General features: G+C 42.0%; 1 protein-coding gene and 2 long non-coding RNA genes across 4 annotated transcripts; 1 reads left to right on the top strand and 2 right to left on the bottom strand.

Annotated features, from left to right (window-relative positions):
• The first annotated feature begins 2,819 nt into the window (after positions 1-2,819).
• Positions 2,820-32,047, top strand: si:dkey-117m1.4 (serine/arginine repetitive matrix protein 1). 2 transcript variants are annotated; one of them, XM_049571605.1, is made up of 9 exons: positions 2,820-3,094; positions 14,868-14,962; positions 15,347-15,428; positions 19,156-19,525; positions 20,806-20,880; positions 23,674-24,845; positions 26,956-27,785; positions 28,015-28,263; positions 30,144-32,047. In XM_049571605.1, the coding sequence occupies exons 1-9, from the start codon at positions 3,000-3,002 to the stop codon at positions 30,395-30,397; spliced, it is 3,222 nt and encodes a 1,073-aa protein (XP_049427562.1). In that variant the 5' UTR covers positions 2,820-2,999; the 3' UTR covers positions 30,398-32,047. The 2 variants fall into 2 exon arrangements, with proteins under 2 accessions (XP_049427562.1, XP_049427563.1); XM_049571606.1 differs by having other exon boundaries at positions 28,015-28,248.
• A 16,727-nt stretch (positions 32,048-48,774) lies between these two features.
• Positions 48,775-54,037, bottom strand: LOC125885860 (uncharacterized). Its single transcript, XR_007448947.1, has 6 exons — positions 53,543-54,037; positions 53,332-53,442; positions 52,923-53,082; positions 52,466-52,596; positions 52,144-52,270; positions 48,775-48,829 (listed from the first exon to the last, which is right to left on the bottom strand). It is a non-coding gene; the product is annotated as an uncharacterized LOC125885860 (long non-coding RNA).
• A 1,605-nt stretch (positions 54,038-55,642) lies between these two features.
• LOC125885894 (uncharacterized) lies at positions 55,643-57,034 on the bottom strand. The gene is made up of 3 exons (XR_007448952.1): positions 56,842-57,034; positions 55,870-56,040; positions 55,643-55,780 (listed from the first exon to the last, which is right to left on the bottom strand). It is a non-coding gene; the product is annotated as an uncharacterized LOC125885894 (long non-coding RNA).
• Positions 57,035-72,089: the final 15,055 nt, after the last annotated feature.

Below are 72,089 nucleotides of genomic sequence, written 5' to 3' on the forward strand. Positions count from 1 at the left end.
GTCATTTGAAATGTATGTACTACACAAACGGGGGTGCCTAATCTCTATGCACTATAGAGATTCACATTTCTTTTTCTAATCAACACTTAAATAGCAAAGTTCACTTGCAAATGGAAAGGCAGAATGAAATGCAAACTATACTTTGATGTTTAACTTTACCTTTTCACTTAAGATTTCATCAAAGCACAGGTAAAGTAACAATAAATATGTGTAGCTTATGAGTTTGTCACACCACAGAAAAATGTCTTATCAATTACCCAGCCAAATTTGAATGATTAAAAAAAAAAATCACAAAGTATATAATATGACGTTTCAAAATGGTGAAAAAATCAGCAGTATTCTCTGTTCTGAGATACAGGGCATGTCTGCTGGAGGAGCTAAAACAAAGAATGAGTTGCTGCGAAGCCACAAACTCTCGTTAGCAATAAGTAGCACAGTTAAGTGCTGTTTCCACCAAGCAGTCCGGTATGGTTCAGTTCAATTCAGTATACATTTCCATTTTTTTCACTGTACCAAGTTGTGGAGTGTACCAATGGAACTGTTCATTGCCATTCTCATTTTGGGTCACCCTTCTGTTGGGGTACCTAGCACACTGATTCAGTACTAAAAGGTGGAGCTGTGAACATTGCAGTCCACTGATTGGTCATTAGCGGATGGTCATTCTTGCTCAGGACTGAGTTGTGGCTGGTTTTGGGGCTCCACTGTTCATACTAAGGCAAGAATACATATATTAGTTAACTATAACTATATAATCAAAGGATATTTTGCTGCCGACTTTTAAGGTGGAATGTTAACTTGTAATGTTACGCAATGCATGAGTTGATGACATGAATCCATCAAGCCACCTTCCCTAACATCTGGCGTTTTAATGCAGTGATGATGTTCTTAATCAGCATTCACACGTGGGTCAAATGGCAGTAGTCACGAATATTTATCCTCCGGCTCTTTGGCATTGATGGAAACAGAACACACGGTTGAACGCACTAATTTAAGCCCCTCAGCGGGCAAGATGCAATGACATACCATCACAAAACACCATCCATCTTTGCCCAAGCAGAGCTAAAACATCGATCCAAATTAGTCTGCGCCTAGTTTGAAAGAGAGCCTGAGTAAGTAAGGGATAAAAAGAAGTGATGCCCATAAAGAATTCTTTCCGCTGTGCTGCTGTCTCATAGCGCTGTCTATTGTTTACCTGTTCTCCGGCCTGTCCGTGACTTTGATGTAACACATCAAAAAAAACAAAAAAATTAAACACACAGAGAAAGGCATACTTGTCTGCTGCAGAGCTCTACTGACAATGGAAATGGGTCTATAGCCTACTTTTAGCTGGTTTACCCATGTTTTAAAAACCTGCGTACACACGCTAATTTGGGTGGAAACGGTGTATAGGTCTTCCGTGCGATGGTGAGATGGCGCCTGGATGTGGGTAACAGGTTTGTTTATAAAAATGCAGCAGTGCTGTGATGATACATTTTATACACCAGACGTGTAACTTGTAGGAGGCCTTGAATTTGAATAGTCTCAAACTACAATAGACTTACTTGATACTTTTGTACTTGTGCTCTAATTTTGTGGTTTTTGCTACAAAACTTTCAACCTCTGAAGCACCAGTGCAAAAAAGTAAACATACAGGCCTGTCTGAGTCAAAGAATGAGAGCTTTGTTACACAGTGACAGTCTCGTTCAGCATCTAACATCAGCAAACGTTAGTGCAAATCATGCACCCACAGCACTGGGCATTAGTGATAGCAACTTTGCTTGTGTTTCTATTAATGTGGCATTAAACAAAGATGTTGATTCATGTATTTATTAGACTGCTTTTAGGCATGCCCAAAAACGTTGTGGACACAGAACTTGTAAAAAACTGTTTAACTCCACAATGCAGTGGTAGACACTTCTCAGTCTTTTCACGTTTTCAACAAGTATTTTCTATGTATAACATGTATTGAAAGAAATCACTGATTTTGCCTTACTTGAGATTTTAACTTATTTTTGTCTTAAAAAGAAAGAAAGAACCAAAACACTGACAATAGGAAGCTCCTTGATAGGTAATAATGAAAATAAATAAGAAACATAGGCTATTTAAGTCATCCTCTCTAAACTTCAAAGAAAGCAAGTTATTTAATATAAAATAAAACTTGAGGCGTTTTGAAGTATATTACGAGGTATAGCACAGGTTACAGTTTGCTATTGTCACAAATGCATAATTGTTTTAAGCTCAAGCTATTTCAGGTCATATTGACCACAAAACTGATTCTGGCAAAAAAAAAAAAAATGTATTTTAATGTATCCTATTATTAATTGGCAGGTGCGAAATCAGTTTATAGGCTTTTCTTGCTGATACCGACGACTTTGAAAATCTTAATAGCTCACTTGCATGATTCTGTTTTCTCACTCAATTAGGGACTTAATTAAGTATAATGTATATGTATTTAGTATAATATACTGTGCCTCTTCCTGTATTTATACAGGAATTACCTGTTGATAAAATGAGGTGTGCATCCAGCAGAAAGTGTTCCGAATGTTTTTTGAAAGCAGTAAATTCAAAAGACAGACTTGATTTGAATGTGTCCCTTCGCCACCTCTTTATTATTATTATTATTTTTTATAGAATTTCTTCTCTCAGAGAGCGAATCACTCTTCTTTGAAACGGTCTACTTTTTTCATCTGCTTGGTGGGCTCGTCGATTCCTCTGTAGGGGAGGGGCAATATCAAAGTATTTATTAAAACTGGCCCGCCACTTGATATTTACACTACACAGTGCGGCCATGTAAACCTATGGTTTGAAAATTACATCGTCGCACGGTTTCGGCAAACTGTAAATACACGATAGCCTACATTAAAGGACTATTTTGATGCTGCCGCGCGCGGCGTACCCCTCCTTTCCTCCGCGGTGGAAGCGGCTGGAATAACCTTGGTGTGAGCCAGTTGAGCGACTGGAGAGAGGAGCGAGAGGCTGAACGGTGCGGCGGCGGAAGAGCAACGATCGGTAGCGTGAACATGGCGGAGACCGTACGCTCGCTCTTCGACTACCGGGAAACACACAGCCTGGACAGCGACGGGGAAGGCGTCAAACCGGCACCGCCACTGCGGGGGTGAGGGACTCAGTTCACCATGACATAAACAATAGTGAAAAACTGTTTCATGACAGTGTTTTCCTCCCCAGTGACAGCGAGACTCGGGTGGGTGTGTGCGCGCATGTATGTGTGAGGGTGTTTTTGATGGAGCTAAAGTTGTAAACATACGTTATTCGTTAAGTTTGTCACTGAGTAAAAGTCCAGTTTAAAGAAATGATGTGATAAAGTATCTTGTTAGTCTCAGGCTAGCTTGTTTTTTGAACGTTAATTCCACCTTACAAAGCAGCTCCAAAGAGGTGTGTGCGCGCGTGTACGACTTTGTGTGCGTGTGTGAGTGTGTGTGTGTGTGTACATGTACATGTGCGCGGGCATGTGTGTGTCTGACACTGAATTCACCTATTGAATGTGTTTTTTGGGTGACAGGATCAAACTGATATAGCAATCACACTCTCTTAACAACAGAAACATGTCCTGTAACATTATCTTGGATTTGTTACTTTTTTTCAGGTAAAGCGGGAAAACTGAGAGTTTAATAACAATGTGCTGTGTACTCAATTATAATAACAAAAGTTTTCAGGAACCCAATGCAACTGTTCAATTTCTCAAAGTTATAAAAATGTTGGAATTAACGTACTGTTAGAGCTTCCGTGTGTGTGTGTGTGTCTGTGTCTGTGTCTGTGTGTGAGCTCTCTCTCTCTCTCTCTCTCTCTCTCTCTCTCTGTTAGTGCGCGCTCGCGCCTGTGTGTAGTGTGCACGCGCATATGTGTGTGGTTGTGTGAGAGTGGGAGAGAAAGGCACACACACAGGGAGGGGGAGAGAGCGTGAGAGAGAGAAAGGAGCAGCTCTGTGTGTGTGTGTGTGTGTGTGTGTGAGTGAGTGTGTGTTTGTATATGTGTGTGAGAGAGGGAGGGGGAGTAGTGTGTGTGTGTGGTGTGTGTGTGTGTGTGTGTGTGTCAGAGAGAGGGAGGGGGAGTGGTGTGTGTGCGTCTGCATGTGTGTGTGTGCTAGAGCAGAGGAAGGAGGAGGGAGTGTGTGTGTGTGTGTGAGGGATGGGAGGGGGAGAGAGTGTGTGCGTGACAGAGACAGACACTGAATGTGTGTGTGTGTGTGAGTGAGAGATGGGGAGAGGGAGGGGGAGCACAGTGTGTAAGGAGTGTGTGACAAAGAGAACAAGAGTGTGTATGTGTGTGTGTAGTATTGAGTGAGTGAGTGAGTGAGTGAGTGAGTGTGTGTGTGGCTCTGTGAGTTTGTGTGTGGTTGAGAGAATGAGTAAGTGTGTGTGTGTGTTGGGAAGCCAGGGTGTGTTTGAGAGAAGGGAAAATGTGTTTTTAAATGTGTTTTTAAGTGTGCGTGCGCACGCGCGTGTGTGTTTGCATGCATGTATGCCTGTTATTGTGTTTGTGAGTGTGTGAACGAAAGAGAGAGAGAGAGCGAAAGAGAAAAAGAGAAACTAATAGTGTGTTCGTGTGTGTGTGTGTATGTGGAAAAAGAGTGGGGAATAAAGGTGTGTTTACTGTCAGAAGAGAGAGACACAGAGAGAGGGACTGTGAAGGACGTGAGTGTGTGTGTGTGTGTGTGTGTGTGTACGTGAGAAGGAGCATATAAGTGTATGTGAGCGTGTGTTGTGTGTTTTGTGTGTATGTGTGTGTGTGTGTGTGTGTGTGTGTAAGTGAGGGAGACAGAGATAGAGGGGAAGTGTGTTAGAGGCACAGGGAAGGGGAGGGGAGAGTGTGTTTGCGCATGTGTGTGTGTGTGTGTGTGTTAGGAAAGTGGGGGAGGGAATGTGAGTGTTTGTTTGTGTGTGTGTTTGTGTGTGTGTGTGTGTGTGTGTGACAGAGAGAGGGAGAGAGAGAGTGATGGTGAGGGATGGGAGGTGTGTGTCTGTGTGAGCATGAAGTACTGTTTATGTGAAACCAAGTGGTGTGTGTGGGTCTTGTGTTTTTTTTAAAGGGAATCATAATCAAATGTATGATTGGTTAAGAGGGTGAGAGAGAGATGTTTTGGACTGTTGTGTGTGTGTGTGTGTGTGTGTGTTGTTTTGTCTAAAAAGTCAAGAAATGTTTTTGGGGATGCAAGGAACAAGGGCAAAAAGTGGTAAAGAAAAGGGTGCGTGTCTGTCTTTAAGAAACTTAAAGATGTATATGTTTATGTGTGTATGATGACCAGAGAAGGAGAGGTTGTGTGTGTGTGTGTGTAACAGTGTAAGTGTGTCTCAAAGAGAAGAGAGAAGATGGAGGGTGTGTGTTGCATAGAGGGGGAGAGAGCACAGAGTGAGTGTGTGTATGTGTTTAAGAGAGAGAGGAAAAGAGAAGGGAGTGTGTGACAGAGGACGAGGATGAGTGTGTGTGTGTGTGTGTGTGTGTGTGTGTGTGCGTGCAGTCAATTGTATGTGCAAGCTTTTGAAACTGAAGGGGAGGGTGAGTGTGTGTGTGTCTTAGAAACTGAAAAAAGGCTTGGTAGCTAGTGCATATGCTGTGTGTGTGTGTGTGTGTGTGTGTGTGGTTTTTTGTGTTTGTGTATTTGTTCTGGAAGGAGAGGTGTGTATGTCTGTGTGTGTGTGTGTGTGTGTGTGTGTTTGTTCTGCAGTCAGTAAGAGAGGGAGGGAGGGTTTGTGTGTCAAGGGGGAGAGACAGACACAAGGTTCGTGTGTGTGTGTGTGTGTGTGTGTGTGTGGCTCCAAGACAAGGGCAGTGTGTTTGTGTGTGTCATACAGAGGGAAGGAGAGAGTGTTTATGCATCTACTTTGTTTATGAAAGAGGAAAGGACAGTGTATGTGTGTGTGTCTGTGTATCTGTGTGTGTGTGTGTGTGTGTGTGTGTGTGTGTGTGTACGCATGCTCAAAGGAAAAGTATGTTTGTGCGTATGTGCACACTGTGTGTGGGTGGTATGGTATATGTGAGAAGGTGGGGGGGTGGTGGTGTGTGTGTTTGTATCTGTTTTATTATTGAGGATTCTGTGTGTGTGTTGGAGAGAGAGAACGTTCTGCATGAAGGACGGAGTGTACGTGAGGCTTATTGAGTGAGTTTGTGCATGTGTGCTGTGTGTGTGTGTGTGTGTGTGTGTCATTGTGTTTGTGTGTAATCCATGTAGTAGAAACAGTTGCGTGACAAGTGGTTGTGTGTGTGTTTGTATCTGCAAGCACACGTAATATTTGTTTGTCTGTGGCTGAGAAAGAATAATGCGTTTGATGGAACATGTGTGTGCATGTGTGTGTGTGTGTGTGTGTGTGAGTGTGAGGAGAGCATATATTGTAGCAGACATGCATGAGTCTGAGAATCTGTAATGTGCAGATTGTATGTGTGCATGCTTGCCTTTGTGTGTGTAAGAGAGGGAAAAGTGTGTGTATGTGTGTGTCAGAGATGGAACATGAGACTGTGGGTTTGGTTATGTGAGAGAGAGAGAGAGAGAGAGAGAGAGAGAGAGAGAGGCTGAGCACTAGAGAGAGAGAGAAAGAGAGTGTGTGTGCACTTGAGTGAGCTTTCCTAATGTGTGTGTGCGCATGTGAGCTTTACAGAGAGGGGGAGGGTTGTGTGTGTGTGTGTGTATGTGTGTGTGTATGTGTGTTTGCGTGCATCTGAGCTTGGCTAGAGAGAGGATATTTGTGTGTACTCTGTGTGTGTGTGTGTGTTTGCGTGCCTGTAAGCCTGAGAGGGAGGGGTGTGTGTGTGTGTGTGTGTGTGTGTGTGTGTGTGAGTGAGCGCCTGTTTGCGTGCCTGTGTGTGTGTATTTGTGTGTGTTTGTACATGCATGTGGGCCAGATAGGGGGAGGGGTGTGTGTGTGTGTGTGTGTGTGTGTGTGTGTGTGTGTGTGTCTGTCTGAGTGTGTCTGTGTGTGTTTGTGTGTGCACATGTGGACTGTACAAGCTGCGTGTCTGTATGTGTGCTCACGCATATGTGGGTCTTGAGTATGGACTTGTTTGTGTATTTGTGCATGCATGTGGGTTGGTGGGAGGGGGCTGTGTGTGAGCGTGTGTGTCTGTGTGTGTTTTAGTTGGAGTGAAGAAGGGAGAGAAATGTGCAGGGAGAGAAGAATGAGAGAATCGATCGAGAGGGTGAGACAGACTGAGACAGGAACGGAGGGAAAGACTGAGGGGTCAGCTCACTGAAGAAGTGGAGGTGAGACAGATTCGGTTGGCAAGAAAATTCCCAGAAACTCATTGAACCAGGACTGAATACACAGACACACACTCTGAAGACCCAAAATAATCCAGCAAAATATAAACTCTGAGGAAAACAGTGTTTTTTCTGGGAAAAGCTGACGACGTGTTGGGATCAAGCGTAGCTCAGGACTGTTAGCTAAGTCTGTCTGTGTGAGCATGAATGTCAGCGTGGACTACTGGCTACTGACCCTTATGTTGTCTGTCTGCTGGCTTTTTGAGTAGGTGTGGACAATAATGGAATATCATCGCTCATTGCTTTTGACTGGAATTGCATCATGATTGTGTGAAAGGGATGCGTTGATTGTGAATGTTTGGAATAATAATTTGGCTGATAGCAGATACCAGTGTTTTTGTTGTTTATTTTGTTTTTTGTAGTTATTAATTCCCCATTTTGTGCCAAGCAAACAAAATAATCTTAATTAAAAAAAAAATAACATAACTGCTTAAAGTTGTTCAGCTCTTTATTACACTATCTTTGAATGAACACAAATTCAGCCATACAGATTCACGGAAAAACCTTAATTGTAATTTTCTGTCACATGGAAAAAAAACAATGAAAGAATAGCTTCAAAAGCCTCATTACTGTATATAATCCCCTCTTTAATATTAATTTTATATTGCTGTGAAAACATCACAAACAGCTGTATTTATTACAGTTCCCTGTCACTAACTAAATTCCACAAGATCACATTTGAAGACATTATAATGACTTTATAATTAATCTTCAACTTTCGACTTTTTGATATTCTTTTTTACTGAACAGAGCTCGAAGGCATCATTATAACTCAGTGCAACCTCTGTTGGCTGTTAGTTCCAATTGCTTGTTGCTACCAACGAACGCTAAATAACTCCCCTCCCGTCCAGTTTCAACATGAAATTGTTGTTCAGAATGTAGCATTATCAGTGAAACATTACAGAGAATCCCCTGGTGCGTTGATAGTAAGTTTACTGTGTTCATCCCGAAGGAGTCCTTCGGAGGATCTCTGTTTGCCCTAAACATGTTTCCTATTTGCGCAGCGCAATGCATAAAAAAAACAAAAAAACCCCAAACATATTATGATTGCTTTGACAGATATTGGGAATGGGATGAGCCGGGGAATTGTAACTACTAAAATGATGATGATATATTTGCTGGAGTCTGTCCCAAACAAGCATGTTCCCTTACATCTGGAATATAATTTGTTGGCTGGGGCATCTCTGTAGCACCACAATGCTTCATTTATAATGGCTCGTAACACATTTTACCTTCTCAATAAAAACTGCAGCTCCTGTGATTCCAGTATTGCACCTGGCCACATTCCGATCTCTGGGAAGGCGGGATGCTATGGTTTCAAGCCTTGCTTTTTAGCAAGCACGAAGTTGATTAGATAAAACAGAAAAACTGCGTCCATTGCTGTAGGTGAATGTCATTTTATTTGCCGATGGCTGATGCCAGTGTTCAGCCAATAAATTGAAGCATCCCTACATGCAGCCAAATTATCATGTTGTAATTTTTGCACATTTCTTTTATCCAAAGGAATTATTCCAAGCAAACGGTTATGGTTCTACACGTGTGACAAGTTAAGTTTGAAATAATGCGCAAAGGTGATAGAATGTGTTGCCTTGGACACCAGCCTGATTTACTAAGAAAATCGTAATCCAAGCTGTTCAGCTGCATCCTATGGTCTAAATCATGGATCATGGAGTTTGCTCAGCTCTCATCGTGTTAAATATGTAAGTGAGTCGTGGTTGAAAGCTCTGGTAGAAAAAGCTAGTAAGTTTATTTTGACAAGCTACTGTTTCCAAGGTTAAAATTAATGCACATATTTTCACACTCAACCAATAACATTTTAATATAGGTGAAGTATTCTCAGCATTATCATTACAAGCCCTGCCTCAGTGTACAGATGTAAAACTAAGCTCATTCTGCCTCATAATAAAGACAGCAGGGTGTTGTGACATAGTGAGTGTGAGTTCTTGAGGGATGTTGGTTGCTACGGTCATGTTGGTTGGACCATTGTGCAGTAATATTATGTTTACTGTGTTGTTATATGTAAAATACCACAATTTAGTGCAGTAGTATGGAGGGAAACTTGCGGTTGTTTGAGGAAACTGTTGTAACACCCTTTGGAGCAAATATATGTAACAGTAACTAATGTTATACAGCACTGATTCTAAAGTGAAGTGAACAAGTTTTCCTGATTTATAAGCAAATTTTGTGGTCTGCATGTTAGTTGTGTTGTTAGCAACAGCACAGCGATGTGTTTCAAAGCAGATCTTTTCTTATGCTCAAGCTTTCTCATGACTTTTTGACAATGATCATGTTTGATTTTCGATTTATAAATTTGAAGCCAAGATTTGTGTGGTTGGTGCAAGGGAAAAATGTCTTTACGTATGTGAGCACAATTGCAGCCGCACACTCTAGTTGCGCACTCCAACACACACAGAGACATGTGCGCAAAGTATCACGAGCCCAGATGAGAGTGGAGTAGATCAATACAGAGACAGTGGGTCTGGTTGATATCTCTGCTGAATGAGTATCTCTCCCTCTCTCTGTTTTCTCTCTCTCTCTCTGTCTTTTTTCTCTTTTGCTCCCTTTTCCTATTTTTCTCCCTCTCTCTGTTTTCTGCTGCTTCACTTTTTTCTTTCCTATCCCGTTTTTCTTCTTGCCTTTCTTCCTCTCCTCTGTTTTCTCTTTCTCTTTCTTGTCTGCACACACACACACACACACACACACACACACACACACACACACGCACAGTAATGAACACCTCAAAATCCAAAGCACGATCTTCCTATGGCCTAGTTTTAAGAGCCTCCAATGTCATGCGAGTAAAAAATAGACTGACGGAAAACAATATTGTGATCTGTGGTAACAGAACAAGCCCAGAATCGGCAGAGGCGGGATCAGTTTGGCTCTTCTGAGCGTGGCGGTTTTGGCATGGATTTAGTCTGAAGAAGATAATCTTGCCTGGCCATTCTGGGCTCACACAGGTGGCTGCGTTTGAGCTCTCTGGGGTAATGGCACACTCCTTAGTGGTGATCCAGGGGTCAGAGCACTCAACTATGAACACTTACTAGTTCGCTGAATCTTACTGTGGTCGTTGTGGTCATTATTCAGAGGTTACTGTTTACATAATGATCATCAAGCTGGAGTCAGTTTGTTGATATGCCTCAGAAATGAAACTTGCTGAAACTGTTTGTGAAACAGTGATAGTGAGTGGCAGGGTGTTTTTTTTTTATTTTTTAACTTTTTAGTCTTTTTCATTGGATGTTATTTTCAACTCTGAAGCATCACAAATTGGCAAATTAGAAGGCAATTTGATCTCTGGGATTTGTTTTATTCTAAGTGATAGAATAACGCACATCCCACACATAATTAAAGAAATGTTTTAATTTAAAGAGACAGGCAGACCAGATCATATTGCCATTTCTGGGTTGTTGAGATTTATCAAAAGTTGGAATTGAATTTCTTGTTGTACTCTGAACTCTTCCCTACTTATTATTTGATCAGAGGATTTCTGATTTAAATCACAAATCTACCAATTTTAGACTACAATTTATTTAAGCAAAGTTCTTGAATGGCTGATAAATATCATTTGAGAAATATAGTTTCTCAAATATATAAAAAAAAGTGTTTTGTAGGAAGACATAGAGTTTATTCCTCAACGTAAAGTATTGTTTTGGTATTAACACTGAAACTCAGTTATTTTATAAACACTAGTTTTAAAAAATAAAATCATATTCAGCCTGTTTATATGCTAGTGATTGTTTTATTTTTTTCTTTTGGGCTCTGTTGTGACTTAAGACTGTTAATAAATAATGTATGTAGTCACTGAAACTTCATCCATTGGTTTGTGGACTCCAGTTTTGAAGCCTTGAGTCTGGCATTTTGGCTGTAGCCATCCTGGGTTTTTGAAGCCAGGAGTGACCATATTTGGATGAGATGTTGGATCAGACCCATTGACTGAAGTGACATCTCACAAACAACCTATCACTCAAATCGGCTATACATACATAATAACATAAAAGGGGCAAGTTATATAAATGTGCCCCGGTAACTCACCTGGTAGAGCGTGTGCCCTTTGTAGGCTGACAGCCAAAGTGCCGTGTAGGCAAGGTAGAGTGGGATTTTTACTCGCTACACAGACTCTATCTGGGGTCCGTTTCACAAAGCAGGTTTAGTGAAAACTCAGAGTCTGTTAACCCTGAAATGAGGGAAACTCTGAGTTTTCCGTTTCAAAAAGGGAGATAACTCAAACCAGAGAAAGAGGGGTAACTCTAGCCTGTTTCAGAGAGAGAGGTAACTTAAGCTCTCGGTCAGTTACCGTAGTAACAGACTCTATGAACCTAACCTGGTCGGGACCAGGTTTTTGTCAATGAACCTCGAGTTTCTCTCTGTCTCCGCCCTCTTTCAGAGCCACACACTCCATTTGATTTCCTCATTCATTCAGTCAGCAGGCGAGTTTTGCCGTAGCGTAGTTCTGCCGTCTGTCATTTAAAAAATCATGAAGAAAATCAGAGTCAGTAGGCTATATTAGAAGTCCATTAGGCACAGTAGGTGGCGACTTTTTTGACTAACATGGCATGTCCTTCTGATAACGATCCCGTGGATGAAGGAGCAGCATTACTGCGCAGAGAATTAAATATTCGTTGAGAGATGGTTATCAGACCGCGCATAGATGTTTTAGCATTTCCAGACAATTATATTTTTGAGCTGTACCGTTTCACGTCACAGTCCATCATCTACATACACAACCTAATCCGTCCTTACATTTGCAACATTACCAATCGTAGTCATGCTCTCACATCCCAGCAGATATTGTGTGTTGCGCTGCGTTTCTTTGCAAATGGAAGTTTTTTGTACAATGTCGGAGATGCTGAGCACTTGAGTAAGACAACTGTATGCAGGGTGGTCAGAAAAGTGTGCTCGTTTTACGGGCATCTGCCTTCTTTCTGCTGGCTGAGTAGAAGTCTGTGTTAGTTTAAATAGGCTTAATTATTTAACAGAACATGATATAGATGAGAACACATTTATGTGTGTGAAAACAGTATTATGTTGGGGATAAAACAACTGCACAGTCAAACAGCCACTTAATATTTACTTTACAATGTAAAACATGATCAAAATGAGGTACCCCCATGAGATTATGCCGAGGTCTTACCTGTTTGAACAATGTTTTTATATTTCATCCTGAACTGCTGCCAAATCGCTTCTCCCCGCGGGATTGCATCTAAATGAAATAAATTAATAGGCTACCATTCAAGCAGTTTTCCCCTGTAATATTAGTGTGGTTGCAAAGGACTACATGTAAACTTACGCATTGACCCGAGCAGCAATGTTCTCCCACGCCGTCTCCCTCTCTTTTGCAGCTGCAGCGGTGTTGCACTTCTTTTTGAAAACGTGTGCAAACTCGCTGTATGAGCGCATTAAGATTTTTAATTCTAGTGGGGTGAAAAACGCAGCGCTCCTCTTCCCCGTTGCCATGGTGACTCGTCGAATCGGGGCTCCATTGATGCTGGCTTTTTATAGTTGTGGTGCACGCGCTTAACTCCAGGTGAAACTACTCCGAGTTGATTAAACTGATTCACATCAGCTGTTATGGAACCGGAAACTCAGAGTTTCCTATCTCAGAGTAGATCAACTCAGAGTTCAGGATTAGACTCAGAGTTTGTTGAACCTGCTTTGTGAAACGGACCCCTGGTTGCTGCCAGCTTCACTGTGGGTGTGTTTTGCCATGTGATAATGCAGTTGGTTATGCAGGGTTTGGAAGTGTAAGCCATTGGTTTTCTAACTGTATGGGCCCAAGGTATGCCAAAGGGCAAGCCAAAATCTCAAAGCACACCTGTATTTATATCTGTGTACAGTAGCATCTGTAACATGTGTTATCACTCTTACCAAGCCACAAGACAAATAAATAAGAAAAAAAAGGCAGGTAACTTTCACATTACTTCCTGTAGACGGATTTCTTTTCCTTTTTTTTCAGTGGCAGGTCACTTTCACTGGTGCTTTATTGTAGTTTGCTCCATACAAGCGATCAGTTGTCCTACTCACAGCTTCCTCTTTTTAATTGTTATCATCCCTCACACTGGCTGCCAATCAGGGCTTTTGATGTGCCACACACTTAAAATTCCCATTAGCAAACAGCAACCAATTGGTTAAATTAAATTACATTTTCTTAGCTGGAGTTTGCCTCTTGGAAATGGGTGCACACAACATACTGATACAGTCTATTAAAAATGAATTCATTACTTTTTGTATCGGCCCAGTTGAATATTGTAATGATGCATTGTTATGCACACAATCCTACGGCACACCTGGATTGGTCTCACAGCACATCAGTATGTGGTGGCACACCACTTAAGAACCACTGGTGTACGCTATATTAACTGACACAGAGTTAATCAACTGGATCGATTTAACAGCGTGATACATTGATTTGATTTATTTATTTTAATGTAATGTAAAATCACTCACATGGTTGCTCTGCTACATTATGTTGATCTGCTTTGTAAATATAGACAAGAGCTGTACGATGCCTGTGCGGGCAAGCATGGCTTCCGTGGTCAGTGTAGCAGCTTCAGTTGATTATAATGTTGATTATAACTCTGCTACAGGCGTGTTGCAGCAGATGTTCCCTGCTGTGTCCATGTACTATGAATTTCGACCATGAGTCCTTAGCAGCAGCTTGGGTTTGAGTCCAACCTCTTTCCCTTTGCTGCATGTCATTCCCTCTCTTTCCCCGCTATCACAGCTATCTGTCGTTTATAATAAAGGCAAAAAAGCTGTAAAATTTAATCTTAAAATTTGCCCCCATGGAGTTTTCATGAGTGTTGGAAAAAGCTATGAAGGCCAAAAACGTTTTTTTGTACCAGACTGTAAACATGTTTATTTCTGCTGTAAAGCTGGGCATTTTAACATGGGGGACTTTGGGGACTGACTCACTCTTGGAGCTAGCGTCAAGTGGCCATTCAAGGAACTGCAGTTTTTGACACTTTGGTTTGGCTTCATATTTCAGGCCCAGAGGTAGCTGCTTGGTAGTGACAACATTTTCTCCTGCTGACGCCATTGCTTTAATATTTAAAAAGTAAAATAATTGCACAGCGCAAAAAATGCACTGAAAGGATTTGTCCTCTGGTGGTCCACGGGGGACAGTATTCACACTTAGATATGAATTTCTGACAGCTGAGTGAAATTAATGTGAATAGGTCGAAATGCAAGAGAGGTTGCTCCTAATTACTGAGGGTGTTTTTAACCTATGAATTAAAAATTCTCAGGCATTTTATGAACATTCAAGTGAAACTTTGCCCTGAGCTCTTTTACTTTCATATTAACCTGGTGTGTGGTGTGGAAAGATGACAAAGTTTCAAAATCAGTATGTTCAAGAGGGCTCGGACTGAACTAATTGCTCCCTGTTTAGTCAGTGCAGATCACCTGAGTCTGAAACCATGCACTAGCTGCTCCAGACATATACAGTAAAGAACAGTTGTGTTTGCTTATATGGGAGTGCTAAACACACTTTGTATTGATCCATTAGGTGGCCATCAGCTTATTGATCACTCTCTGACCTGATTGAAGTTTGGCCAGTAGGTCGATTGATTAAATGATAATTGTGTGTGTGTGTGTGTGTGTGTGTGTGTGTTCTCTGCAGGCGCGGCTGTGGAAGAAAAAGGAAAGGGACACCCGTGAAAGTCTTTGTTACACACACTGAGGAAGAGAGCGTGCCTGAACACAGCTTCAGCCCAGGTGTGTGTTTGTATGTGTTATATCTGCACGCTATATTCTCACTGCGATCAACTGTGTGTGTACGTGTCTGTGTGTGGTGCTTGTGTGTGTGTGTGTGTGTGTGTGTGTGTGTGTGTGCGCGCGTGTGCGTGCATCTGTCTGTGTGTCTGTGCGATTGGTATGGGGGTGGAGCGTGTGCAAGTGAGTGTGACCTACTTTTGTGTGTGTGTGTGTGTGTGTGTGTGTGCGTGTGTGTGTGTGCTTGCCTGTGTATGTGCTGGGATGTGCACCTGTGTGTGTGCTCCAGAAGATGAGGTGATGACCTTTGTGTGAGTGTGTGAGTGTGTGTGTGTCCCTGCATACTTGTATGTAATCCTTTTATACTGACTGTTGCTGTGCTCTCAGGTGATCGTAAAGAAGCAGCAGAGAATAAACGGCCCATACTGGACGGGCCTTTCTACAACACAGATTCTACTTCTCACAACTGGTGAGTGTACATTTGTGTCATCGCTGTGAGTAGTCCACACACACACACACACACACACACACACACACACACACACACACACACACACAATTTTGTACAGATTGTATGCAGGCAAAAAAATGGTTAAATAGTTTGAATGTTTAAATAGTTAGAAAAGAATGAATGGCTGCTGATCTTAACTCAGCACTCGAGGACAGCTTTGTCTGAGAGCAGCACTTCTAAATCCCAGTCCTCAGGACTCACCAACCCTGTAGGTTTTCATTTTAGCCATATAATCAGGCTGATTTATACCTGAGATGTCAGAAGAATGCTGTTGACTAGCCAGTAGGATAGAAAATCAGCAGCACTCTGAGGACTGGGATTGAGAATCACTGCCCTGAAGCACTGGCATCAGCTTGTATGTGTGGATTTTTACTGTTTGCTTTACACTCTTGCAGCTGCCATGTATCCTGAAAGCAAAGAAATGAACCCTGCGGCTGGAAGAATGTAAATACAGTGACAAGACATCATAATGACAATTAATTCCTGCTCATATACCTTGATTGACAAACCTGTATTACAGCAATTTGTGACATATAGCCAAATTATGAAAGAGCAAAGCTGGCTTTTAGAACATGTATCAACCCTTAGCCTACATTTAACATATAACCCCTCTACATACAGAGTGTACTCACAATGAAATGGATAAATGATAATATGGCAAAACAGAAACATTGCAGGGCTGTCTTTAATGGTTATTTCCATTATCATTACATTTATTTTGATTTCAACTTAAATTGTTTTTTTAACAAAATGACAAAATTTAAAAAAAAAAAACCCAACAACCACAATTTCCCAGAATTCAGTGTGAAGTCAGCAAATACAAAAAGGTATTTTGAGGTATTTTTTTATAATGAAATAAAACAGAAAAGTAGCAAATGTTCGCATTTAAAAAACTGGAATCAGTAAATGTCTGGCTTTTTGTTTGATAAATGACTTCAACAATAAAAATGCAAAAACAAGACTTGGTCAAAACCTAGCATATGGCTGGACCATGTATGAAATGTTAAAGGGCCTTTGATTTAAAATGAGGACTTTTTGAAACAGGAAGTTGCCGGAAGTCACTCAGTCACGGAGTTATACATTCGCCTTGAGTTTCGCTTACAGAGCTTGCCTCGTTGTTGTGGTTCAGTCCAAAAATCAATGTGATTACATATTGTATTAAAACAGCGCAGTGAGACACAGTCACACAATAGAAGGGAACAGGACTGGTGGAGGATGCACAGCTCATTACAATAGTTTGTAAAATGTCCAATAAGTGGCAATTACCAAAAGGAGGATTTTGTCATTGTTGCGGCACCTGATGCAACATATATATATATATATATGTGTGTGTGTGTTTTGTTTTTTGTTTTTTTTTAAAGATATTTTTTCAGGTATTTTTAGCCTTTAATGGATAGGACAGAGAAGCATGAAGGGGGGAGAGAGAGGGAGTGACATGCAGCAAAGGGCCACAGGCTGGAGTCGAACCCGGGCCACTGCAGCAACAGCCTTGTATATGGGGTGCCTGCTCTACCACTAAGCCACCGACGCCCCACCTGATACGACATTTAACATGTTACATTCACTTCAGTTTCAATCAGTGTCTTATTTTCAGTTTCTTGTCATAACTTTGATGGTACCTGTTCTGATATTGTAACTGGCAACAATCAATAATGTTTAAAATAATGTAAGGCCTGTGTGATAAAGACACAGCTGTTCCTCAAACAAACAGATTAGGTGATCCTCTCTTTCCTCTGTCCAAAACTGACATTCAGCCCATGCCTGGCCAGTTACCTGGCTAGTTATTTGGCTCACTGGTTAATCCTCGTCCCTCGTCTGATAATAGCAATATGCTGTGACAAGAGCATGTGGACAAAGCCTTAAGTTGTTGAATTTAACTCAACTTGCAGCTGGCTAGTTAGCTAGTTAGCTAGCTAATTTCACCATGCTATCATGCTACACTGGTTACAGAAAATGAGGAATACAGTATGACAGGACTATCCCCACCTATTCATTTTGAAAGAACAATGACCAATGGGGAAATAGCAACACTCCCATCATCAGTCACTCCACCCAATGGTGTAACTTCATCACTCACTCACAACAGATTTTCATGTTTTTAGGGCTGGTCTCACCTCTGCTGTCCAGCCAATTACAGGAACTGTTGATTACTGTTTGTAAACACAACATTCAGACTTGGCCCCTCCTCACTACACTGCTTGTATGTAGACTGCAGGCTACTGTCCTATTGTAGAAACGTTTCGTTTCTTGTATTGGAAATGTCAATACTTAAGCAAGCTAACTGCTGGCACCTACCCATCCAACAGAAAACAGGCCAACTCTTTGTCTCCCTTCATCCTCTCTTTTAAGACCCAGACACACCAAACTGACTTCAGAGAACTAGCAGCAGTGAAAGCCCCCTGGAGTGTTGTGGCATGTCGCTGTGTCTGGGCCAGAAAGTTGCACATGAATACACTGTAAAGACTCAAACTGATGGCCAACCAGCACAAATGGTCTGTGCTTGCATGAGAGGAAGTAACTCTCCACACCAGCAGGTGGTGGTAGTCTGTATTAGGCAATCAAAAAGGGAAATCGGAAAACTGTCTTGACGCTATTTAGCCAGTAAAGCATTAACAACACAATCCAAAGTTGAAAGAACAGAGCATATTTACCATGCACAATAACACAAACCATAAGGAAACATTTCTGCTGAAGAGCTTGGCTAAAGGAAAGTAATCCTACCTTATGTAACAGGTTTGTTTTGGTGTCACTCCCTCTTGACTTAAGCTGTTTGTTTACTTTCTTCACTTTTATTTATTTTCTCCTGCACTAGCTGTGCTGCCAATCTGAGTGATTTCATTCACCAATGGGTTCTGCTGTCACAGATGTCAATTCAACATGCTGAATGGGCAGAAAAAAAGTTAACAAGGCCAGAGCGTTGGTGGCTTAGTAGTAGAGCAGGCGCCCCATGTACAAGGCTGTTGCCCCAGCGGCCCGGGTTTGACTCCGGCCTGTGGCCCTTTGCTGCATGTCTCTCCCTCTCTCTCTCTCCCCCTTTCACACTTAACTATCCTATCAATTAAAGGCAAAAAATGCCCATAAAAATATCTTTAAAAAAAAAAAAAAGTTAACAAGGCCAACGGTGCGGGCCAATGCAGCAATGAGGGCCATGGACGCTCACTGATGGCCCAACATTGCACGACAGCTGACTGTTAGCTTGGTGTGTTAGGGCCTTCAGTGCTCATCATCAAAAGGAAAAGTGAAAGCCATCCCCAGATTCCCTTTTGTTTTTGAACAAGCTTTGTCCATTTGTCATATCACCTCGCTTTTTTTGTGTTTTTCCAGCACTGTGTCTGAGGTTTTCATAGGTTCCTCTTCGGTGCATTCTGCTTACTGTCTGGCACCTGACCTCAACTGCGTGCTCCTATCGGCTAGGGGCTACATGCCCATAAACATACCACACATAGCAAAGTAAGAAGAAAACAAGAAAATACAGGCAAAGGGCAGGTTCTCTGCAGATAAATACACCACCACACACTTCTAATGGGACATAACTGATGTTTGAGGGGGATTACTTTTGTTGGATGTCTTTCTAGTCTAATAAAAAAAAAAGCATTAGAGCAGAATAGAAACAGACCAACCGCACATATTGTCTGATGACGGTAGTGAATTTAACTTTCAATTCCCCACCTCCTTTACCCCCCAGTGGTCCATCAGTGCAAGCTCATGACAGAGTCTCCACTGGATCCAAGACCAGCTCCTGCTCAGCCTCTACCCCAGCTCCAGCTCCTGCCGCTTCCTCTGCTCCAACCCTAACACCACTCCCTGCTCCCGCCCCGGCCACAGCGACTACAGCTCAGGCCCCGTCTCTGACCCCCGCGTCCACAGCTCCATCTGCTCCGACAGCCTCTGCACCAGCCCCAACAGCCAGCTCATTTCCCCCCTCCCCTAACTGCCGCATCCGAGAGGTCCACTGTGGGAGTCAGGTGCGGCTGGTCGTTATCGCCATCCGAGACATCACCAAGGGGGAGGAGATCACTGTGGACTACAGCCTGACAGAATGGGGAGAGAACTTGGTCAGTGCCTTTAAAGACAGATCCTACACTACACACATATGTACCTTCCTTTGAGTATATGTATTCCCTCATCATTAACCCCCCAAAATATATATATTTTACGCGGTTAAACTTGGAATTTGGTGATATGTCTTGCATTTAGTTGGTGTTGCTGATAGATTTGAACATTAGTATGGAACCTGCTAACACTGATATCTCCAGTGCAGCTTTATAGAGAAGTTGGAGAAAATAATGTCACACAGGAAGAAATTAGTTGTAGAAGAGGAAAATACATCTGAGAAGCTTCAATAGACCGCAACACAATGTATCCATAGCACTACTTATGCATGCTGTAGCTTTACCGTCTGATCTTGTAGTGTAATTTGTCTAACCTTAATTTCAACCTTAATAATAATCTCAACTCTAAACTTTCTAAATGTCTAATCCAAAACCTTGAAATGATCTCTCTTCAATTCTCTGCGCCTGTCTGTCCATGGCTACTTGGTCCTCATAAGTATAGAAATACATTTTACACACTGTGCATATCTCTGATGACTTCAGATAGGCAACCATATGTGTATTCACACACTGTTGATCAGCTTCATACACTCACTGTCTGTCGCGCACGCACACACACACACACACACACACACACACACACACACACACACACACACAAACACAAACACACACATATTCACACTACCTGCTGTGCACACATTCGTGCTACACACACAAAGCTAAGCAAGGCATGGGGTTACCATGGTGATGGCTGAGCTCCAGTTCTCTCTCTACCTATAGTGCTTTAGCAACAGTAACCATGGTTATTACATGACATCTGTTCCTTTAATGGATCTCATTAGATTGGATCAATTTACTCAACAAAATGATGATCCCAGAATCTGCTTAAGGAAATTATTGACGAAATTGAGAAATTGACATCAGAGGTTTAAGTGGGACCAGAGTTGCTCACAGTTCCTTCAAGGCCATATTAAATTTGGCTGAGATAAAGTCCCAAAACTGATATTGTTTAGGTTTCCGTTAATAGCTGTATCCGAGCCTGATTGATAAAAGCCATGTGTATCACTTATAAGAGGTTGACAGTATTTGCAGGTCTCTTTTCACGTCTCCTGTTTGGCTTCTTAGTGGGAGATTTGGAGTCCTAATCAACCTCTGTGCTTATGACCAACTGTGAAGGGGTGTCCTCCTGCTTTTTGAGTGACAGCTCAGTCTGATTGTGATGGCAGACATTAATGAGCAGTGTGCCGGCTGTTTTAATGTGACTGCTTAATGTCCCACAGGGTTTCCGTGGCACTGTGTCTCCAGCGCAACATGAATGTAACTCTGACTCTGAGAATAACAACAATATCAAAAAGGTAAGAGAAAAACACTACATTTTCCCTAACACGTGCACAGTGTGACTGACAAAACATCAATTTTATAATTTTAAGAAGTGACAGCAAGACAATGGACACCAATTGATGAATTAAATCTACTCAGTGTACACTACCTGCTCACTTCTTAACAGCAGACAGAAACAGTCAGAGACTACGTGGTGAACATAGTGGAGTATTTAGCAGCTAAAGACACAGATATTTCCCCTCAGGAGTTTGTAAAGACCAAAAACAGAGCTAAAAGAGAGTAAATGTTTGACCTAAGGGTCCAGCTAGACAAAAACATGGCTCCAATGAATAGCTAGATTACTATGTTTACTTAAAAAGTTGATATTAATGTCATTGTTATCTTTTCACCTGCCCCAAAAATATGATTTAGTTCAGGTTTTAGATTATTGCCTCCAAATTCAACCTGACTTATTTTGTTTCTTTGGAAACTTTATGATCTTCACTAGAATCTAAAAACTGTGATTGCCACACTACAAAACAGTGGTATTAAAGAAGTTAAGTAAATGTATTTTAGCGAAGAAAAAAAAACACTGACAGAACCTTCACTGTATGAGGAAATATTTTAAATGTAGTCAATACATGTATTGCATCTGATATTTATTTATGCTCTGCGATGCGTTTCTCACAAAAATTGTAGCCAAACATCTCTGCAGTAAAAATCAGCACTGCCTCTGTACAATACAAACGGAATATTAGTGAGCAAATGTAGTGGTTGTGATGCGCTGCTGTGCCTGCAGGATGCCACCTGTCTGGATGTGGGTGGACAACACTGATGTTGGACTCAGCATAATCATTATCATCAAGTCTTCCTCCCCCTGCTCTGGATAATTGTTTTATTATGCATATTAATGATACAAGACGTCATCGAGTGTAACTCCTTTAAAGTAAAACCCCATAAGTAACGTAACCTGCTTATGCTTAGTGTCATTGTGCTGTTTGTCTGCCTTCTTCCACACACTGAACGCTCTGGTAAGGAAACAAAGCAGCAATCATTTATCACTTGCGTGCAGACAATTCACTGTTGATTCTCTTGCCCACCTTGTGCTTATTGCTTTAAAATGTTACGACTCTCCTGACCGTGCATCTGATTAAACTGGTGAAAGTTTTAACGCATCTGTGCTGTAATGTCAGTAACAATGTTCAGACTGCGCTGCAATGGAGCCAATCTGTGACATGGTGGTGATATTTTTTGTGAACAGTGGTGATTTGGTGGGTAGTCAGTTTAAGTACCCAAGTGCTTAGTGACCACTGTTGTTAAGGAAAAACACCTCTGGGCAGCTGGTAGGTTTTTATCTCCAGATAATTATCCCAAAGGTTTTATATGTACTTATTCACTTAAGTGTTATGAATGCTATGCTCAAATAAACGTATACAGGTATACATAATACAGGTTTGAAATAGTTACAGAAAAGCAATTATATATACAGTGGAAATCACTGATAGTGATCACTTTAGATGATTATTATTATTATTATTACAACTGTTTCTTTCTCTTTTCTTTACTTCTCATGCAGGTAAATGACATGTATATTTATTTATTTATTATATGAACCGCTCGGAGCGCCTGTCATGGGCAGCCCATTCTGACATCTCTCCACTTAGTGCATGTATAGGTCCTGTTTGTGCATGTGTGTGTTCGGACCTGTGTGTAATTGACAACAGAGTGAAAAATTGAATTTCCCCTCGGGGATTAATAAAGTATATAAAATTAAAAAAAAAAAAAAGAAGAAGAAGAAGTTATCACGTGCCAAATAACACATTTGATTAAACCAGACTGTTGGAATATAATTATCATTAGTCTCTAACTAAAAAAGCCATGTAAATAACTTATATTTATAAGTGAAATATAATAATTATTTTATAAAATAATTTTAAATTAAATTGAAAATTCATACATTTTATTCCTATGGTCTAAGGCAGTCCAAAAATATTAGCAAACACAAACAACTCTCCCCCAAATTCAGAAACTTAATGAACTTGCTAAAATCCAAATTTGTGATGTCATAAGACATAAAGTCTGGAGCTGCTCCGTAGATAATTAATATTGAAAGATGTTCCAGATGTCACTTAGAGCACCCATCGGAATGTTCTGAGTATATGGGTACATTTTCTGTTCAAGAACACTACAAGAGAAAAAAGATCATTTGGGTCTAAAATGAAAAAAAGCAGGTCCACAAAATCAGACTCCAATTCATTGTGTATGAAGCAGCTCTAGACTTTATACCCCTATGACATCAGTTTGAAACTTCCCTGGTTCTAGAGTCATGTTAATCCTAGGCCATGGAAATAACAAATAAGAATACTTAATTTATGTTGTGAAAATTTGCATGAAGGACTAAACTGGCATTTAAATACAGATCCACACAAATGTTCTCTGAGTGCTTCCTGGGCATCGGTATTGCCCCCGTAAGAAACGCTTTTTTAAAGTTAAAAAAAGAAAATTGATCTATCATAGTTTTTTTCTCCATATGTCATCATGTATGAAAAGACCCAAAACGAACACTGCAAGTGGACTACTTGATTCCTAAAAGTTAATTATTGAAACAGCATTTATATGAGAATAATTCTGTCTTAAGCTTTTTGATACATAAGTGGCTGATCACTGTAACTTAACTTGTTACAGTAAAAATCATTTGAATGCACCAAAAAGTCTTAATCTCAAATGTAGTTTTCTTTGACACCCCAATAACAGTGCAAAAAAGTCTCTGGACAACAGGTGACATGTTCTTTTTTTTCCCCCACCCTGTCACTGTCTCTCACTTCCAGGAGGATGAGCCTCTCTCTCTGACAGCCCAGCAGCAGCAGCGGCAACAGCAGCAGCAACAGCAGCAGCAGCAGCAGCAGCAGCAGGAGTACGTCACCCCCTCTTGGTCCCTCTCCCCCTCTTCCTCCCCCATCTCCCACTCTGACGCCAGTGACTCAGATGCTGGAGATGAAGACAACACCAGCCCCCGCGGGCGTGCACCACGCCGGCGCAAGAAACGGCGCGGCACTCCCTCAAAGAAAAAGACCCATCGAACGCCATCAGGGCGGCCACCGCCAGTCTCCCCCACCAGCATTCCTCATCACAACCGTCCGCTTTCTTTATCCCACCCTCCAGCACAGTCCTCCCCTCCCTGCTCGTCCTCCTCTTCCTCTTCAGTTAAGCCTGTGTTCAAAGCTCCAGCTCCACTGGGCTCCAACACCAAAGGCAACGTCAACATAAATGTCCCCAGAGGAGGAGTATCCATAGACTCCATGCGCCAAACCTGTGAGCACTGTGGACGCCACTTCCGCTCCCTGGGTCGCCACTTGGATAAACACCATGCCCACCAACCTGAAGTGTGCTCTGCCCTGGTGGAGCGCTACACACAGATGCCCCGTCTGCATGTACAGAACAAAAACCCTACCACAGCTCACACACACACTTCGCAGCATCCAAAGTCGTCACAAGCCGTAGGACAGAGCCGCAGTTCAGATCTTTCACAGATTGGCGTCCAGGACCTCTCCATGCCTCCGCCCACTCTGACAGCAGCTAACCAATCCCCTACCTCCTCTGGAAGAAACTCCACTCCACCTGTGCTGACGCCTCCACGAGGACAGAATGCAGTGCCTGTGTCTGTCCTGAAGAGAAGCCCACCCCCTGTGGCTGTGACGCAGTCCAGGAAGGGAGCAATGAGGAGGCTAAAGACAGAAAGACAGGAGGAGGAGGGAGAGGATGAGGAGGATGAAGACGAAGAAGATGTGGAGGTCGTGGAGATAAAGAGGCCCAAAGAGGAGGAAGACGTTGAGGTGGTGTGCCCTCAGCCCTTCAGCAGTAAGCTGTCCAAAGAGATGGAGCCACCAAAAGAAGAAGAAGATGAAGAAGATGAGGAAGAAGAGGAAGAGGAGGAGGAGAATGGAGTGATGGAGGTGGAAGATGAAAGTGGGACAGAGGATAAGGAAAAGGACTTGCTGAGGTAACTTGAGGTCTTTGCCTGCTTTGTGAGCAAATTTGAGAGAAGGAGAAGGGCTGTAACTAACTATTATTTTCATTATTGATTTATCAATTAATCATTTTCATTTTTTTTCTATAAAATGTTTTGTCTAACCAACCAATCAATACCCAAAGATTTGATTTTGATTTGATTTGATTTTTTATTATTGTGTCATGCACCAGAAGTGCCCAGCCCGAGTGGGCTTACAAGACAGCAAAAAAAAAGGAGAAACAAATGGCAGCAAATGAAAACCAGATTAGATACCAGGCATTAGAGCAATTAAACATATAAACCATCCTGATGCTTTTTCCAGGCTTCACATACAAAATTAGCAAGCTTAAAGACATTAAAATTAAACAACCAGTTCATTCTATCATCATCAGAGCACCAGAGAATTTCTGGGATTTTACCAGACATTTCGGTAAATATTGGAGTTCTCAGTTCATCATACAAGGGACAGTATAAAAGAAAATGTGATTCACTTTAAACCAAAGATATTTAGTTTAAATGATGATAAAGAAAAGCATTAAATTCTCACATTTGAGATGCTGGAACCAGTGATTGTTTGCCATTTTTGCTTTAAATAGATGATAATTTGATTATTAAAAAAGATGAATTAAGAAAATAATCAGCAGATAAATGTATTATGAAAATAACTGTTAGTTGCAACCCTAAAACAAACAACTAAAATTGCAACTATACACACAAGTCATCCCAAAGTTCACCTCGAAAACCTGCTGGTCTCTGTTGTAACATGATAGCTGGTGTATAAAAATTGGTACAGTTAGATTGTAGGATAATGTAACAAAGTACCACTAAATACAGTATGTAATAAGTGTGTTTTCTTTAGTGTATTATCACCTAAAATTAAGAATTGTTGTGTTTTTGTTACCTCAGAATGAACCGTTTAGCTGAGTGGAGATTGCCATGTTGCATCACCATGTTTCTACAGTGGCCCAGAATGGACAAACCAAACATGTTAGTCCAACTGAAATTGTACTAAATCCAATTTCTCAAAGTCAGACTAACGCATCCAGATAATGTGATCGGAAGTTGAATTACTTCTGCATTTATACAGTCAGTTGACCCAAACTGGCCTAGGCGCTCTGTGCATGCTCCACAGTTTCCGCCCGAGGCTTTGACTTGGAAGTCAAATAGCAAACGCCTTTCAGAAGAGGAAGCCAGCAACAATCTGTGGAGTTTTTGGAAGGATGAAATGTACAGAGCCGTAAAGTTGTCCACCATGGTACACATTTGCTGCTCGCTAACTGTAGCTAACTTGTTTGGTCTGTGTCGTAATAAGTCAACCAGGAAAAAGGTCCAATACTAACAAGCTGTGGGAAGGTGGTGTTGATGATTGCCACCTCATTAGTATCTGATATCTAGCCAGTAATGTTACAAAGGCTACCAGATCTGCTATGAGCCCAGGCAAAGGCAACTCAAGGAAAAAAACCTCCTGACCGTCTGGTTCTTTAGTTAACAGAAAAAAAGGTGAGCAAACATTAGCCGACCGTCCCTATCAAGCCAAACAGCACTGGAGAAACACTGATTTGTAACGTGACGCTGCTTTATTCAGTATTTTTACTGATTTAAATCACCTGGCCTGTTAGTTAGTGAGAGGGAGGAGACAACTGCGGGTAATTCGGCTCATGCTAAAAAACCTCTTGAACATCTGATTAAAAAAAAAAAAGGTGAGCACACATTAAGTTACCAAAGAAAATAGGTGAGTGCACATTTGTAAGTACAAGGCAAGCAGACTGTCTGCAGTGTGCTGAACAATATTGGAGAAACACTTATTTGTAACGTGAAACTGCTTTATTTAGTGCTTTTAACAGTTTAAATTGCCTGGTCTGTTAGTTTTGGAGAGGAAGGGACCTCTGTGGATAACCACTCCCAGTAAAAAGCTCCTGAACAGTGAACACTGAAGAAACTAATCAGAAAAAGTTTCAGATGGTTCAAGCTGTGATCCTCATTGCTAGCTGCCACTACACCCCTAAAACTTACACTAGACCTAAGTTGTTATAAGTTAACTGGAATTAATACTATTAGAATGAACATATGAACTAATTGTTCACCATCTGTCCTTTTTCAGTGGGTCAGGGCGTCACCACATGCTGCCCCTCCTCTCGTCCTTGTCCTCTCTGGTGCTGTACCTTCGTCGGCTTCAGCACTCGGCCTTCTTATCCCTGTCTCGGCAGCTACAATCAGCAGAGGCCTGGCGCCTTCTGTGCCACTCCAGCCTGGCTCTCCTCATCCTTTACAACCGACGACGCGAGTGTGAGGTCTCCAAGCTGTCCATCGCCGAATATCGTGCTCGTGTCACTCCCCAGTGCCCTGTACCTGTCCCACCTGGTGCCCCTCCAGCGCTTACTCCATTGGAGGCCTCCCTGTCCCCCTTTGAGCGCCTGGTGCTTCCTCACCTCCCTAGAGTTGGGGTCCAGGGTAAACGTGGACGAGTCCAGCCCCTTATCCTCCCCCCTCACTGCGAACCCTGCCTGGAGCTCCTCCTGCAGACACGGCAGGATGTGGGAGTTGACCCTGCAAATCCGTATGTCTTCGCCAGGCCCTACCACTCCCCTGCCACTCCTCTGCGAGGTACTGACCTCCTCCGCAGCCTAGCCCGCTCAAGTGGTACCCGCAATCCCCGTGCTCTGACCCAGACCAGGGTTCGCCGACAGGTAGCTATACTCACCCAGCTGCTGCTACTGGGAGAGGGAGAGGAACCCGGGCAGCCTGGAGGCAGCGCTGTGGAGAGGCTAGAGCACTTCCTGGAGAGAGAGTACCATGTGACACAGAACTGTGCTGGAATTGGCCAAGACCCAGGCCTGATGGGCAGAGTGGGCAGAGTGGTGCTTTGTGGAGAGAGAGATGGAGTGCTGTTCAGAGGAATGAGCCTGAACCACATCTGCCTGGAGCTGGATGGTGAGCTGGCTGGCTGAATGAATGAATGGGACTGATGTCTTTTTCTGTTGTCCAAGACGAGCTGTATCATCCCTCCTTATATGGTGTCAAACATCCCCTGGCTGGAAAAGGATTGTGTCCCTTCCTCCAGTTGTTCTAGATGTTTGTGTGTAAGGAGGAGGTGTTTGATAGGAGAGCACAGAGAGTAGTGACAGATTAGACTAATGAGGTTCTGCTCTTTCTTTTCCAGTTATGTCAGGAAATTCTGCGGACTCATACTCAGAAGGAGAGTCTGAAGGGGAACAGGTGAAGGAGAAGCTTGAAGCGCCAGCCCCTGCTCCTGCTCCGAACCCCACACCTACTCTGCTCTATGTCAGAAAGGGCAAGAACAACGGACGGGTGGGACGACCCAAGAAGCTCAAGAACATCCAGCCACCCCCTCCACCTCCTCCACCTCCACCCGCAAATCGCAGGAGAGGCTCAGGTCAGCCCAAATCAGGTTTGTTTGGGTTCAAGTATAAGTGCAATTGCCCAAATGAACAACATGGAGAAAGATGAATGAAACTGTGCAGGTGAGATTTAAAACACTGCACCCAGAGACAAAAGTTAAAATAACCAATGGGAGAAAAAAAAAAGATAATCAAAATGTGGAAAGAGCAAGGAGAAAACTAAGAATAGAGGACAGTTTTGTGTGTGTGTGTGTGTGTGTGTGTGTGTGTGTGTGTCTGTCTGTCTGTCTGTCTAAGGAGAGGTAGGTGAAACAAGATTTACAACATGGGCAGTTCAAGCCATTTGCTTCATCAGACAGACTCCAAGTCAGTATTTGAAGGTGAAGCACACAGTGTACTGGTACATGTTTATCCCAGCAGGCAAAGTTCACTGGTCAAACTGAAAAAAAGGACACTGCTGAGCACACAGAAACAAAATACTGTGAACAACTTCAGAATTTCCAAAGTTCTCCATGGTGCTTCTTCTTGGGTGATGTGGACTGATTTGCAAATGTTACTGTAATGGTTAGAATATCTTGAAAGATGCTCACTATTCTTCATAGAAATGCTTCATAGATAAAGACATTTTCGATATACAGTGACTGTTGGTTATTTTTTCGATCAATTGATTAGCTGTCTATAAACTGTCAGAGAATACTAAATAATGTCTGCACACTTTCTAATAGTCTTCGGTGACACCCTCAAATTTCCTTTTTTTCCCAACTACCAGCACAATACCCAAAGTGATTCACTTTACTGTCATTGCAGACAAAGAAAACCAGCAAAATTCACAATTTAGACATTAATGAAGTGAAGAATGTTAGTGACTTTGTAGTGGATTGAGAATGAATTACATCAAATTGGATGTGGCCTAGATCTTCACCGATCAGTATAATGTGTCGTAACCAGTGGCATCCCCAAGGTGGGGCCTGGGGGACCATGGCCAGTCTTGCTGGCCCCCCGCACCACGAGTCCCCTTAAACTTGAGAAGGCTTGTTCCCAGTAAATGTTCTCCCACTTACAATCAATCTAAAGCTGAATATTTGACTTTGAAGAACAATCAGTTGCCTAACACATTTATAGATATGAAACACATTAAATCAGGATTGTTTTGGAAGTCAAAATGTTAACAGTTCAGGTATTAGTCTATTCACATCAGATAACTAGTAACATTAACTGTAAAATATGAAACCAAAGTATATCAGTATGTGATTCCTTAACTCTTACTGTGACAGTCTTTAATTAGTCAGTATACTTCAAAAACATAATAGAGTTCCTGAATGGCTTTTGGATTTTGAGATTTTCAGTGGCTCCCTCTGGCCACCACAATGAAAAATTTCTTGGGGTGACACTAACTGTCCCTAGTTCTAAAATTGTTATTAAAGATAATCACTGCTTCCTCGCTTTTTGACTTGAGGGCAGAGGGCAAACTGATCTGAACCTCAGGTATCCAAAACCACGAAGCACGTACAATACATTTTCAAACAGAACTTGTGAATTAGATTTAGATTAACTCGTGACAACACTGTTGTCAGGCAATAAGTACCAGAAATGGTTACAGTATCATGCAAGGGAACAAGACAAGCAGTCAACTATAGTTTTCATCTGTCATGTCAGTATACATCAAAGCCACTGAATTTGCAATTAATAGCCCACATTTATACAGTAAACAAGTAAAAAGAAGCCTACTCACAGGCACCAGTTGTTAGGAATCAAGCAGCCTTGGACTAATTTGCTAAAACATGCTGGAATCTGAAAAGTACAACTCAGAGTTCTTTTGAACAGAGTGGATATAGAGTGAGTCTGATGGTCAGGGAGGGTTTACTTCCCTTATGCCCAATGAGAGAAGCTGTTAAACATGGGTATTGGATTCATCTCTCCTCCTCTATAGGAAAACGAGGCGTTCTGAAGCGTCCCTGGTCAGAGGCGGAGCGTGCGGCAGTCGAGGAGCACCTGACCCAAAACATCACAGAGCTCCGAGTCCCTGCGAAGGCTGACTGTGAGCGCTGCCTGCAGCAGTGCCCCCTGCTGGTCAGCAACCACCGCGACTGGCGAGCCATCAAGTTCTACTGCCACAATCGCATTCAGCTGCTGAAGAAAAACCAGCGGCGCGAGAGTGAGCCTCAGCCCCTCACTGTCTGCTGAGGAGGAAGAGTGTTCAGGGGAGGCAGGGAGGGGCTGGAGAGGGAGGATGTCTTGTGTGTTGCAGCTGATCAGAGCAGATTCTCAAATGGTACCCTCCTGCCCAGGAAATGCACTAATTTTGAGAGGACGGTCCAAAATTTCACTCTTCTAATAGCACGTTTGTGTTTTGTTTGTTTTTTTGGTTGTTTTTGTTTTTGTTTTGTTTAGTTTTTTAGCTAATTTGACACCTAATGGCATTTTTACTTTGAGCCACACAGAACAGAAGTCTGAATTAACTTTTTGCTGCTCTTAAAGAAGGTCTTAAAAAATGACACTAGAGTCTTTATGGTGCTCCTGGTTTGAGGGTTGTCAAAAGCAGTGCACTTGGATGGGTGCCATTTGAGACATGCCTTGGGGGACTTGGGGGACACTGGCCGCAGCCTGTGTTGTGTTGTATATGGACTTTTTTATTTCTCTGCTTCCAAAACAGTTACACTAAACTGAAATGTAAACAAGGGAGGCATTTGAGCCCCGCAGTGTTGTTATATGAACGTCGTGAAGTAGCATTAGTGTTTTATGCACTTGGAGACGTTAATAGGACAAATGGCCTGTGCTTGGGTCACACTTTTCTTAATAGTGGCTATATAACTAGAGTAGGCCTAACTACTGTTAACTTAGAATAATAACCAGATCTTTCCTCAAGCAAGCTAGTTCTTCTTTTCATACAGCTGACTGTGCAATTCTGACAGTGGTTTCATTATATTTGGATCACCATTAACATGTAAGGTTCTAGGTGATGAATAAGTTACTTTTACAGTTTTATGAAGTTTTTTTTAAGTGGAACACAAGATTACAATGGAGATGAAGAACTCCAGAGAAAGGGTTTCATGAGAGAGACAAAAGGTCTCAGAATGTTTTGAAGTTATCTATGGATACCCAAGATGTTCGGTTAAACCACAAAGTCCAGAAACATGAGAGCTGTTTGGAAGACCCATTGCGTTGGACGCAAGATGTCGACAGCTACCATTTCCCCCCTGAGGAACAGTATGTTCTCGTTTCCTATCGTTTGTTGTTTATTTCTGCCTGTTGCACATTTGTTATTCAAAGCAGTAAAAAAGGTGCTATAGGCCAATAAGCTGGATATCACTTTATACAAGGAGAGGAGTTTTCCCTTGGTTATTTTTAGAAGTTTCTCAAAAAGTGGGCATTTATCAGAGATGTGATTGTTCTGTCACCACGTTTGTTGCATTGTCTGTGTCGTCTTTCCCAATGGCTAGAGCTCCTCTTGTCCTTTCCCAGCCACACTACACGGTTTGCAGCTCGACCAGATTTTTGGCTTCTCTTCGGCGTTGCTGAGACTCTGCGTCCATCGGACTAAAACCTCAAGACAGATACTTGAAGTTATTTAAACCTTTTGCAGAATCTTTATGTTCTTTCTCGCTCTAGCCTTGCCAGTTGCATTGTACATAACAAATATATTATCATTATGCTAACTGGTTGTTTGTGCTAGGCTATATGTAGCTTTTTCCATTTCCGAGTTATTGCGATCTGTAAATAAGCCTGTTTGTAAATACTCCTCAGAGAAACAAAGAAAAAACACAATGTATGACATGCCTTGGTTATTGTGTTGTTTTTTCTTTTTTATAAGTCTTATAAAAATTTAAAGCTCTATGTTTTGTGCTGTGGTCATTTATGTCAGGGCCTTACTTTACCAAAAGTGAAGTGATTCCCTCTGATGAAAAGAGTGTAGTCATTTGTAATGTATTAAATTCTTGTTTTTGAGATCATGGTCAGGAGTGCAGTATTTACAGTTTTGTCTCCTTCATGCAATTCTCAACTTAAGACACTAGATGGAGGTGTTGGTTCATAAGCTATAAACAGTTGTGAAAACTCATAGGAGAGACCAGTACCAAGGATACAGATTCCTTCTACAGTGACAGACTGTACCAGACCTGGATGGAAACCTGTTCAGTAGATATATTGCAGACTGCATGACTCATCTATAGATGACTGAGAAAGCAGCACAAGGTAATTTCATCAGCCTTTGGTCTCCATCCTGGTGAAGTAAACTCATCTTCAGATCCAGTCTGTGACCTCTCAGATGAAAGCAAAACCCACTCTGAATTCATCTGCAGCAACAAAAAACTTCATGGCATCACTTTGGAGAGGGCCAAGGAGGGCAGCAATAATCATGTTTCTCCTAAGTATAAGCAGTGATTACCAAATTGTATTTTGAACTAAATTTTTACTTTTTAAAGTTTTACTTTTCTAAACTTTTTAAACTCAGATTAAAGATATAAACATATGTATTGTTGCTTTAGTAAAATGTAGCCTGTTTCATAATGAAAACCCCCTCTCCTGAAAGTGGTGTGATTCTTGTTGCAATGGACTTTTTCAGGGGCTGTTTCTGTAGGTGGGCCTGTGTGGGTGAAAACAGTTGACAATACAAAAACATATTTTGAAGAACTGGATGTTAATAGAAGTATAAAGACAGGATTTTTTTTAAATTGTATAAAGACAGGATACCCCAAGGAGAGAAACTGGAATAATGTCATCATGACATCACTTCTAACAGCTGTGGGGGAACCTACATCCATGAAATGTGCGTCCTGGTGGCTGTAACCTCACTGGATTGATTCCAGGGGGAAAAACTTTCACGTCCAGAACAAATGGGAGCAATTGCAGTCAAATATTATCTGTGCCCTCTAAGCTAAAAAAAAAAAAGCTGAAAAACAACTGATAGACAGGCCATACAAAGAATGACATCATCAAGACATCATCAGACTTGTCCTAACTGAATGCAACATGAGCAAGAAAATCTGTTCAATTGATTGATTGATTGATTGATTTCAATGGGTTGCATTAGGACGCACCTGCAGCACACAGGAAGCCAGAAACAGTTGGTAATAATGGTTAATATCATGACCCAGTGGGCACAGGGCAGGACAGGTGAACAGCACACAATATAGTTCAGGGTCCGTATTCACAAAGCTTCCTAGCACTAAGGACTGCTCCTAGTGACAAAATTCTCAGAAAATTCTTATAATTGTGACGTTTTCTTAGAATTTCCCCTTAAAGTTAAGACTGAGTCCTGTAAAGATAGAAGTTATTCACAAAGCATCTCAGACCTTAAAAGAGCTCCTAAGGGGAAACACTGTTAGGAGCAGGGAGGAGGACTTTTAAGAGGCTTAAGAGTTTCTTAAGTAGCGGAGAAAATGGTGGAAACACAAAGAGGTCAGAGAAACTGTCTCTAAACACAAAATGACAGAGAGTCTTGCATGAGTGGCAAAGAACAATCTGGCAACAAGTGACCTTGATGCCTGGGTACATATACTAGCTGTGAGTAATGAGAAACAGGTGAACTGAGTTGCCCTAAAGCGGTGGGCATGACTGGTGCTGAGGCACTAGTCTAGGGTGACTGGGAGCTGGGTGACTGGGCATGCAGAAAAGAGCTGGTGACCAAGAATGCATAAGTGTGACTTTGATTTTAATGGACAATTTAATTTCTGTGAAAGAAAAATACTAATTCATTCAAGACAGTGAGTGCTTACATAAAAGAAAAGGTCAGAATAACACATTAAAGGTCTGAGGCTCATTTCCATTGTGGTCCATTGAGGGGTGGAGGTTGAACAAGTGAGGGGTACAAGATGGCACATCTGACATGCAAAGAATGGAACACAAAAGCATTAAACAATAATACAATGCAATGTGATCGTGACCTTTGCCTACACTGTCAGTTCATCAAGTTAACCGTTATTCATTATCCATAAATACAGAACCAGAAAAATAACTAAGGAGACACCATGTTATCAGACATAATATCCTACCGTGAGTATCCTCTTAGCCAATTCTTCAGCACCAGCTTGAAACTTCCCAAGCTGCAGATTCACTGCCATAGGCTATACACAAAAGTTTCCTTCCCCATTTTACTCTTGAACATGCAAGACACAAAATCAGTGGACTGCACCTAGTAGAATAGCTGTGAGTATCCTTCACCTGTATGAAATCATTTTTTTAGGTACTCACGAACAGCAGTCTACAATCTTATGCACCATGCACAGCTCTATCTGAGAGACACTTTCCTGTACTTTACACCTCCTAAGACTGGGAAAATGAGACAAGTCATGGTGAGGTGAGATGATGTTAACCCTAACTACCCTAATGAGAGAAGTCTGAAGTCTGTTTTTAATGCACGAAGTTAACCCATAGTACCATGAACAGCAGGCATAGTCAACATAAGGCTGGACAAGAGCTCCTACCACGGCATCAGTGCTTTCCTGTCCAAAAACTTTGAAATTCTGGATAAGAAACATGTACGATTGTTTTGTTTTTTATTTGAATCTTTTGTTTGGAACGAACTGGTCAAAGCTTTGCCTGGGACGGTGTCAAAGCTACAGGCAGGGCTCAGTGGATGGCTGTAGAAAGATCCAGGAGGCCTGCCTGAAAATGTAATTCACAGATATTAAGATATGCTGTATATGGGCGGATTATCGGACAATGGGTCCCTGGGCACAGATATGCAAAGGGCCCCACCAGCTCTCCTGCATACAAACAAGTCACACAGACTCTGTAGTTGTTATGCATCTTTCTGTGGCTTTATTTCTTTGTGGTCATTTTGTGTGTCCATATGGTTGTTATGTGTCTTTTCATAGTTGTTTGGGTCTCTTTAAAGGAGAAGTCCGGTATTTTGCACTTTGAGCCCCATTTCTGGGTTGTTTATGATGAAATAGAGTGGTTAAGACAACTAAGGTTAATAGTGATGAGAATTTGGCTTTCCCCTGCCTGGCTTAACACTGCTGCCTATGGCCATGTGTGAACCTGTCCTAAAACCACCCTAAATGTTTGTTTTCAAAGCCATGAAACTCACCGAGTGGTCAGTGGTGTTCTTGGATGTTCTGACATAAGAATCGTAGCAAACTGTGGTTTCCATCTGTGATGATTTATTTGACATTTTGTCTAATCCATTGGTTTTGTATAGAAGCCTCATTGTCCGTTGGTAGTAATCCGCCACCGGAAACGGAAAGAGGGTTGTTTACCACAAGGTTGTAGTCATTGTAGTCTTTTAGCTCAGCGAAAGTGCCGACTCGACAGTGCTGTGTGCATTCCTGGAGGAAGAACGAGAATGAACGGAAACATTTTGTAATACGTTTAAACAACTGCACAATGGATTTTGAAAGGTGGATTCTGGATGATGACACATTTGAAATTGATTCTGACGGTCGTGGTTACCGATCTGAACTGGAGTATACCTTCTTCTTCTGCTTCTTTTCTGTGTCCCATTACATTGCAATGGTTTCCTGCTGGTTGGCGACACCCACGTAATGGAGCATTATCGGCATCGAGTGGGCTGGAGTGTATAACGCTTCAGGGTCAAACAAACGATCAAGCGGAAGTTTACACACGGGTGTGAGGCAGCTGAAAAAAATAGTTCCACAATCAAGATGAATAGGGAAAATATGGATGGAAACCACAGTTTGCTACGATTCTTATGTCAGAACATCAACAAACACCACTGGCCACTCTGTGAGTTTCATGGCTTTGAAAACAAACGTTTAGGGTGGTTTTAGGACAGGCTCACACATGGCCATAGGCAGCAGTGTTAAGCCAGGCAGGGGAGAGCCAAATTCTCTGAAAATGAGCAGTCGTCACTATTTTGATCTTAACCACTCTATTTCATCATAAACAACCCAGAAATGGGGTTCAAAGTGCAAAATACCGCACTTCTCCTTTAAAGGGATAGTGCACCCAAAAATGAAAATTCAGCCATTATCTACTCACCCATATGCCGACGGAGGCCCTGGTGAAGTTTTAGAGTCCTCACATCCCTTGCGGAGATCAACAGGGGGAACGGCAGCACACCTAATGGCAGACGGCGCCCCAGACTAACGTCCGAGAACACAAAATTGAATCCACAAAGTATCTCCATACTGATCATCCATAGTGATCCAAGTGTGCTGCAGCCGCGATATAAAAAGTTGTTTCAAAAAACGTCATATGAACTCTGTTTTTAGCCTCACTGTAGCCTGTAGCTCTGCGGCTGGCTGAGGGTTAGGCTCATGAGCTGTGGCGGCTGCTTCGTCCAGTAGCCTGAGTTCCGTCCATATACTTGGGCTCAAACAAATACGGCTCAACAAAGAAATGCTGTTCCTCCTCAATTTCAAAGTCTTCAGACATGTTGGGCTGTCCTTTGCTAAAAGACCGTAGTGCAAATTATCTTTTAGCTCTGTGGTTACCGTTGTCTCCCCGTGCGGTGCACATGTCACGTGATGTAAACACGGGTGAGCAAAGCTCATGCTTTCGCTGGTCTCGCACAAGCACGCACACGTGAATGCGGAGCACAGAGAAGCAGTCAGAGCTACAGGCTACAGTGAGGCTAAAAACAGAGTTCAAATGACGTTTTTCAAAACAACTTTTTATGTCGGGGCTGCAGCACACTTGGATCACTACGGATGAGCAGTATGGAGATACTCTGTGGATTCAATTTTGTGTTCTTGGACGTTAGTCTGGGGCGCCGTCTGCCATTAGGTGTGCTAGCCGCTCCGCCTGCCGATGTCCGCAAGGGATGTGAGGACTCTAAAACTTCACCAGGGCCTCCCTCGGCATATGGGTGAGTAGATAATGGCTGAATTTTTATTTTTGGGTGCACTATCTCTTTAAGTAAGTTTGTGTCTTATTGAGGTTTGTCCTTTTTTTTTTGTTCTTTTTGTGTCTCTGTGGTTATTTTGAGTCTCTACCTGGTTGCTACGTGTTAATTTGAGTGACATTTTGCAGGTGAAGGCCAGGGGGCCCCTTGCCACTGTGGACCCCTGGGTCTGTATCTGGTAGGTCTGTTCAGTAATCCATCTATGATACTATTCATGATTTTTTCTAAAGAACAAACAAACAAACAAAACAATGTAAAGACTCATACAAAGGGAATCATTCTCAATCACTACTTATGACCCGCTAGATGTGTGTCAGTGTATTCTTTCCTCTGCCTGTATTTTCTTATTTTCTCCTTATTTTCTGTCCTCAGGACTTTTATAAAAAGGTAGCAACCAGGTACCAGACTGTAAGCAGCAGGCATCTAAGAGACACAATGCCAAAAAAAATGAATAAAAAAAAAATGCAATTATTGAGGCGAAACACCAGGCGAGAGGGGATCTGGGGTTGGCTTTTGCTTTCACTTCCACTGGCCAGCATTTATAAACAGTAAACATCTTCCAGTCCATTCTCATTCCCAACTTGTCAAGTAGCACCACATTTTGAGTGATCTCTGCATCAGACACACAGAGGTACCTTTCATGGCGGTATCAGGATCAGGATAAACTTTATTGTCCCTTGTGGGAAATTTGTTGTAGACAGTCATGCTACATAAGCTGCAAACAACATAACAAATTAAACAGACTCACAAAAATGTCAGACAATAACAAAAAAAAGGAAGGTCAGCAGTCGCAATGTCACAGTGTTACACAGTGTGCACATTTCCCGGGGAACTGCACCAAAATGATGCTATTACATCAAGAATCATTGGCACCGTAAGTAGTCAACAAGAAAAGTGCTAAAGTGCTATCAAAGATCCCACCAGGTATGATACACACCAGGCAGTGGCAGTTGTTGATACAATGCGCAACAACTTAACTTGTCTAGTACAGCTTTGTCAGTAAACGTTGATGCATAGAGGCACTCACTGCCCGCCAGCTATTTCTGATGCTGCATGCAACTACCGTAGTATAAAGAGTGAGAAAGGTCATATAGGGCAGGTGGGAGATGTGGTGGATGGGTAAAGTCATTGGAGTTATTTTAATAACAACATAATGTGCTAGTATGTGTAGCATGCTACAGTAGACATAGATGTCACTTGACATACGTACATGACGGTAGTAACAGCCGTCCTTATTTCAGCCAAGCCACAATATTTTTTCTAACCACATGCTTTTTAAAGGAAATAAAAGTAAAAATGAGGTGTTTTGTGTATGTTGTCTGTTTATTTAAAAAAAAGACAGAAAACAGAAATGTATTTTGAAAAGAGACAATGCTTGTTAGTGTAAACTGGCACAATGTCCTGGAACGTCAACAACAGACGCAAGAGGATACCAACTGCATCATATTTTGACATTTAGGTCCACTGACAAAGTGGTGGTGTTTGATGAGTTGGCATGAGATTGTGTTGGTCTGACTGATTGATAGGTATTTTAAGAGAAGATGGTAAAAAGAGCAGAGTATATACTTCAAAGAGTAACTTAACACCAGGCTGAAAAGCTATGTTTTGCTGCCTTGTCTGACTGAAAGTTTCAAACCCTTTTCACCTCCAATGGTGATGTAACAGGGTCCTGGAGTACACCTGCACAGAGAACTGAGAACTTAAACCACTGGAGGTCAGTAAAGACAAGATTTTCAGGAGCTTCTAAGTTACTCTTTAAATGATATTGTGCCTTCTCCCCTTGCTATTATGATTTTATGATTATTATTACAGAGTTAGTAAAACAAAAACCACTAAGAGCTTTTGACTGGGATTGTGAAACTCCCAGGATTCCCTGAAGATGAACTGACTGCTGAACAGCTTCAATCACTGTGTTGGGTCCTGTGTGTTTTAAGGTGCTATCTTCTGTTTTCTCTGTACTTTTTGAACATAACACACAGTTTTTACAATCAAATCATGATAAGCTCCTCCAGCTGCAGCACTATACCTGGTGACTGCCTAACAGGGAGTGCTGTTCACACAGATGAAGCTGAAGAACTCAAGACCTCTTTTCATCTGCTTCTGTTTTCTGTGTTTTCACAAGTAAAAAAATGTTCTCACTCAAAGCTGTCAACAAGGTGAACACAAAAGACATGCAAGGGCTGCAACAAAATGCAGTGAGTGTCACTGATTTTGTTCATAATCAAACTCTAATAACTGTCTGGGCTCCATGATGTCATTTTAATCATTTAAATGTAAATGCTTTAGGCGGCAACAAAATCAGCTCTCAAGGACCTTGGCATTCAAGATATTCATGAATTTCTCTATTAAATGTCAGTACTTAGCTTTCAGAAGAGACTGAAAGGAAGGCGTTCATATTTAGAAATACTGAGAGAATATTGTCAAAGTTTGTTGACTACAGTTATTGAAATATCTATAATTCTGTAATATATACATAATATATCATTTTCAAGCAGTGTATCAATACTTTAGAAACGCCAAAGGACGGGCTGCTATTTTTCCTTTAGTCCAAAAGATGGCGGTAAAGGGCCAAAATGAACCATCATCTCATAATCAGACCATGTCAATTGCACAGACAAAGAATGTGTGGGTTGATATCACTAAAGGTGGGACTGTGTGGCTGCAAACACGACAGACTGAGCAGCTGCACAACTACTTTTAAACTTGACATTTTACAAAATGCTCTACATGCATCATGCTGAAGAGCATGATGTTGTATAAACACTCCTCGGTGCAGGATATCAGTAAGATGTGTCTAATAGTTTGTGTAGTAATTGAAGTCTTTGTGGTTTGATTGCTGGGTCCTCCTTATAGTGTGTCATAATGTCCTTGAACAAGAGACTTAGCCCCAAACACCTTCAGATGAGCACGTTTGAGTTTACTGTACTGTATTGTGTAAGTAGGAATGAATGTGGAGCATTTTAAAGCTCTAACTGTTTTCAGGACAAACCCACCATATTAATGCAGGATAGCTACTCGCCTACAGGTAGGAGATTGACCAGCTGGTGACCTGGTGCAGGCTGAACAACCTGGAGCTCAACGCTCTTAAGACAGTGGAGATGGTTGTAGACTTCAGGAAGAACCCAGCCCCGCCCACCCCCATCACCCAGGACCTCAAGTGGGAGTTGAGCATCAGCTCCCTTATAAAGAAACCACATCAGAGGATGTACTTCCTGCGGCAGCTGAAGAAGTTCAGCCTGCCAAAGACAATGATGGTGCACCTCTGCTCTCTCTACTCACTGAGTCCATCCTCACCTCCTCCGTCACCATCTGGTACACTGCTGCCACTGCCAGACTGCAGCGTATCATTCGCTCCGCTGAGAAGGTGATTGGCTGCAATTTGCCCTCCCTCCAGGACCTGTATGCCTCCAGGACCCTGAGGCGTGCAGGGAACATTGTGGCTGATCCCTCCCACCCTGGACACAAACTCTTTCAGACTCTCTCCTCTGGCAGGAGGCTGCGGTCCATCAGGACCAAAACCTCACACCACAAAAACAGTTTCTTTCTGTCTGCAGCTGGCCTCATCAACAAGACCAACTGTTATTTGCACACAACCCTATTCAGGTTATACATATTTACAGTGTACATATTTCTTAGACTTTTTATATTCTATTATTATTATTATTTGCATTCAGATTTTATATGTAATTGTTCATAGTATTTCCTTTTTATACGTATGCTTCTAATTACTCTATATTTTTTTATGTATTCCTTGTATGTGAAAACCTACTTGGCAATAAAACCAATTCTGATTCTGATTCTGAAATATCCACTGTAATACCATAACATCCAGCATCTACTGAGTTAAGTCTTTATTTAGGGTCAAAAGTCAGGAACAGCAACTCTGGCTTTAAAGTCTTAAAGGAACAGTTGACCCCAAAATCAAAAATACACATTTTTCCTCTTTTCTACAAAATATTTACAGTATTTAAGCAGCTCTTTACCTGTATTCCCTTAATATTTATCTATTATTATTATTATTATTATTATTATTATTATTATTATTATTATATCATCATCATCATCATATTGTTGCATTCCTTGGTTATGTTGCGGTTTTGTTCTAACACTCTGTTCAAACTCTGTGTCCTAATCGGACCAACTGGAACAAAAACATAATTAAAGGGACAGTTCTAGATAACACCTGGGGTCCGTTTCACAAAGCAGGTTCAACAAACTCTGAGTCTAATCCTGAACTCTGAGTTGATCTACTCTGAGATAGGAAACTCTGAGCTTCCGGTTCCAGAACAGCTGATGTGAATCAGTTTAATCAACTCGGAGTAGTTTCACCTGGAGTTAAGCGCGTGCGCCACAACTATAAAAAGCCAGCATCAATGGAGCCCCAATTCGACGAGTCACCATGGCAACGGGGATGAGGAGGGCTGCGTTTTTCACCCCACTAGAATTAAAAATCTTAATGCGCTCATACGGAGAGTTTGCACACGTTTTCAAAAAGAAGTGCAACACCGCTGCAGCTGCAAAAGAGAGGGAGACGGCGTGGGAGAACATTGCTGCTCGGGTCAATGCGTAAGTTTACATGTAGTCCTTTGCAACCACACTAATATTACAGGGGAAAACTGCTTGAATGGTAGCCTATAAATTTATTTCATTTAGGTGCAATCCCGCGGGGAGAAACACACTTGGCAGCAGTTTAGGATGAAATATAAAAACATTGTTCAAACAGGTAAGACCTCGGCATAATCTCATGGGGGTACCTCATTTTGATCATGTTTTACATTGTAAAGTAAATATTAAGTGGCTGTTTGACTGTGCAGTTGTTTTATCCCCAACATAATGCTGTTTTCACACACATAAATGTGCTCTCATCTATATCATGTTCTGTTAAATAATTAAGCCTATTTAAACTAACACAGACTTCTACTCAGCCAACAGAAAGAAGGCAGATGCCCGTAAAACGAGCACACTTTTCTGACCACCCTGCATACAGTTGTCTTACTCAAGTGCTCAGCATCTCCGACATTGTACAAAAAACTTCCATTTGCAAAGAAACGCAGCGCAACACACAATATCTGCTGGGATGTGAGAGCATGACTACGATTGGTAATGTTGCAAATGTAAGGACGGATTAGGTTGTGTATGTAGATGATGGAGACGTGAAACGGTACAGCTCAAAAATATAATTGTGTGGAAATGCTAAAACATCTATGCGTGGTCTGATAACCATCTCCCGACGAATATTTAATTCTCTGCGCAGTAATGCTGCTCCTTCATCCACGGGATCGTTATCAAAAGGACATGCCATGTTAGTGAAAAAAGTCACCACCTACTGTGCCTGATGTGCTTCTAACATACAAACTCTGATTTTTGTAATGATTTTTAAAAGACAGACGGCAGAATTAGGCTACGCCAAAACTCGCCTGCTGACTGAATGAATGAGGAAATCAAATGGAGTGTGTGGCTCTGAAAGAGGGCGGAGACAGAGAGAAACTCGAGGTTTATTGACAAAAACCTGGTCCCGACCAGGTTAGGTTCATAGAGTCTGTTACTACGGTAACTGACCGAGAGCTTAAGTTACCTCTCTCTCTGAAACAGGCTAGAGTTACCCCTCTTTCTCTGGTTTGAGTTATCTCCCTTTTTGAAACGGAAAACTCAGAGTTTCCCTCATTTCAGGGTTAACAGACTCTGAGTTTTCACTAAACCTGCTTTGTGAAACGGACCCCAGATAGAGTCTGTGTAGCGAGTAAAAACCCCACTCTACCTTGCCTACACGGCACTTTGGCTGTCAGCCTACAAAGGGCACACGCTCCACAATCACTCCCACTTACATGATACAGTACAGGTCATTCAAACGTATTTTTTTGGCACCACAATGGACATGCTGTCCATCATAGACAATGCCCATCACCCTCTGCACAGTGCACTCACTAACCAGATGAGTAGTTTCAGTGGCAGACTTCTCTCCCAGTTCTGCTCAACAGACAGACCAATGAAGCCTTTTATCCCCCAGGCCATGAGCTATTCCACTCCTCTTAGCGACGGCAGGTTGGAATGGACTGACTTGATACTCACCTGCTCACCTGTCTTTAGGCTGCTGGACTGTCAGTCAGTTACTGGTCATGTTAACCTTGCACAATTTGCGTTTGCATTTTCTTTAGATATTTACACCTTATTTGTATTTATTTAGATATTTACCCTCTGTTTGCATTTATATATACCTTCTGTGCATTTTATATTTTTTATTTTCCAGTATTCCCTATTTGAGTTTTTACTTTTAAGCACCTTCCACAGTCAAAGTATTCATTACTCCCACACCGCTCTGCCAATACCTGCACTGTCAACCATCTAAATGTGCACTACCATCATTAAACATCTAATGTAATCATCTACTGTAGTAACAGTACACTTATATTCTCTATCCATATGTATACCTGTGTCTTTGTATGCATTGTGTAATAAGCAACTAGAATCTATCCATCTATCTCAAGCCAAGAGCCATCTAATTCCTTAAACTGGAGAGAAGGCAGAAATCTCTGCAGCTGGTAATTACAACACTCTGCAACTGACACCAAAACAGTCTATACTTATAAACATCACTACAGGTATGTATTTTTGATTTTGGGGCGGGCTGTCCCTTTAACAGAATCAAAGTTTTCATTTATCTGACAGACAGAAGTGCATGTTGAAAACTGAACTTGTTATTCAGGTGGACACAGGCCATGTCAGCAGGCAGCTACACAGATGTCACTGCATGTATTATGTATAAATGTTCCAGGAATTTTTGTACAAGGGTTTACAAGAGATCACCACAAAGAAAGAGGTTCGCCCTCAGTCAGATTTCTTTGAAGCCATAATAGAACAAGCATGGCTGCAGGCTCTGAAATCAACACAACAGTGCTCAGAGTAAATTTTCTGTGTCCCCATTACATCGTGTTCACACTGACAGTTATAACACCCCTACTGCAGTACTTGCAGTGGGTCTGCAGATTCACGTTTTGACACCCAGTAATGTAAGAGCAAAAGACAACACACTGTTAAAAAGGGTTAAAACATAATTTTATTATCTACACATATTTTAAAATCAGAGTTCAACTAATGCTTAATTATGCTGGGGAGGGGGGAATGGTCTGTTCTTTACTCGCCGAGGGGGAGGAGGAGAGCAAACCAAGGTCCACTTTTGCCGACATTGGTTGCTTCTGTAGTTGTCCTACGGTGTCACACATAACTGTTACTTGATGGTTGACTTCAGACTGCTGCCACACACTAGGCCAGCTTAACTCTTTGACCCTTCTAGAGGTGCAACTCAGCCTTAAGGCTGCTGCATCTCAGGGAGTCTTTGGCCTGTAGATTAGAAGCACACAGAGAATGAGAGAGAGCGTGCACATAGTTAACTTCACATGTAACACAATGGTAAAAGTCCTTTCACTTAAACATGCACACACCTGCAGATTAGAAGCACACAGAGAAAGAGAGAGAGAGAGCAGTGTTTGCAGCCTGCAGCTTAAATACCCCAGCGAGTGAAGCACCTGAATCACACCTGTCCTCAATCAGTAACTGCCCCACAGCCATTGGCTGACGGGAGGTGAAGTCCCTCCACCCACTCACCCACCAACCCACACACACAGACAACACCACCGCACACACAAAGTACCACTAGGTGCCGATACAGTCTACTCTGTTACACAGTATTATAGTGTTGTTATGGTGATGTATAACAGGTGCTGTGCCATGGTCGCTGTTTTAATTTAGTATGCTAACATGCGCTACTTCGCACCAAACACAAAGTACAGCTGAAGGCTGAGGGGAATGTTATCTTTGTTGTCACCAAAGTTTTGGACTAATTGATTATTATTATTATTAAAATTCATCCTGAGGTGAACATAAATGTCCATTGACCAAATGTCATGGTAATCCATCCAGTAGCTGTATAGACATTTCTGCAAAAACAGAATGTCAAGTTCATGGTGGCACTAGAGTCAGGAGATCACCAAATTCATAAGGTTCCTCCTCTGGAAACCATGAATGCTTGTCCCCAATTTTGAAACAATCTATCCAAGTTAAGTCTAGTTATAAAAGTTATATCTGTTATACTCGTAAGTGCAGCAAAATATGAACTTGCTTTACGTCTAACTTTTCTGTTTGATGTCTTTTCACATCTGAATTCAAGGATGAAAAGTGTGTCGCTGCTGATTAAGCTGGGCAGAGCCTTGATGGTGAGAGGCGTCTCATGCGCCTGTCCATTCAACCCAGCAGTCTTTAAAAGATAATTATTCCTTGATTAAAATATTATCACAACTTTTTAAAGCACATTATTTATGCCCACAGTGTGTTAAATACTTTTCCATGGAGCCTTTCTTTGTACATTTCAGAAAGCCATACACATGGCAATCTAAAGAGCCTGTAGCTGTGAATGTATTTGTTTTTGCTTTGGTTTGGCCTTGTGATGGACCTTGTGACCCATGGTAGCTTTCTATTTCTTCGTACCTGATGCATGCTGGGATTGGCTGCGGGAGTCATGATCCTGAGCGAAGTAAGCTTTAAAAGAAAATGGATCAACAGAAAGGGAGCATGATAAAGCATGTTGTTGAAGCTTTTGTTGCTTAGAGTAAAATGTATATGAAGGCATGGAAACATAGATCTCTTTCAGGGTCATACACAAAGAGAAGGAAAGTTGATTTTTTAAAAGGAATTCATTCTTCACAAATGTTTCAGTGGAGTAAACAGAAATGGTATTTTAAAAGCCTTTAGTTCATAGATCTCCAAAGTTTTCATGCCAGGGGCCACATGGGGAAAAAAATGAGATTAATGCTGTTCTCAATGGCAGGTAAAGTCATCAACAATTTTTTATAAAAAGGGATTACAATTAATTATGCCTGTAAACTGTTTCTTTTCAGTGACCAGTTTTGTCACTTTCAAGAAAACCTTTAAGGAATAGTTTGACATTTTGAGAAATTTGCTTTCTTGCCAAGAGTTAGATGAAAAGATCGCAGAGGTGGGGTGCTTGACTCATACAACTTGACTAGAGCTTGACTCAAATCACAAAACTGAGGACTTGAGACTAAAAAAATCCAAGGTACATTGAAGGCTCTTCCAGTAAATTTGAAAAGATGTGGAGGCCGTTCTTTGTCTATGTGGAGAAAATAACCTTCTCAGCTCTCCCTGAATAATATCCCACTTAATCTTATCACTTTTTATCCATATTTTTATTCTTGTCTTGACCTTAAGGGCAAGATTATTGTTTACTGTAACAAATAACATATGACAAAGCTGTCCGTTGTAGTGGTTTCTGTGTATGTTCTATGTGTTGTATGTTTTTTTCTCCCACTGCACAGCTATTACATTATACTGTCATTCGAATGCTGTAACAATATTGTCAATTTATCTATAAAAACTCAAAGTACATTGTCACAGTGCTGTTAACTAAGATGGCCAATGCAACATGCAAATGGACCTTTTTAGAACCAGTCAGTATGTTTACATGCAAAGTTAAGTCGAGCTACGGATATAGCTCGGCAAGGCCATTTCAATGGACTATCGGGCACCATGCAGGAGAAATTTAACTCCCAATCACATTATCTGTGTGTGTTAGTCTGACATTGAGAAATATGATTCAGTACGACAATAGTCGGACTAACATGTTTACATGTATTTTAAAAGGTTTTAGTCTTTTGACTAAAAAGCAAATGTCTAAACTATTCCTTTAAAGTTGCCTAGAATTGCTTTATGAGCAACTTCAGCAAGTTTAGATTTATCTCTTAAATATTTCACTGTAGCTTTTTCTTGTCATTTGAACCTCATTAGCTGATTAATGAAACATTTTCATCACTTTCTACCCACTCTTAATCACTGTTCATCCTTTTCTTTGGCTTTTTTTCCCCCAGGATGATCAGACACACTTTGTATGACTTTACCTCATACTGAAAACAAAATTATCCACTGTGTTATGACAAAATCATAAAACATGCTTTAAATCCAATGAAGAGATTTGATTGAATAACTGCAATTTTGATCATAAGCTGGTAGAATAGAAATTACTTTTATGATTGATCTGTCCCACTGGCTGTGTTGTGCATGCCTCAGTGACTGGGACAATATTTTGGTAAATTGCCTATCAAGGAATTTTTTTTATATATTTTTGATTTCCTGAACCACTGGGGCTGCCCTTCGGCAAGATTTTTCACGTTTGGTCCCCAGTCTCAGGAGCTTCAGAGAGGCTTTGCTCTACCAACTGTCTCCAGGCTATATTTTCTTGTCACTTCCACCTCTGCCTCACATTCATGCTGAACACCTGATGTAGGCAAAATATTTACAGTATTTACACAGGTCTTTACTCCTGTGTTCATATTGTTGTGTTACTAAGTTATGTTGCAGTTTTGTTTGAACAATCTGTTCAAACTCTGTTTCTGAATCGACATGCACAACTTAAAAGCCACTTAAGCCACTTAAAAGACAATGATTATCATTGTCACTTACATATGCTATCATATATTAATATATACCTATATATAAAATATATAAATACTTACATATAATAACGATTAAAAGCCTCTTCTGGTTTTCCGGTTTGCACCTGCGGAGGCTTCTCATTTCCTCATTACAACGCATCTCCCACCAGTACAAGTATCCCGCTGTCTGGTGTCAAAGAAAATAATCCATACTGTGTCCACACCTACATCTGTTAGCTCAGGGAAACTCATTAAAGACAGTTAGCAGTACTGTTGCTATAGCTAAAGAGTTTGTGGTCGCGCTACAGTGAAGTCACTCTCCCAAAAAAATAAAAGAACAAAAAAAAAAGAGAGTGACGATGGCAAGCCAGCAGGGCCCTTCTTGTGTGGGTTGTAATCGTTGTAATATAAAAAAACAAAACAAAACAAAAAAAAGAAACATGACTACTGTGTTTTATGTTTGGAAACTGAGCATGCATAGGCGGTGGGCCAAAGTCACGATTCCTTGTACTTAAACGATGACGACGACGGGGGAGGACCCAGATTTTTGTTGACAACTTCTTAAGTTTTCAGTAAATCAAAAGAAAATTGTTGCCACTGGTACTTCTTGTGCATTTTTGTAGATCGGTAACTTTATCACGTTACCTTTTTTCCGGCAAACAGTGCAGACAGCTACGTTCGGGGTCCGACATGCATGACGTGATTGTAATTATCATCCCATGGGACGCTTGGAAAAAAGACAAAAAAACTTGGAAAAATGGCGTTGCATGTAGAGCCATACATACATAGCCTAATAAGTCTCTTTTATGTCTTCAATACATAACTTGGTCTTTACACATTAAGGACTATTTTAAACAGTCTGTGTAGGTACCATGTATATTTTCTCTGTGAGCTTTATACAAAATAAACATCTGATTTCACAAATTTGAGGTCTGTTATCTTGCTTGGGAACTTCACCTGTCTTATCTGTCAACTGCTACATCCATTTTACTAATATAACAAAAATAAAATGAGCCCAGAAGAAAAGAGTAAGGAAGCTTTAATTCAAAAGAAAAATTGAACAGAAGGTTGGTATCAAACATGCAGTGTGAAACTGTAAATGTGGATCATGAACTTCAAATCTGAATCTTGAACGCTGAATCTGTGAACAAAGAAAAGAAGCTACAATGACATCCTCTCACACGATCAGGTTCTGACAACTCAAGGTTATTGTGCGTAATTCACTGTTCAGACATAAGCTTTGATTTCACTCTACTCAAATGAGCAAAACCCTAGTCAAAATCTATTTGATAAATCAGATCACTGCATTCTCACCCACTTGATTCCATCGTAGGAGGGAGTCATTTGCCCATTTAGCTGGAGTGAACACTGTTGAGATGAAGAAAAGTGCAACTTAAATTAAGCCCCTCATTCTTTCACATTACTTCTGAAGTCCAATAAAGTGCTCAGTAACATTCACAAACTACATTAATTAAAAACAGCCAGGGAAAACACGCAGTTGTTATTTCCATTTCATCTCAGATAAGGTGACCAGATTTCTGAAATGAGAAGCAGGGACATTTCAAGTTCAGAGTAAGGAAGTCATTAAATATTATCATTATGAAATAAAAAATGGGGGCAATTGTGGTTTCATGTATTTTGACGACTTTCAAAGAATGCAGTGGACCACCGTGTCATTGTGGTCTACGGGCGTAAATGTTTTGTTTTTTGTTATCTTGTCATTAAAAGGACATTTCTTTTCCTCCTGCTTCCTTTTACTCTTCTATCAGTAATCTTCCTCTCCTAAAACAGAGCCACATCATAATATATTGTAATAGCTATCACACGGTAATGTTCACAATTCACTATAATACAGCCACCAACAACAGTACATGTTACTATCAGTGAAATAAGTCTTCAGTCCGCTCCAACTCTGACTTATTTCTTCTTTTGCCCTTATAAAATAGCTTCTGTCTTCTGTCTGTGGAGTAAATGAGCAAAAATACAGACAGCGCCACTCTGCCAATGCAACCCACATAGCGGTCACAGGTAGTACTGCATTAGTCTGTGTGCAACCTGAGTCAGAGCTGTGGCGTCTATTTCACCTGTGTTTTTTTAATCCACAGTTGAAATTGGGGACATTTCCGGGGACAGCTCTAGCTCAGGACAGGTCACCCAAATTGGGTATGTCTGGTCACCCTAATCTCAGATGATCTACTGAAATAACACAAGTAAAATCCCAACATTTTTATACAACTGCTATTTTCCCCCCAAGTGAGGTAGGACAGAATAGTATGGGACCTATTTAAGAAAAATATGCAAGCATTAGTGCTCCCTATTTCTGACACACAAGTACTAAGCCAACTATTAAAGCAACAGTATGCAACTTTGGCTGCGACACGAAAACTGAAACTTGACCATGCACGTTTATGCGTCACAAAAAACAAAGCAATTTTAGTAAAACCGGGTCATATTTTATGGAGAAAATGTCCTCTGGTTTCCCCTCTGATGTCCTAGACAGGACTTTTACAGTGACATGTGACTCTGTGATGTCACAGGCCTATAGAAGATCTGCTCCCTTCCAACAAGCCTTCTCTCTCTTGCTCTGGAGCTACAACAGCTCACATCTTTTGCTCCAATTGCGGAGCAGCTCACACCTCTTTCCAGCTGGGCCTGGAACAGCCCAGAGGCCCAGACCCTTGCTTCTTACCCTGAACCATCAAAGGTGGGGCAATTGATCACAGACTCTCTAACCTGAACCAGAAAGTTAGAGGTGCAAGCACAAGGTTTGCAACTAGCTTTCCAGCAACAAGGAACTAAGTGAGTTAGCACCCAGCGTCTAACTCTGCTAAACCCTGAGCGACCAGCTTCCTTGGAGTTTCACCTTTGGAACAAAGGACACAACAAAGACTGTAGCTGGAGCCACCTTCCCAGCCTTCTTCTGCCAGCTAACAAAGCAGCACACCACCGAGTGACTCTTTCTCCCATCCTCTCAAGGATCGGTAATGTAACAACTGGGCATAGTTTATCACAACTTTACAGGCTAAGCAAGACTGTTTAACTTGTTGTATGTGATTTAATGCTGTCATTGAGTTATTGTTGTGATAGTTTGCAGTTATGTCATTGATTAGTTGGCTTCGCCAAAGCTAAGTGTTTAGTTTGCTAATACTGTTCACAAACAGATTCTTGCACACAAACAATCTCTGCACTAATCCAGACCGTTTGCAACACAGATCACATTCACATAGACTCATTAACAAATAGGCTTTCAACAGAGCTACACCCAAACAGGCATCTCAAAGTTCCCGCTTCTTTTCCTTTGTCCTGACCACACGGTCAGACAAACACCTCCCCCAACCTGAAGCCAGCTTTGATTCGGCCATTTGTAGTCCTGTTGTCAACCATTTTGTTTTGTAGACCAAACGGCTCTTTGATCACCACACCCGCCTGTCTCTCTTCTTTCACACACACACACACACACACACCTTGTATATAGTTAGAAAGAATTATTTGGAATCATACCTGCTGTCTGTTTAATGTTGCACAGGAGTGAATGGTCAACCTGTGCTGCATCAAGAACTCCAAAATCCTTCAGGCATTACTGTTCATTTTGGTTGTTGTCATTAATTTAATTATTAATCAAAACTCCAAATTAATAGTTTAGCGTATTTTATGAGACTGATATCTTTAACTGGCTATCATTTTTCCCTTTATGGGAATGGTGCCCCACGAGGTGATTTAATGTTAAAGGCACTGTATGTAAGAATGTGGCCAAAACGGTTACTGCACTCAAATTCAAAATACTGCCGCAAGTCGTGTCCGCCCCACCTCCCCTACAGATTTGAGGTTGCTGGACACCAGCACGCTGTAGACTGATTTGTTTGCCCACGGGCGGCTGCCATGGCAGGGCCACGTCCTTGATCTTCGGTTTTCCAGTGGACCGTTCAAGCAAGTCTGGCTTCTCTGCTGCTAACGCTGCTGCCAGGATACAGCTCATGAGGAGCCGGCTGCTAATGCTATGTACTGGGACACTGCTAATGCTGCTTGCCGTGCTGCTGTAGCTCAGTCGTAACTGTAACTGATGCTGAGACTCTACTGACTGCGTGACTGATAGACGGTGGTGGGTGGTGCAACAGGCCAAAACATAAATTCAAAACATGAACATGATTGGCGGACCGTAAATTTTTTTAAATGCGAATATTCTGGCTGTACTATTGTTGTCGGTGAGATCAGTATGTTATATGAACATTATTCCTTAGTCTCTGTGATATGTTGACCCTTACATATTTGGTACATCCATGTGAAGCCCGAATTTAAATCCTAACAATAGTTTCGTTTTTTGAAGCCACGGGTCGTGGTCAAAGTTACAATGTTGCTTTAACAAGCAATACATATATGAATAAAATATGTGTCTTCACATACAATAATTGTGATGTCACGACCCAGTAATGTAGGGGAATAAGAATGGTGCCCAGCCTCAAACCAAGGTGAAGCCTGAATCTGTGGATGTCTTCTGTTTGTCTTTTAGTGCTAGAAGTAGCAACAGAGACAGAGGATGGTGAGGAAACTCCGGCAAAGACATGGGCTCTAAAATCACATACAAGTGACTTCCACACGTCTGAGAGAGCACCACACCTGCTCCCAATACAATGTTTAAGTTGCAAAAAAAAAATTGAAAAACTTTCTCTGTGTGAAACACTCACTGCAGGGAAGTTACTTCTTGCTGCTGAAGAAAGACAGGATGAGAGTCTGCTTCTACACATTTGTGACAGGGACCTAGTGGCTAGTGAGACACGGTACCACTTCTGTTTCAGAGACTACACACGGTACCTGTCAAAAAAGAAAAGTGAGAACACAGAAAGCAACTTGTATGAGAATGGGTACAAGCATTTCTGTAAAACAGTGATCGAGGAGAAGCTTGTCTAAAACGGGAGGTGCTTCGACTCTCAAAGCTGAATATGCTTTTTAAGAATGTTGTTCTGGAAAGGGAGGGAGTTAACATTCCAACACACAAGGTTCACTTACTCAAGGCAAGACTTCAAAAGTCACATCCTTTCTTGAGATTTCAAAAGGCATAAAATATCTTGTGTATGTTGATGATCTGACAGCTGAAGAGATCATTCATGAAGTTGTCACTTCCTCCTCTTCCTCCTCATCTGAAGACAGTGAAGGAGAAACATCACTGATGACTCAAAGACAGCCTGATAATGCCACCATCACAACAAAAAGGTCTCGTCTTTTATATCATGCAGCGATCACCCTGAGGGACATCATCTGTAAGACATCAAAAACATCACCAAAGCTCCCATGGCCTCCAAGAGCAACTGACCCTACACTGGATAATGCCCTGGACTTCGTACCTCACCAACTTTTTAACGTTGTTGCATGGACATCTGGCATTTCAACACAACCATCAGACAATGAACGTGTTGAGGTTACTTTACAGCAGAAAGATAGTGTCAACTTGTCAGGATCTCATTACCATGGTGACCAAAGGACGGTGGGTCATGCCAAAACAGTGCTCTCTTGCAATGGCAGTTTGGCATAAGACAGACTCAGCACAGCTCATAGGGTTGTTGAATGGTCTTGGCCACTGCTCATCTAACTCCCAGGTTCTTGAGCATGATACAGCCCTTGCTCACCTACAGGTGGAGAGAGGAGATATATACATCCCAGAAAACATCATGGTTGAATTACCTGCCACACTTGTCTGGGATAATAATGACTTTGGAGAGGAGACACTTTCAGGTAAAGGAACAATGCACAACACCAATGGGATAATTATTCAGCAGACCATGGCTAGTGAGTCAGCATCTTTACCCTCCACATCATCCAGACAAAGAACAAGAGCACGGTCTGTTCATCCTCCTCCACTAAATCTTTCAACCTACACAAGAGGAAGGAGGTCCGGTCCACAGAATGTAGTGCTCAAGATAGATCTCCAGCAGGACAAATACAGAGATGCCCAAACCACTGGAAGGAGAACTGATGCTGCATTCTTCCTAATGAAAGTACAGGAGGGGAAAGTCATTCCTGGATAAACAGGACAGGACACATAATGTTAAAGCAGGACACAATCCTCTACAAATGTAGGCTGCCTACCTGTCATCGATGCTAGCCCAACAGATCACACTGTCCACACCACCCTGAGCCGATCCACTGCTATTGCTGACAAGAAATAGTGATAGTTATGGATCAAGCCATATATGCTAAGGCCCAAGAGATACGTTGGCAGACAAGCACTTTCTCAGAGAGACTTGTAATAAGGATGGGAGAGTTTCACACAGCTATGGCATATCTTTCCTGTATTGGGAAGCTTTTTGCTGATGCAGGCTAACAGGATGTCTTGATTGAATCTGAAGTTGTGGCTGCAGGTTCTATTGATGTTATCTCAGGCCATCACTACAACAGGAGCATACGGGCACACAAGCTCCTGATCGAAACACTGCAGAGATTGCGCTGGCAGGCATACCTGGGCACTCTCACACAAGAGGACCATGCAGCAGCTTTAAAAGTTACAACGGATTTGCAAAAGACCATTCCAAGTGAAGAGTTCAATGCCATGCTTACGTCTGCGTTTGCTGAAAAGCTACAAAGTTTTTGTGGAAAAAAACAACTCCAACCAGACCTTCACATTTTGGAGCACATACATTGAAATGGTGGAAAACTTGCTTCTCTTCATCAGGGCAACCCGAGAGGGAAACTGGGCTCTCCATTTGTCAACTATCTCACAGCATATTGGGTTGAGATGACCAATCTGGAAGACACACATCCTTCAGCACACCAGCAGCTTCTTTCAGGTGACTTTGGGGCACAAAGGCATCAAAAACATGGTTTTGCCGGCACTGCATGTGATCAAGTCATTGAACAAACAGCCAATTGACACAGATGGACCTTAACACAACATGAGCGGGCAGCCATCACACTTGAATGTAAATCAGTGGCTGGACAGTGCCCAGTATTGCATCTAAACTCTGAGCTGGACACCACGAGACTGCAGAGAGATAAGGCTGATGTGTTGAATATTCCCGCCACTATCCAAAATATGGTCAATCCCTTCGACCTTTCGCTGAATGGACAGTCTCTTTATCAAATCTCCTCTGATCAACAGGCATCCAATAGTGTTGCTGAAGACTTACTGGGGGCAAAACAAAGTGGTGTTAAGGCTCTCACAGACTTCTGTGAAAAAAGGATTGTCAAGGCAGAGGCATCATTCCACAACCCAATCAAGAAAATGAAAATCAAAACATTCAAAGACACTGGCCAGAGTACAGTCACAAAAGTCAGAAGAAAAGAAAAGAAATCACTTTGACATCTCACCGCAACTTGTTTGCCAGGTTAATTGTTGTGGGCAATGTTAGACAAATTAACATAGATGAAATGCTCACTTGCAGTCTGGGTCCTTTGCCACAGTCACTGGCCAACTTTGATGGCTCTCTGGTAAAAACCAACAAAGCCAAGCTGATGCACATCTTGGAAGAGATCAGACGACCTGCATCAGAGAAGAACATTCCAGATGGTTCAGTTTGGATTTGGGATGCTATGGCACTAGTGCAGGGGTAGGCAACCTGTGGCTCCGGAGCCACATGTGGCTCTTTAGCCCCTGTCCAGTGGTTCCTTGAGCCTTTGAGAAAGAAGTCTATGGGAATTCATTCTATGAATCCAAATGTTGCTGAACCTCGATAGCAGTGGCTGGATAGCTATGGATGCCAAATCCAAAAAAGTAAATTGAATAAAACAGAGAATGTAGTAGTGCGTGGACAAATTTGTTTGCTCTCACTGCCAGCTCTGCAAAATGTAAGTACCAGATAATTATTAATAGTGCCCTGCGCAGTGGCCACCTTGTGGTAAAACATATTAACAAATGATTATTTAGACCATAAGTATACGCTAATTTAGACTTAATAGGCTATTTACCTTGATTATAAGGCTCAAACATGTTTTGCGGCTCCACACAGATTTTTTCAAATTATTTTTGGTATAAAAATAATAATAATAAAAAATAATGAAAAATCTTTTAATGGCAAAGGTTGCAGACCCCTGCACTAGTGCAACAGCTAAAGCCACAACCAACATTTGGCCTATATGCTGACCATGTATTGAGGACATTAGTTAACTCAGCTAAAGGAACCAAGTCCACAGAGCTTCATTTTGTATGTGACACATACAGAATCCAAAGCATCAAAAATGCTGAGTGAAGTAGGAGGGCAGAAGAGGGTTGTCAAAAAATCTAAATATATGGAGATGATCAAAAAACACCAAAGCAGTGGAGAAAATTCCTGGCATGTGGGCAAAATAAAGAAAACTTGCTGGAGTACTTCTTCCAACACTGGAGCACATCTGCAAAAAACATAATTGAAAATGTAAGAATTATTGTTGGGCATGGAGAAAAATGTCACTCAATTAAAATGAATGAAATCTACACTGACCTTGAAGTAACAGAGGTTTGAGACCTTGAGACAACTCAAGAGGAAGCAGACACCAGACTTATGCTGCATGCAGTTTGTGCAGCAAAATACAGCACTGTCCTGGTGATCAAGAGCCCGGACACTGATGTCTTTATGTTGGCACTTGCATTCTGCAGCCACATTGATGGTCACCTGTACTTCCACACAGCCAAAGAGAGAAACCCACACATTATTGACATTAACAGCCTTCATGCCCATCTGTGCAATCGGGCAATCTGCAATATAATTACGCACCTAACATTTTAACACTTCAGCACTCTACACTTTAATCAGCCCTTTGATATCTAATTTTAGCATTTAACACTAGTGAAATACGTATGGTCCCCTGACCCTTGGCCTGTATGTTTCATGATCCACTATACTGTTTCATTGTTCTTGCTTCTCTTTTTTATTTTCTGTCCTATTGTGTTTTCAAGGACACGTTTTCTCTCTCTGTAATTACTCCTCCTGCTCATACTGGCCATGAAGGCTAACTGTTCTACTTGTTGTTACTGTTGTTTTGTTGATTTTCTTATCTTATGTTGTTGACATCAACCTGCAGAAGGGACTAAAGATGGAAATTAGCTGTTGGCTATAATCTTGCATATTTACATGTATATGTTCATTAATATGTATTGTCGCTGTTTTAAATAAATAAACTCAAACTCAAAGACAAATGTGAAGCCCTTGTTGGTCTGCATGCCTTCTCAGGTTGCGACAATGTGAGTGCTCTGCATGGGGTGGGGAAAGCAAAGGCATACAAGAAACTAAATTCTAAAGTTGAATATGTCAATCTATTTAGAGAATTAGGCACTAGCTTCACCCCATCACCAGAACTCCTTCAGGCAGTGGAAGCATTTACATGTGATCTATATGATCAAACGGACTGCCAGGACGTTAACATTGCAAGGGCTAAACTTTTCAAAATTGGAAAATGCTCTGAGAGACAACTACCTCCAAACAAAGAGTCCTTGTACCAACACATCAAGCGGGCAAACTTTCAGGCAGCAATACACAGGAGGAGCCTTGAGTGTAGGCCAGACATTCCTCCTCCCATAAGTCATGGCTGGAAGATGGCAGGAGATTTGTACAAGGTGGAATGGATGACACTCCCTCCAGCACCAGAGGCGATACTGGAGCTTGTGTATTGCGCCTGTAAAAAAAACCCCACTGTGTTAAGGGCAGATGCACATGTAAACTGCATGAGCTGTCATGTAATGTCAATGCACAAATTGTAATAATGGGCCTTTTGAATAAGACTAGGCCCATATGGCTTCATCCTTTGAGTAGGCAGTGGTGTGTGATGACTCCTGTAGGAGGGGGAAAAAAATGATGTAGCTTTCTATATAATGTATGTGACTGAGGCATATAACCCCAGAGTACATGAGGTTGACAACGACACTCTGGGAATTTCACCCATAGAATGAATAAGCCAATACACAAGTTCTTTGAAAAGAAAAGGAGCAGAGACGTGAGTTTCTAGTTTCAAAATAGCAATAGAGGCTATAGGTAAAAATATGGTTCTTTATTACAAAATAGACTCTAAAATGTGAAGATCTCTAGGCTGAGCTCATTACCAGTACAGGGGGAAGGGTGCCAGGGAAACCCACAGGAGGATGGGAGTGAAGGGGGGAGGAACAGAAGCCCAGCAATATCACAAGTCTCAGGTTATATAGGCTACACACCCACGTCAATTTATAAAATAAAGATGTACAAAACAGAGTAAAATAGCTCCCTCACATTACGGGCCTTCACATAATCCATATACACATAGTACAATGCGACAGGGTAGAGCCAACTGAGTCTGCCTTATAGACAGAAAATAATCCAAATCAACTATCACAAATGAACAGAAGCAAAAAAGAAAACTAAAAAGGTATGAAAACTAAATTAACTACAGGACAAAAACAGCAGTGGCAACAGAGCTCCGCCTAATAGGACAAAACAAACACAATATTAACACATAGGTCTTCACTTGAATAAGAAAACACTACTAGGCAGTTGAACAATGGTTACCTTTGCTCATGTACAATGGAACTAGTGCATATGGGACACCAACATCATACTCCTTGTTCCTACGACAGACTGACATTACCCAAAATACGACATTAGGTAAAAACTATGACATGTACATGACTCATGTATGAAACTACAGTTGTAAACAGTAGCATACCTTGGGCAACAGGTTACAGTGACCAAACAATTGCCCCACATGTGATCCAGCACACACACGCAGCACTCATGTGGTGTCGGGGGATAAGGGTGAGTCCTACTGCAAACAACGCCTGTGAAGATGCCAGAGAGAAACTTAACATGCACACAGGTAACAGCTAGAAAGGAGGCAGATAAGATGCATACCTTATTGTGACATGATCTCTCTCAAACATGGAGACAGGACAGCTGAGAAAAGCCTGTGGCCGGCTGCACACAGCTACTTTTAATGGGCAGTTAGATCAAAGAGCATGGATACCAAGAGGCGAAGCTCAATAGAACACCCCATAGCAACAGACTCGCCCATGGTTTCGTCCTACCGCCACCATTTTGGACTGTCAGCAGACCGCAGGAGACCCGCTTGCATACAAAAACACACAGACAAACTGAAGTATATCGCTATTAATTATGCTTACAATGCTACTCACCTCGTGATAGCTTGGTCACAGCTGCTTTTTCATATTTTTGTAAAGCAAAATATAGACTTTAAAAAAAACAAAACGAAGAAAAACGGCCTAGATGGCATCTCTACATTTTACATCCACTTATGAGAAGATTAACTTAATTACTCCTTCAAAATCCCCCCATAAGCCAATCTACCAAAAAAAAAAAAAATCCAAAAAAAAAAAAAATCAATATTTTAACTAGAAACACATTAATGGCGACGTCGCATAGTCAGGAATAAAGATTTATTTACAGTTTGTACAGTAAGGGGACAGTAATAATAATAATAATATATAAGCTATTTTAATATGATATATTTTAATACTAAAGCAGTAATCAGTTCTGATATAAATGGTCCAAGAGGCCATATATAGGCCTATATATATATATACATATATATATGTATATATATATATATATATATATATCTTCCCACGAAAACTGGCACATTAAATTGATATTAAAACACTTACACCTCTGTCGGGATCCTTCGGGAAACGGTGGAAGGCCAGGTGCGGGGTGTTCCACTGATAGTTGTTGCAGTTAATTGCACTACACTGTTTTCTTTTACTTTTTTTCTCCTCTCTCCTTAACATCTTGCATGTTGTCTGGGCGCAACAGTCCAAGCTCAACAGTCCAAAATGGTGGCAGCACCCCTAGTGGCTGTTGGCAAAAATTCAAAGGAGCTTCGCCTCTTGGTATCCATGCTCCTTGGTTAGACCAGGGAGTAATCAAGTCTCACCTGGTCTCAATAGGGTAATCAGAGAGGTGTGGCAGAACACAGGAGGGAGGGAGGGAGTGTGAGCAAAAGAAGTTTCCCTCACTACAATTATGTTATGCTTTGTTTCCTTGTTACAAACTCTCCAATGCTACGCACGTGATTTACAATCAGTTCAAGCACTTTTTAAAAACCTTACTTTTTTCGTTTAGCTGTTAGCTCTCTTCTGCTGTTTCCATGGAGGTTATGTGAGGAAACAATGATTAAATGACAACATTGTTTACACATCATCATGGAGTGTTTGCTTGGTTTATGAGACTCAGTGATATTGGTCAGCAGATACTCTAATAAATGTGCAACAATCCCAGTTATTTCTACCACAAGGACTTAAGAGACCTAACGTAACCCAATGAGAAATAAGATGCAAGCCACTTCAACTTCACTTTACCCGTAAAGTGCATGAAGTTGCTAGCGAGCGCCTTTTGCAAAAGCTAACGCTAACGTTACTTTTACACCTGCAAAACATCACCGTACATTTGAACTCAATACTGTATAAAACACAAGTTGCAAGTCATGCGTTTGAACTCAATACTGTACTAAACAATCAAGTTGCAAACATTTTTTTAATAATATAATAACGTTACTTGTTTCCATCGTGTCCATCTGCCGATTCCTCTGTTTAACAGCTGTGCTCAGTGTAGCTAAATCTGATAAAAAAAAATAAAAATAGGCTAACGACGACCCTCACTCGAAATCTTAGCGTTCTACTGGTCAAACTGTTTTAGACTGCAGCGTTTGCCTGCATATTAAACAAACTTTAAATTATAATTGTGGAAAAATGTGGAAGAATATCGAGTGGCAACAACCCAGATCTGATGAAGAATAAAATAATCTTCACAATTTTACAAATCCAAGTTGTCCCTGCACGGAGATCATTACTTTGTAAAACTAATTCAGATACGCGGCTTCAGCCCACCGCCTAGCAGTGGCAGCTCGTGATATTCCAGCTTCTTGCATGAACTCCTTCTGCATGTCTGCTAGGCAAAGGGAAGCCAGTTGCAATTCATTCGGCCATTCGTTGCCATCCACCAGTCCCTTCCCAGGGCCTGCAGCCAGCTATGCGCCCTAAGTTGGCGGGTTTGGTAGTGGGGGACGGGGGCCCATCAGGGTGCTCCCCCGCCTCCATTATTACAGTTTCAGTAGGGGGTGAGCTGACTGTGTCACATAGGAACTTCCCTGGTCCTGGGCCCTCTGCTGGGTTGATAGGAGCCCCTCCTCCCCCAGGAAGGAGGAGGAAACAGACATTTCTGGCCTTGGCCCCTTAGAGAATGATGAGTTGACCTAAGAGGGGCAGCAGGTGCCGGTAAAGGAGAATGACCAGCAGTCACCTCTCCTTCAGGAAATTATTGGCCTGGCTGCTTTGGCTCTGGGGCTTGACCTGCCAGCTGGTCAGGGTCCTGCCCCTTCCTGTCTCGATGATGAAACAGGGGGGTGACCCACACGGTTCCTTGTGCATCTCCTTTCTGATATTGAGGAGGTGGTCAGGAGTTGGGCAAAGCGTTGCAACTTGATGCATGGAGCCATGGCAGTCCAGACACAGCTGGCAAGACTAAATGGGGTGGAGGACGCGGCAGTGACCAGAGGCCAGCCAAGCCCACACCTCAGTCCTGACGCGATACCACCCCCCGTCTTCCCTTGCCCTCAGGTGGCATGGGAGGCTCTGGAGGCTCTGGGTTGTTTTAATAATGACCCAGGGGTATTGTTTACGGGTCTGGAGCACTCCTCCTCCGACGAGAGTGGCTGCATTTTCCATTATTGCAGACCACTAGCACAGGGAGGTCTTGAGCTCGGAGATATTCACCCTCATGGCGAAGTCATCAGGTAAGTAAAGGAAGAAGATCCTAGGGCAGGGTTTTATTCCTGCTATTTTCTTGTTCATACTTAGGCCTGTCTTAGACCTCAGGGGGCTGAATAAGTTCCTCATGCCCCTAAGGTGCAGAATGTTAACCGTGCCATGGTCAAGCAAGCTGCCCGGGTAGGGCTTGTGACCGTTGACCTCAAGGACACCTATCTTCAAATTCCATTCTAGGAGGGGCACAGGAGGTTTCTCAGGTTTGCCTTCAGGGGAAAAACCTTCGAGTTCTGTGACACCCGTACCTTCACCAGGTGTATGGATGCAGTCTTGGGGCCTCTGCAGCAGCAGGGTCTCAGGATACTGAATTATTTAGATGACATGCTAATTCGTGCATCATGTATCTGTGCTGTTGGATCACCTTGACAAGAAAAAGTGCAGTGTTCAGCCTGCACAGGCCACCCAGTTTCTAGGCATGTGGCTGGATGCTAGAGATGGGTTGGTGATGCCATTACAGGGGAGGCAGGTTTCGATCAGGACCTGCCTCTCTCATTTTCGGCTGGGTGCCAGGGCCACGTGGTGGCTGGATCCCTGCCTCTTGGGTCTTATGGCAGCCTCAGTACGAGCAATGCCATTGGCTCTTCTACACATGCATCCAGTCCAGAGGCATCTCTTCAGCCTGGGGCTCTGTCCGGAGAGACAGGCAACAGTGCACCGTGCAGCTTTGTGCGGACCTTCAGGTGGTGGCAGGAACAGCCAACATCTTGAAGAGGAGTATGCTTGGTCCGGTACTGTGTACTGTGAGGTGGGGCACACTCCATGAAGGCAGGGGCACCAGTGGGGTCTGAAGTGCCCGCTGAAAGGGCCAACATATCAGTGCTCTAGGACTGACAGCCATTCACCTGGCCCGCCAGCATTTTCTCCCAAGTCTGCAAGGCTGTCACATGCTAGTAGGAACCAATAGCACAGTGGCAGCAGCATATGTCAACAGGCAAGGGGGCCTAGGCTACCCAAACCTCTACAGAATAGCACATAGACTGTGGACCTGGCCATAGACACGGTTCCTGTCCATCAGTGCCATGCACATGCCTGGATTGGTGAGCCTGGGGGCGGCCCTACTTCTCAGGGACTGGAGGCTGCACCCGGAGGTTGTTGGGGAAATCTGGCACCACTTCAGCAGAGCAGTGGCCAGTCTGTTCACAACCAGGGACAATGCCCATTGCCCACTGTTCTTTTCCATGGGGTGGGACTCTCCCCCCCCCCAGGCGTTGGTGCCATTGCATGCCAGTGACCTCAATGCCTGCTGTATGTTTCCCCCCATTCACTCTCCTCCCAATTCTGCTGCAGAGAGTTCGGAAGGAGGAAGTGCAGCTGATTCTGGTGGCCCCGAACTGGCCCCACATGACATGGTTCTTGGAGGTGGTGCCTTTCCTGGCCAGGAGGCCATGGGAGCTCCCTGTCCGGCAGGACCTCCTGAATCAGGGGAAGGGGGCCCTGCTCCATCCCTTTCTACAGGGGCTCAAACTTTGGGCCTGGCCCCTGAGAGGGCCAGTCAGCTAGGCTTGGGACTTGCGCTGTCAGTGGTTCAGACCATGCAGAATGCTCGGGCACTGTCTATGAGGGCTCCATACTCTTACCACTGGGAGCTCTTTGCATCGTGGTGCACAACTAGCCAGATCGATGCACTGATATGTGCAGCCCAAGAGGTGCTCCAGTACCTGCAGGGGCTGCTTGAGGCGGGAAAATCACCTTCAACCCTTAGAGGCATGGTGGCAGCTATTAAGGCTGCTCATACAGGGGATTATAGGCTTGCAGATGGTGACTGCAGCCTCATCTCTCAGTTCCTGAAGGGTGCATAGAGGCTTGCACTGCACACCAGGAGGCTGGCCATTCAATCGTGGGACCGGCTTAAGCCCAAGTAGCCATCCCCTAGCCCTGCCCCTGAGTGCATGTGCAAGGTGGGGCTTTTATAGCCTGATGCATGCCGGCCCCGTAAAGTGGTGTGTCTTAAAGATTATTAATTTTCCATGTCAATTACTCCAGAAGGGTTCCCATAGTTTTGATGTAACTACTGGGTGGGGAGATAATCTCCTCAATCAGAGAACCAAGGTTACAAAGTAAGTGAACGATCTGTTCTGTACGACATCAATTGCTTGTCTCTCTGTTCTGAAAGAGGGATCCCTCCTCAGTTGCCTTCAGAGGTTTCTACCATTTTTTCCACTTTAAGGTCCTCTGAGGCGAATTGTGATTTGTGATATTAGGCTCAAAGCTCCAGTAGGCAACATTGTTTTGGTATAACTGAGTAAAAATTTTAGCATTGGCTACAACTGCCTATATGGCTAAACCTAAAAAAAGGAAGACAGAACTCGGTTCCCTGGAGCCCCAGAAGGAGGGGAAGAGTGAGGTGGGGCCGGGCCCGGTCGGATGGCGCGAGGGTCGGCCGTGGGAGCGGAGCCGAGGGCTCTCCGCGGAGAGCGAGAGCTAAGCCTCGGGGTATATGTGCAGGGCCGCTTGGGAGGGATGGGGCGGGCTGCTGCGGGGTGAGGGAGAGCGAGGCTCGGGAGTATGTGCGGGGCCGTGAGGGAGGGATGGGGAGGGCTGCTGCGTGGTGAGGGAAAGCCGAGGCTCCCAGAGAGGGAGAAATAGAACCAAACAGGATAAAATACTAGCGTGCTCGTCTGGTAGGAGGGGCTCAGGGCAGAGACGAACGAAACCTAACTCAGATGAGACTGAAAAATCAACTGTTTTCAGGCTTTCTACCTACTGCAGCTTTAATAAATAAATATTGAATTAAATTTGATTGAACTGAATTTATGCCAGCGTCCCGTCCTTTCCTTGAGAGAAACTGACGTCAGACAAAATGAACATTATCAGCTAACTGCCTACAGCAATATGTAATTGTGAAAATTCTATTTTGTAAATCCTGATATGAATTTCCAGAGAACAGATTTAATAAAACAAGAGATGAGATTAAACAAACATGATCATGCTGTTGCATAATATGTCAGAATGCAACTACACCCAGAGTTTTTTTTTTTTTTTTTGTTAGGTAACCACATCTCATACTGGCACTCTGCTTTCCCACTTTCTCTGGGTAGAGACATGACTTCTCCAAGGTGATGGAAATGTTCCATGTGTTGTCTGAATCCTTATTTAAAATGTGACCATGTCACATACACATGCACACATCATCTATCCATAGCCAAGTGATTTCCTTGTATACTGATACCAAAGTTTTAGATTATTAGTGAGTTACAAAAAATTCTCATCTTTGCTTTGTGATGCCATGAAAAACAGCAAGTTAATGTGTTTGCAGTCTTTATATGAGCTGACTGTGTCATGGCTTTGTGACTCATAGTCTGGAGGAGTAAGCCTGCTGTGTAAACATGGTCTGAAACGCAGTGATGAGGGCAGCATTGTGTTTATAATGTTTTTTATATACATTTAATGAACTCTCCCCATTCCTGAGGTCATGCATTTCTCTATATAAAAAGGCGAGACAACATCTAATGAAATCAAATCAGATGTAAGTCTTGACCTTTATGTCAGAAATAGGTTAAATTTTGATTTATCATTAAAGAGAACACACAGAGTCCTTGGCAATTCATTAACTCACAGCACAAACATCGGCTACATATCAGTATTTATGAGTTAAGAAATTGTTGGGACTCAGTGTGCACTGTTATATAATTGATTCTTTAATTCCTTTAAATGCATTTAGGGCTGGCAGCAAGCTACAGTGGCAGAAAGAGACAAAGATCCCTCCGTGCAACAGTTGAATAAGGATATAAGAAATGACTCATTTTAGTGTGCCTGTAACCAGCTGGAATTAATAGGCAACGTGTTGCTTTAGCAAAGCTATTCTTCAAACTGCACAATAGAAATAAGTTGTAGAAGGTTAGTCTAGTTCCAGCACTGTTATTTGCTGAACATTCTATGGACTGAAATATCAGCTGAAACCAAATCAGTCTAACCACTGAAACACTGTGCCCAAAGGAAAATGGCTCCCAAAATATTTAGAGCCCTATTGCAATGTTGTTGTTCAACGATGATCAAGGGTCACTGGAATATGGACTGGAATATAAATGTAAAATCAAAAGGTATCTGGGGGAAAAATATCACAACAGTAATCTCCCCTGTCATGAACTAAATGGAAATCTTAATCCTTTAATTATTCTTCTTTGGGCCAGTCTATTTCAAATGCAAATAATACATTTGGTGTCTGAATTACACTGTTTTATTCTCCCATACCTATGGAAGAACAACAAAGCCTTAACTCCAAAGACATCTAATGGCCTTTCTACTCAAGCACTTAACCAGCTTTCTAGGAACAGCCAAATGAACCCATGATGCAGCCATTGTTCTCTTTCCCCCATGAGACCATCTTCGTCCTATCTTACTTTGAAATTTGCATTCACAACTCAGACTTAATTCAGCCAATTATGTTGCCTGCAATATAGCTGTGATGTTGTGAAAACTGTCAACAGCAATCAAGCTGAGCAATCATTAGTTCAGCTCTGAAGCACTGTTTAACTTTTCATGGTGTCCCTCTGTCATTATCAGAAATATGTCACTCACTAGTTTAATGTTTTTTCAATACACCTGAGCCTGTTTGATCTCATACATTGATGTATATGTCTTCCCCAGTTTATATCTTAATTAGAGAAAATGCCTAGAAGCTACCAATTAAATAATTATTATATTTTTATATTATATTATTCCTCCTTTTAAGTTTGAAGGAGCTCTATTTGACATGCAGAGCATGAATACAGCAGCAAACCACTAACATATAGTGGACTAAAGCCGTCCTGAGCAGAAAAAGAAGTCATGCTCCATCTGTGTTGTATCCTGAGTTTTTCTGTTCTTTGTAGAGGTGAGGATCCGTTCTCATTCCCAGGACGTCAAAAATCAACACTTTGTCACCGTGACAACTTTAACCATGTGTTACAACCAGTGGTGGAAATGGCCAGATTTTACTAGTGGAACCCTTGGATATGGGTGGATGGGCTCCGGACAGTGGACGCGGACCCCACCCGCCTCCCCACGTTCGGAAAATTAAGATCATCATTAAAAATATAAACAAATTATGCTTTCTTGCATTGCACAATAATGTAGGATATTCTTTGTTTAAATTAAAGAATATCAAATTAACTCCTCAGTTGATTTTACGCATTACCATGAAAGCTACACTAAAAAAAGATTACCAAGATCTATTGATTGTGTCTCCCTTATTTTATTAACTATTATTATATTGTAAAGGAGTCACTAAATGGACAAGTCGAAACAAATTCTCTCAGGCGGCTACACCAACTTGTGCCATTTATTTACACCAGCATTCAACTCGTGAATACAGTGAACACGCGCCCAAAAGGTACTAAGCTAAAACACTCCCCCAGGGCACATGGAAACAACAAACGTTCCTACTTGATTAAGGGGAATCACACTGATGACACTGATGGCTCCGCTTCATACATCTCCTCAGTTCTCTCCTCTCTGTAAAAAACAAATGACAATGGGAAGTAATAGTTAGGCTACCAAATAAACTCTTCATATGTACTGCAATTCTCATCATGAAATAAATGTAATTTACCTCTAAAAACAGAGGGCTGACACTACATCCTTTCCACTGCTCTACTCATTCAGTCTCCTCAGTTCTCTCCACTGCTCTTCTCCCCACTGTATTGTTCTCTCTTCACTGTAAAAGACAAATGACAAATACAAAAAATAGTTAATATTAAAGGCGCTATATGTAAGAATGTGGCCAAAACGGTTACTGCACTCAAATTCGTGTCCGCCCCTCCTCCCCTACAGATTCGAGGTTGCTGGACAGCGGCACGCTGGACACTGATTTGTTTGCCCACAGGCGGCTGCAGTGGCAGGGCCGCGTCGCCGTGTCCTTGATCTTAGGTTTTCCAGTGGACCGTTCGAGCAAGTCCTACTTCTCTGCTGCTAACGCTGCTGCCTAGATACAGCTGAGGAGACTGCTAATGCTATGTATCGGGACACTGCTAATGCTGCTGACATGATAAACATGATTTGCAGACTGCAAACATTTTTTTTAAATGCAAATATTCTGGCTGTGCTATTGTTGTCGGTGAGATCAGTATGTTATATGAACATTATTCCTTAGTCTCTGTGACATATTAGGAGGATTTTATGACTATTTGCTTTAGATTTCTTACATATAGCTCCTTTAAGAAACTATTTGTAGGCTGACTAAACATCAATAACTGTAATTAATTAGTAACTTAGCTACCAACTGTGAAACTATTCCTGCATTCTCTGTTCACTGTATAATAGACTGTGCATACAGACATGAGTGAACAAGCTAGCTAATGAAAATAACATTAGGTAACGTTAGCTAGTCTAAAGCTTTCAATCCTCTATCAGCAGATAAGTTAGTTCAACTCATGTAAAACCTTCACATAGAGTAACTGGCTAAATATCTCTGACTAAATTAAACCAGCAAGGCTTGCTACTCTAAGTCTATTACAGTTTTTCTCAATTGTTTACACGCAATTTTGAAAACAGGGCTCCTTTTTTCAAAATATTCACACAATTATCCAAACACCACACTCAGTTTGCATAACTCCTAGAATGTTTGCAAAATGACACACTTCAGTCAAAACATATACACATATTTATAAAAATGCTCTTTTGTTTTCATCTCACTAACACAGTCTTCAAATGATCAGACACTATTGCAGTAAGTTACACACTACAGTGATCAATACAAAATACATTTGTAAAAAAGGAAATAGCTGGTCTAGTGCTCGACTTTTTTGCCAGACAATTGTATGTAAGGGATAATTTAGATGACAAAAAGATATTGTCAAACCCACAACATTCTTCATGATTACTTTGAGGTATACAGAGAAAGTATACAAATACAACAAACAAACACAACACTGATTGCAGACTGCTGCAGACTGAAAATATTTATTTCTTACCATACTCAGTTACAGTAACAGATCAACAATGAAAATCAGAACAAAATAGTAGCTTTTCTTACTACTGTAAAGTGTAGACAAATAAAAATTCCTCTATTGGGTTTAGGAATGGGGAGTATGGTGGAAGGTATAAGACTGCAAATTCAGGGTGCTCATGGAACCAGTTGTGGACCAGAGCAGATGGATGGAAAGATACATTGTCCCAAACGACAAAGTACTGCATGTGGTCCACTTGGTTTACAGTAAGCACCTGTGTGCTTCCACACCAGGTGGATGTGATTATCCAATTCGTTCATCAGTGTGGTCGTTGGCAAGCAGGGGCTTTGTAATGAGAAGGAAGTAACCTCACAATCCTTATCTGTGTCTAAGGTGTGATAATGCGTGTAGAGTTTTGCAAATCACTGTGTGTAATGTTTTGCAAAAAGTGTGAAGCTGAGTCTGTGCTTATTGTTGTGCAACTATGGACAGGTGTTTTGCTTCTTGAGTGTAAAGAGCTGTTAATTGTGTGAAAATTTTCATTTTAGAACGTAAACAACTGTAAAAAACTGTAACGGCTAGCTAATACCTTGGCTGTTAAATTGGCTGCCGTATCAGGCTGTTACCAAGGCTAGCTGGTAAGCTAACGTTAGCGTTAACGTTACTAACAAGCTAGCAAGAGTCTTAGCTAGCTAGCTTTACCCACAAATAATAATATGCTACAATAAGCATGAAATCATCAAACAATCAAAAGTAACGTTATTTTAACAAGACTAGATATGTAAAAGACACCACCAGTGTTTGAGGAAATTCAAGCGAACTCCCACCATCAACAGCTTCACAACTTAACCTGCTGTTAGCTACCATTGCTGTTCGTCTGTCAGTCTGTCAAGTTCTCCTCAGACAACGCACCTATATAGTGATTTCCCCTATAAAAAACATTGAATAGTCTGTTTCCACCACTGGTTACAACAAGTTCCACCCAGGAGACAGCTATACATTTCATAAGCTCCTTTCACACTGCCAGCCCAAGCAGGGAATTTCGCAGCATTATGCTACCACGCCGTTCTTTATAAAAATGTACAATACCAGAGTTATCTCGCCTTTAAGACAGCAGTGGTGGTAGGAAGAGCACAGAACAAATGTCTGTGTAAAAGGGACAGCCGGCAGGACAGGACCATGGATGGGACAGGTGTGATGTTTTGACAACATGTCTTGTTTAACACCCATCGCTGAAAGATTTGAAAGCAGCTTGCAATAGTTAACAGCAGCTGACTCAAAGTAGAAAAACAACAGCAGAAAATGTCCACAAACTGGAAAGACAATGAAGCCCGGGAGCTCCTTACTCTCGAAGCAGCAGGTGAGATCAGCTGCCATGTTACAGGGATGGTAAATGACTCTTAGTGCCATGATAAGCCATTGTTATTGTTTTAGAGAGCACTGCTGGCGTATATGTCAAATGAGACGCAGACACTAGCCATGTTTCCATCAGACTGTTTAGATGCGCATCTAGAAGCATCGCATCGGAAAATTATGATGGAAATGCCAAAATTCGAATTAAAATCTCCTGATTCGCACAAACTAAAATACGCTCGCTTTAGCCAGGTTTTGGTTGATTCGAAAAAATGTTGATTCGCAAAATGGGGGTTGGAAACAGTTATGTTCGAATTAAGTCTGACGGGTCAGGAAGGCGGTAATGCAATCACAAGCTGGTTGCCAACCGCCAGAAAAGGTAGAAGAAGAAGAATGCGAGACTTGTTTTGTTTCCGGTTCTGTGGAAAACTCGCACAAGTTTGTAGTTTTCAAGTCCGCACATTTAATGGAAACACACAGGATTCGTATTTCTTTTAATGCGCATTTCCCAATGATTCGAATCACTTTTGGATGGAAACATAGCTATTGTTGTGTTTCACATCACACTCATTACACCTCTTTTGCTACCGGCATGCTGTCTAAATTCAAACACTGGAGCAGCAGGATGCTGCCACTGTTCTATTCTGTGCAAAAATGCAAAGGCAGCATGAAGAAGGGACTTTGTAGTGACCCTACAGTGTGATATCTGTATAAAAAGGGCTATAGAGATGCAAAGGGGTGCTTTCGACATCAGTATCACATGTGATGGACATGGATAGCATATGTTTTTGACAACCTGGGATAAGAAAGCGTAGGATAGACCTGTAAAGCTCAGTACCAGAACCGACCCGTTACACGTCTTAATGCCGAAGTCAAAGCCACACCCCTCCACACCCATTACTGTAAATGTCCCGCAATCCGACCTGCATCCTTACGATGAGTAATGTGAGTGACTGTAGCCACACACACAGGCTGCAGTCACTCACATTAAGCTGGGTTCTCCATTCTTGAACCAAAATCCACTGGATTGATGCCACAATGGCGAAAACATTTTGCGCAATAACTGCCAGCTTAGAAAACATTTTAGCATGCTCCTTCCACCACCAGAAAACCTTAAAAGGATCCTCCTTTGGGTGTCTTGAACTCTATGTAGGCTGACACCTCATCCTCGGGCTGCAAAGTTTCATCACTGGAGTCCTCCACGTCAGTGATGAACATGATGATGGGGTCAAAGGTTTGACTTGTGTTGTTGACCCAGTGCAGGACTCTTTGTCAGTGCATGTGAGTCCCTGTGTGTTCCCAACTGGCTAGCTAATCACCATTGCTCTGTGCTGTGCTCATAAGGCGTTTACCACAATATTGGGTTGGTGTTGTAGTGGAAGTGTGGTGCCCACCCTGATTTACTCCATTAGCTCTGACAGCACACAGGAAAACCTGCCAACAAAAGGTGATAGACTGTCTACACAGCTCTGCAGTCAGACAAGCATGTCTGTTTGTGTTCAGAGTGTTGTTGTTTTTTTGCTTGTTTTGGTGTGTCACGTTCAATGTCACAGACAGGTCGGAAAACAGCTTAGTAAACACTACAAAGCAACGTGGAGGCCTGTGAAAACTTTACGGTGGTTACAGTTTCTTATCTCTTACCTACTCAGTCTCTCTTTCGAACTTGGGGCAGACTAATTTGGATAGATGTTTAAGCGCTGCTAAGGCGAAGATGGACGGTGTTTTGTGACAGCGCGTCATTGCCTCGCTGATTAAGGGACCAAAATTAATGCACTGACCTGGGTGTTTTGTTTCCAATGCAGATAACAGCCAGAGCTGATAAATACCAATAACTACTGCAGAGTCATTTGGCCAGGGTGTGCATAGTAATTGTAACCCTTTCCATTATATTGAAAAGCTAGATGTTCGCAGGTGTTTGCGGGTTTTTTTTTTTGTGCAGTGGGGTTTTACTGTTGTTAGCACTGTTAGTACTTGTTAGTAAACTATATTATTAAAACTCTTGTCAGTTTGTTCCCCACCTGTGCAAACTTGTTTTTCCTTTGGTAGTGCCAGACACCCTGTTATGCAGAGACTCTCTCTGAAGCTCCTTCACTAATGAGCCTTGTTACTCATACACTCTGATATGCACAGGTCAAGATGATCTTCTGTATTTGTAACTTCCTTTCTGATCATCTCTGCTTCAGACTGTCTTATGATTGAAATGAACACAAATGATATATGCAAGTAATATAGTCGGTAGCACTTTATAATACAGCCCGTGTTTTACGACGTAACTCCCCGTGTCTGACGGCGTAACTTCCCGTGTCTGACGGCGTAACTCCCCGTGTCTTACGACGTAACTCCCCGTGTCTTATGGCATAACTTCCCGTCTCTTACGGCATAACTTCCCGTGTCTTACCATATACTTATTGGGACTTTCATGGTAACTCTCTGACATCTACATGGCATTTTGGGGGAGCCTATATGGTTTAGTTTCACTTATGACTTACAGTGTAACTCGCTATGTCTTACAGTAAAACGTCTTACAGTCCAACTCCTGATGTCTTACCATGTAGGCCTACTTATTAAAACTTATAACTATAAAATCAGATATGATTTACAGTTTTAAAATACACGAAAATCATACTGCAATATGTAACCTGTTTAATCACACAATGACAACTTCAGAGTTATAAAATATCTTTATTCTTTACCACGC

Source organism: Epinephelus fuscoguttatus, linkage group LG3 (genome assembly GCF_011397635.1).
Source record: "Epinephelus fuscoguttatus linkage group LG3, E.fuscoguttatus.final_Chr_v1".
NCBI classification, from domain to species: Eukaryota; Metazoa; Chordata; class Actinopteri; order Perciformes; family Serranidae; genus Epinephelus; species Epinephelus fuscoguttatus.

What these genes read in the sequence shown, in the direction of transcription:
- si:dkey-117m1.4 (XM_049571605.1), top strand. Translation starts at nt 3,000, where the DNA reads ATGGCGGAGACCGTACGCTCGCTCTTCGACTACCGGGAAACACACAGC. An exon ending in CCGGCACCGCCACTGCGGGG is followed by an intron (nt 3,095 to 14,867) that starts GTGAGGGACTCA and finishes TGTTCTCTGCAG; the next exon opens with GCGCGGCTGTGGAAGAAAAA. An exon ending in CAGAATGGGGAGAGAACTTG is followed by an intron (nt 19,526 to 20,805) that starts GTCAGTGCCTTT and finishes AATGTCCCACAG; the next exon opens with GGTTTCCGTGGCACTGTGTC.